This window comes from Haliaeetus leucocephalus, unplaced genomic scaffold (genome assembly GCF_000737465.1).
Source record: "Haliaeetus leucocephalus isolate CR32 unplaced genomic scaffold, Haliaeetus_leucocephalus-4.0 Scaffold0, whole genome shotgun sequence".
Lineage (NCBI taxonomy): Eukaryota > Metazoa > Chordata > Aves > Accipitriformes > Accipitridae > Haliaeetus > Haliaeetus leucocephalus.
This window is the reverse complement of record NW_010972436.1, coordinates 6,759,613-6,831,701: the sequence shown is the minus strand read 5'-3', so window position 1 is coordinate 6,831,701 and position 72,089 is coordinate 6,759,613. Positions and strand designations below refer to the sequence as shown.

The 72,089-nt window shown below is 40.2% G+C and overlaps 1 protein-coding gene across 1 annotated transcript; it reads left to right on the top strand.

Moving 5' to 3' along the window:
- The first annotated feature begins 27,416 nt into the window (after window positions 1–27,416).
- FAM171A1 (family with sequence similarity 171, member A1) lies at window positions 27,417–64,859 on the top strand. The gene is made up of 8 exons (XM_010562691.1): window positions 27,417–27,489; window positions 28,383–28,610; window positions 34,051–34,143; window positions 39,213–39,371; window positions 44,405–44,581; window positions 58,794–58,910; window positions 61,341–61,455; window positions 62,123–64,859. The coding sequence occupies exons 1-8, from the start codon at window positions 27,417–27,419 to the stop codon at window positions 63,822–63,824; spliced, it is 2,664 nt and encodes an 887-aa protein (XP_010560993.1). The 3' UTR covers window positions 63,825–64,859.
- Window positions 64,860–72,089: the final 7,230 nt, after the last annotated feature.

The window sequence follows — 72,089 nt, the reverse complement described above, 5'->3', positions numbered from 1 at the left end:
CTTTCACTTTTATATACATATGTTATGCAACTTTTTTTCTTTTTTTAATTAGGCTGACTTTGTCACTTTCTTGCCAATCTGTGTTATTGAGCCAATGCCAAAGGCAAATACCATGTTAGATACAGTAGTGGCCTGATCTGGTGTGGCAAATCCTATTTCCATTCTTTAATGAATTTTTTTTTTTAAATATATCTGTTAGCGTAAGGTCTGATTTACCTAAATCCAAACCAGTGAGATATTGCTAATTACTTTGTAATACTTCTGTATCTTGAGGCTGAGTGTAGATTAAGTTGTGTCTAAAAGCATAAAGGAATGTGTGGCCTTCAGGAGTGTCAATATAATGGTTTAATCAGGTGAATAAGTCAGGTTTAATTATTTCAGTAGTCACACTAGTAAATTGCAGAACCCAACAAAAGATAACGCCGCTTATAGGCACACTAGCTCAAGTCCAGCCTGTATACATCATTCAGGAGTCCTTGATCTGTAAAGTAATATTTGCTGCTACCATAAAAAAACCACCCAAACTTCCTGAAGGCACATTCTAGTGGTTTGGCCTCATTCCCCAGCTTTGATACTTGGTTTTAGTCACAACAGTGACTGAGTTCTGTCACAGAGCATCTATCAGGTGGACTGTACCTACCCTCTGGCTCTGGATAACCCTAAATTTGTATGGCTAAAACCCATCTCAAACACACAAACAGAAATCAATGGATTAGTCAATTTTCTGCCTTGCTTGTTGTCAGTTAAAGGACACTGTACCCTGTGTTGCAGTAGGGAAATAATTGGTAAATGTTTTTGTTGAGGACCATACAGTCCTATTTTTTGAAAAGTTAATGCAATAATGGAGTTGGTTTACTTTTAATGTTTTGCATCATTTTTGTCAATGTCTTGACAAATATAAAACAATTGGCCAGTTAAGAGGATATGTGGTTTTAAGTACTTAGTGGAGGTTGATGATAATTCATGGTCCACTGTAGATGTTGCTTTTGCTGTCAAGATATAACTTACCACACTTGACAATGACTTACATCAAACTTGACTTCATAGACTTCTAGGACTGCGTGGGGGATAGTTTTCATATTAGATAGTTTTCTTATCTTGAGAAAATGCCCTTTTCAAACATCTTATGGCTCAAGAGGCTACAAGCTTCTTCCAGTTCAGTGACTGGAACTGGGATGTCCATTTGTCTCCTTACACCAGCAAATGTGTTCATTTTGTGCTCTTTCTAACCCGCTGAAGATATATTCACTGGCAAGATGATTAGGACATGTGGAATATGGAAAAGTTGATATTTAAAGTCACTAAAACAACTATCATGACTTATAACAGGGACATGAATCTACAGAGTAGACATGTGAGGACTATTGATACACTTTTGTCTGTGTAACTCAGCAAAGGTGCAGCCCATCAGGTACTTTTTCAGACTCTTCTCTTTCTGATAACCAGACAAAGATGCAAGTTCGAAGTTACTGAAGTTAATTGTAATGACTGTTCACCTGCCTGTCTTTGCAACTGTTCAGGTCTTTTGTAGCTCTGGTGGATACGCTGTAGATGTTGCAGTGATACTGAGCCCCATCTTGTCACTTGGTAATATATATGTGCCTAAGGTACAGAAATTGGACTTCCTTTGTGGAATCAACACTAGGGAAGCAGCAATTTGAGTAAAACCAAGGAAGAGCTTGACACTGCTGCTTTTTTATGTAAATGGTATTGCTAAGAAGTAGAAAAAAATAGCTTATAGTTGGACATAAGCAGAGAGAGGAAATAGATCTTTCTATCTGGAAAAAATGAAAGATCTTTAGACTGAATTGGAATCTCATCTGGAACCTCATGAAGGTCATCATGCATCAGTATTCATACAGGTTTCCCTCCTGCTTTCCCCCCCCTACACACACTCGCTCACTCTTTTTAGTAACAAGCCAAGGCTTGGAAAAAGTAATAACCGGCTTTCCTGAACCCGAGATGTAGAGGTCTCCTCGTAGCACTACTTCCTGTAAAGTTGGAGAATCGCTTCATAGGATCATGAGGCTACTAAAAGGATAAATGCCTTTACTTAAAATACCTATGAATATTAACATTCTTAATGGAGTTTTTCCTCCTCCTGTTCAGACCATATAGCCGTATTCAGATAGTGTTGATAAAGTTACTGAGCAAGACAGGTGCTGAATGGACAGACTTACAGACCTTCCAGATCTTTCTAACCAAACTTCCTTTAGAGAAAAGGACTGCCTTAATAGTTCATTTCCTTGATGTTCATCCTTTCTGTGGTGTGTGTTGTCTGATCTGGAGTCCCAAACTGGATGGCATCTGTGCACTATTGCAGAAGGAGCTCAGAATAGTTCTGATACATCCAAATATGGGATTCTGTCCATTGCAAGTTGACTTGCTTAAAATGCTAGTTGGGTTTGTACTTACCTGTCATCAATATCATGGGGAAAAAATGTGACCAGTTTAAAAAATGGGAAAGTCATTTAATTATACCTCAAAATCCTGTATGCTTTGCTTCCACGTGATTATTGCATCAATGCTGTTTTCCAGTGGTGCATGCCAAGAGGAGGCTTCTGTCCTCAGGAGAAGCAAACTGTGCACATTCTTTCCTTTTGTCCCTTTCCCCAACCCAACCGTCATGGTTTAACCCCAGCCAGCAACTAAACACCATGCAACTGCTCGCTCACTCCTCCCCTCTCCCAGTGGGATGGGGAGGAGAATAAAAAAAAAAGTAATAAAACTTATGGGTTGAGACATGAGCAACTTAATAACTAAAGTAAAATAAAATATAGTAATAAAATGTAATAATTGTAATGAAAGGGAATATTTTTTAAAAAGAGGGGGAGAAATAAACCACAAGGAAAGACAAGTGATGCACAGTGCAGTTGCTCACCACCTGCTGACCAATGCCTGAGCAGCAATTGGCCACGCCCAGCCAACTCCCCCATTTTATATACTGAGTATGATACTCTATGGTCTGGAATATCCCTCTGGCTAGTTCAGGTCAGCTGTCCTGGCCATGCTCCCTCCCAGCTTCTTGTACACCTGCTTGCTGGCACAGCATGGGAAATTGAAAAGTCCTTAACTTAGGATAAGCGCTGCTTAGCAACAACTAAACCATCAGTGTGTTATCAACGTTATTTTCACGCTAAATCCAAAACACGCTGTACCAGCTACTGAGAAGAAAATTAGCTCTATGCCAGCTGAAACCAGAACACTAACACACGAAGGCAGGTGAGGGATAAGGGGTTGAGAGCTGTCGTATTCTTGTATACCCAGGAGAAAACATCCCTTCAGTCAAATGTTCATGCAGATCACTGAAGACGTTTTCTGAAGATCTGAATTTGCTCTTTCTTTACTCAGGTAGCGTTTCCCCCCCCCGACTCCCCTTCCAAAAGTAGGTTGTCTGAAGTCACATGTATTGTGTAGCTCAAATGCAGGCTAGTGTGGTTAGTGAGACTTTTCTACATTCAGCAAGAAAGTCTAATTGAAGGCATCCATTCAATAACTTTCCTAAATATTTACCAAAACTGTGGAAGTTTTGGTCTTTGACCATAATGCTTAAATCAGCTAACAGCCTTAAAAAAGAAACTTTTAAGAAAGCCCACAAAAAACAAGGTAGTGATCTAAGCCAATTTAAGTTGGCTAAATGTGAAAGATTATATGCAGTATTTTGTAAAAATACAATTAAGTAATGTGGGTTTTATTTATGTTATTCTTGGCAGGTAAGTGGTGTTGCTTTTGCATTACCATATTGCCTTTTCGCTTGCTTGTATCATGTTGACTTGTGAGCAACCATATTAACTTTACTTGCAAGTGAACACTTCATTGCACTTTAAGCCCTGTTTGTGCAAAACGTGCCTTTAATGAGCATGCGCATTTAACTGTAACTGATTGAAAACAGGAGGACTCTGAGTAGAAAAATTTATATTTTGAAAGCTTGCCCACTACTATCCTTTGTTTCCAACACTATGGTAAACTAATGCAGTGTTACAGCTCTGGCTTCTGCTTGTGGTTGGGCTTTTTTTGTTGTTGTTCTTTGGGGTGGGGGATTGGCTGTAATTAAGGCAATGTATCCATTACATTCATATATAGGAACTGTTAAGTAAGGTACTTTTACCTTCAACTAACATTTAATGTGTATGTTAACTCAAATGTCAAATGAAATTGAGGTGCAAATGCAGTCGTTATTGAAAAGGTCTTGAGGAGGCATCAGGAATCAAAGCACCCCAAGGAGAAATGGAATCCAATTGATTTTAAAAAGTGGCTTGATGACGATAATGTTCTCTTTTAAGCATGGAGGAAAAACAGATTGCTTTTTAAACCAGTTTCCAGGCTGCTTTAGTATTATGTCTTTTCCATACTACTCTTTCACTGTATTTTCTCAAAGGACATCTTTCAGCAAGACCACTCTTTCAGGATGGTTTAGAATAAGATAATTTATTGCAGCGCAATTTGAGTGAGGAGCGTTTCTTGCTATATAAAATCATACAGTATCCACTTTGCTTTCTCTTTTAAACACAGTGGCCAGAAGGCAAAAAACATATGGTTGCAAGATATGGGACACCTCAACTGAGATCTCAACATTATTATTTTCTAGGTGTAACTAAAAGGGGAGGGGAGCCTATCAAATGCAGGAGGCCTAATTTTGTAGGCAAGCTTGTTTTTTATCAATGTGTTTGTGGATTGACTTAATGAAGACTCTAGGAAAGCTGGAATTGGACCATCTGAAAACTAGAATATCACTTCATTTCATTGCCTCAGTGTATTCTCTTAATTAGGAGATGATTTTCCTGGAAAAATATGTGGGTTTTATGCATTGCTTTCACCCTCATAGTGGTGTCAATATTGATAGCAGGCTGATTAACTACATTTTTAGTGACTTTGCAGTGGTCAGAAAGCAAAGGGAGATAATACCACTGAGGGTTAAAGATTGCTTTGTGAAATTACTCTAAACTGACAAATAATGCTGTCTTTGACATCTGTTAAATAAATGAATACAGCTGAATTTAAGTCAGCTAGAGGGAATGCTGCTCCATTAATCAGTCTCCCTTTCCCCTTTGCTTACCAAGTAATTCTTGGAGAGACAGTTTGACTACGAACTTTTTTTTCCAATTGCCATGTTATTTTTCTGCATAAAACTTCATGTAGGTACATGGAATGAATGTTTTTCCATATCAATTTTAAGCTAGTGTGGGCTTTTAACTTGCTTGCAAATCAAAGTACCAAAATAAGCATACTGTATTCTTTGCATTATCACTGGAGAAACGCTGACCTTCCGTGGAGGTGGTGAATTTGAATGCTTCTGGCAGCTTAAAACTTATGATATAAGACCCCATCCTTATGTCTCCATTGCAGATTTTTACACTGTTAGAGCTTTATCTGACAATTGCAACGCTTCTGGTCTGCAAAGAAAAGAAGTCAGAATAAGGTAAAAGATCTGAAAGGCAAGCCAAATGTCAGGGAGTAGCAGTCCTGCATTGAATGGTCCTGTGGCTTTCTTCTGGTCATGAAACCTCCAGAGCCCCTGAGGAGCTGTAGTCATGGGGAACAACCTCAGTAGAGCTGGAGAGTCACCGAAGACCATTGTGGTACAATGGTCCTGCTCATGGCACTGTCTTGTCAACCACACTTATGTGCTCTCTGGTTGACAAGGGGGAAAGGTGGATCTTCACAGAGTTCTGCTTCTGGCTCTGTCACTGTAAGATTTTACATCAAGGTAATTTTTTTATCACTGGGTATGCTGTGCATGGATGGTGTGATTCAAGCAGCCACACCACATTGCTGGATCCATCCTGAGGTGTGACATATTTCAATTCTTAAATATATTATGTTCATATGGTACTGCATAAATATTCCTGGTTTTGAGCTACAATATCGAGAACCTTCCAGTCCTCAAAATGTCAGATACAATAAGTTTTTGCTTGCCACTTAACAATTAAATGACTGCCAGACTGAATGGTGCTGAACTGAAGTTTGCCTAAAATTGTAGTACGATTAAGGCCTTTCTGGTCAGGTTTCTTAGCTCTGTATTAATACCATATGATGAAGTGTTCTAGCCCTGAAACAAAGCCCACATGAAGTGGAAACTGTGGTTTCTTGATTTAACTGCAAGGAAGTTGGTCCTCTCTCTCCTTTATGCATCTGAGCCAATACTTCTATTAAAGATGTAATGCATAAGGAGTGTAATGCATAAACCCCACAAAGTTTTGTAGGAAGATAATCTCTGAATTAAGAGAATACACTGAGGCAGTGAAATTAAGTGATATTCTCATTTTCGGATGTTTCAATTCTACCATGTCTAGGCTGAGGGGAATTATAAACTTCCCATTTAATTGTTTCCTTCTTAATAAATGACTCATCTTAAACATTCTTTCCTTGTCCTGCATGAAAATATAATTTTAAGATAGGCAATGTGGTAGTATCACTAATAGCTGTAAACTATGTGAGGGTGTATACTAACAAAATAGGTTGAATTCCTGTGGTGGCCAAGTTTTACTCTGCCTCTGGCACAGAGCATAACAAAAGCACTTGGTGTGCAGCAGCGGGCTTTTAGTGCGTGTCCTGCTGTGGTGAACTGTTGCCTTCTCCCTGTAACCACAGATGCAATAGTAACCTTCTCAGGAGGGAAACTGCTACTTTTAAAACACCACCCACAGATTCGGTTTTCTACATTGCAAAGTCTCAGCAACCTATTATCTCTTTCACTAGCTGTCAAGGTATGACTGTGTAAGTTTATAATGCAAAATTAAAAACTCTGTATCCTTGTAGAGTTGTCAAAAAGCTGCAAATCTGTTACAAGTAAAAAAAGCAAAGCATAATTAGATGTCTTAGTGATCTGCACTGCCTTTCTTTGCCCTCCACCATTTCTCTTTTTTTCTTCCTTTTTTTTTTTTGTAAAGTGAAAAGAGGCAACAGCATCTCTGTGTAAAGCTAGCCCAAATCGCAATAGCAGCCTTTATTTTCCATTGAGGTGCTGTGTAAGTTTATAGGTCTTCCAGTCAGCTTAAGGCCCTGCTGGGAAAGTGGTGATCTCCTCAAAGGAGAAGAAAAGTCAAGAGTATTTTTCTTGTCTAGTATGGCCTTGGCTTCAGCATGGCTGTTTCCTTTTGCCTGGTTCTGCAGTGTAACCTGGGGCTCCATGTGCTGCTGAGGCTGATTAATTGAGAAGATTTGCATAAAGAAATGTTTTATTTCTGTTTATGATAAACCCAGAATAACTCCTTTATTACTCTCTTGATATCTTTGCCCAGTTAAATTTAAAAAGAGAGATAGTCAGCAACTCATCCTTGCCCACAAATCAGACAATAACCACTGATCAAAATGAGCCCAGTCTAAAACATTGCCATGTAGAAATCAACTTAGTAGATTTTTTCATGTTGGTTGGGGGGGGGGGGGGGCGGGGGGGGGTTTTGTGGGGTTTTTTTAAGGCTGGGTAAGGGGAAGAGCCTCAAACTGTGTCTTTGGGACTTGAATGTGGTTGAGCCCACAAGATGGTAGAAGGGTGGTTCTTGGTTTCCCATCTGCTGTTGGGGTCTCTTGGTTTCAGTAATGCAAGGAAATCCATTTTCAACACTCCCACATGATAGTTCCTGTGTTGCTGTGGCAGCAAAGCAGGGTGAGAGTTGGCTTCCGAAACAGGCACACGAGGGGTTCTGCAGTGAAAATTCAAGACAGCGATTAGTGCGTCACCAGATTCCTGCTTGTTCTCGCAAAGAGGTTGTCATCCGCAGCCCACTCACCCCATTGTGAGCCCTCTTGAGCTAGCTTTGAATAAAAGAGACATTGTGAACGTACTTGCCTGGGAGGCAGTCTCCCCTTCAGCATAATGAAGAAAGACTTCCATGTGGTCACCACGCAGTTCACAAAATATCAAGCCTTGTTGATCTCTTTTATTAAAAACTAAAAAAATAAAGGACGTTAACAGAAACATCCGTTCCCCCTGCAGTTACCTAGTTCTCTGTTGGTCCCCTGTGTCATACTGTAGTATCTCTGTCACACTTCCCTGGAGGAGCAATATGGGAAAGAGCATGTTGGCTAGGTGTGCAATACAGCCAGGCCCCTTGGCATGAGGAGTGTCTAGAACTGAGAAACTTCTCCCATGTCTGCCCATGGTCTCTTTCCCTCAAACCTCAGGAGTGCTTGTCATCTTTTCTTCATTATAAAACTTTAGCTAGTCACCTTCCTGCCTGACTCTGTCTCCAAGACTGGGCAGAACCCAGGCTGGAAACTGGAGGGGTCTGGTCACTTGGTGAACTTCACAGCTGGTTTTCCTACATTAAAACTACTATTAAAGTGGTATTCTTAGAATTAAGTTTCATACACATCAGATGATTTAGGGTTGGGTTTTTTTATTTTTTTAAAGATCAAGTTCTGTGAAGAAAGGACTTTCTTTACTAGATGTGAATTATAAATATGAACGTAAGATTTTTCAGACCAGATATAAGTGAGAATAATTTTACATACCCTATTTTGTGGGTGGTTTTTTGAAGCTCTTTTGTAAACTATGAATTTATTGTGTGTGTTCTATTTAAAAACACAGGTTGATTAAATCTTCAGATTGTAGTGTATAAGGCTTGAATTATAACTTTATTAATAAGCTGTCCTCACTAATGGTGCTTTTGAATCTCTCAAAAATCCCAGTATAGCCAAAATACTGCAAATTAAGCCTATGAGTCTGCAGAATGTAGGTATGATAGGCAATGCTACTCACACTTCTAATGCTGTTGACCTTGGTGGTGTTGTCCATGTGCTCACACCTTAAAAGCTTGCTTTTCTGGCTACTCATTTATGGCAGTCTGGCAGCTAGACGTAAGTGTAGAACCAAACAACTGCCTGGTAAACACTTTCTATATTCTGTATGGTCTCTGACACTTCAAAGTAAAATTGGGTTAGTGTTAAGAACTAATTGTTTTCTTCGTGTACTAACCTTTAAACACTTCAGAACTAGTTTGTTAGAGGTATACAGGCAGAGCATTCACAAATACTTGCCTAACCTTACACTCCAAACATTGCTTGACTTTTTCCCAAAGGTATGCTGGTGAAATAGGAGCATGAATCCCTACAGCCTCTGGAATTGTGGAGGTGTATACAGACTACTTGAAAAACTTCATTTTCCAGACTTGCTAAAGCTTGCGGTTTCTGAAGTAGCTTAACCTGGAAGTGAGAGAGTCCTACAGTTGTCCTTTGCAGCACCAGTGAGCATTTCATATAAAACTCTAATGGAAAATTCCTGTGTAAAAGCTATCAAATGTTTTACTGGCCATGAGGAACATAATTAAACTAATGAAAAAAAAAAATCATCATCTGTAGTCATTTAACATCCAAAAAACCAAGAAGATTTTTTGAGTTAAGGCAGCTATGAAATATTTTGCATTTAAGCATACTGTTTTTACTAGTTTTCACTTTAGGTATTGTTTCATATCTGATTGCTGATGTGTTTCAAAGATGTATAGATGTTTTTCACCACCATTCACAACTGTGAGTGACAAATCTATTCCATTTGACTTTTTTTTTTTCCATAAAGCAGTATGCAGATCATCTTCTAGCACTTACTTAGCTGCTTAACCTATGGGTTACTTAAGTGTTTGTAAGAGCCACGTTAGTGTTAGATGCCTTTCTCATTGCAACTTGCTCTGTTTTTATCTTGCAAACTGCAGCAAGTGTCCCAGATGCTGAGTGCTGTCACACAGGCTATGCCAAAGCTTCAGAGGGAGAGGGGTCTACCACGTGCCTTGCAGTTCTGGCTGGGGTGGGACACAGATGGGTTAGAGCTATTCCAGAATTTTATCTTGTGGAAAGCAAGCTGCAGAAGTCCCAGGTCTCCTCCCAGCATGGGACTGGGATCTGTTGAAGCAGTGCATACAGACCTGAGAGCCAAGAAATTTCCCTAGGTCCCATAGCAGAAGACTGGAGTTGGTGGTTTTGCACAACTCAGGTGGTTTCAGGGCATGCTGTTTGATATACCTTCCCCTCATCCCCCATACCCTGCTGCTGGTTTTGACGCTTGCATGATGTGCAGTCAATGTTTGTATGAGTCACTCTATGCCTCTGGAGGGAGGGAGGGATAGAAGGGTGTAATATTCCTGCAGTCCCTGAGCAGCATCAGAGCACAGTGTGTGGGTAGAGAAGTGTTTGTATCTCTTAGAGCCTGTCTTGACTGCTGCGAAGGGAGAAGGCAGAGCCTTGGATTATTTTTTCTCCCCTCTCCATGTCACTTCCTTACCCGCTAGCTGACAGCCCTGAGGTGGTGGGGTGAGGGTGGTATCTGTGGGAGATAAGAGGCCAAAATGACCTTGTGGGCAGGAGAGTACGCCGGCTGCTGAGCAGAGCTGCCCTGTTCTGCGACCCGGCTCCATGACAGCACGGCTGCGTACAGCCCTTGGACCGAAACATCTTGGGCCACAGCAGTAATGTAGTCCTGTGCAAATCAAAGGGAGCAGCCTTAAATACTCAACGGGGGTTTTTGGGGGGTTGGGTTTTTTTTTTTTTTTTTTTTTTTTTTGTCCCGATACTCCCACATCCAGGGGGAGATGATACTTTGCATATACAAACCCCACATGCGTAGGAGGATCTTAAACTTGAACAGCCAGCTGCTGTAATAAATAAAACATAGCAAACGATCCCAAAGAGAAAGGGGAAATGGGAGTCAAAAGGCCAAGGTGTTCTGGCCCAAAGCAGATGTTGGCAGTATCTGGGGTGGACGTGCTGGAAGAGGAGTGAATCTTGGATGATGTCAATGAAGTGCGTAGGTCCAATGATGGGGGATGGGGCAACCCCCCCAGCAGAGCACTAAGGAAGCCCAGCTGCTTTTTGCTATCTGTGGGGAACGTAGCTTTGCACTGCCTCTGCTGCCTTATACCTCAGTCCTGAAGAACTTGGCAGGTGAGGAAAGGGGTGCAATGGGTGTATCGGAGAGCAGGGCCTGTGGCATGGCGTAGGTGTTATTCTCTCACTACTGCACCGAGGAAAAATTTAAGGCAAGTCCAAGTAAGAGCAAATTGCAACAGTCAGTCTAGAGCTGATGGGAATTACTGGAATATGATAAGGACTTACAAAGGAAGGAGAGACCAGTATTCAGGGGGAAAAAATGCTTATTTTTTTAAATACTCCAGCAAGACAGAGGGACAGCATCTGCAGACGTGGGACTTTCCCATAAGCATCTCTTCTTATTCTCGTTTCCTTGTTGCAGAGGATGGAGACTGTCCACCTCTTCCCATGTCTTCCTGTCCCCTCCCATCCTACCCAGCTGACAGACATGGCAGGTAACCGGGTGGCCTCCCAGCTGTGTTAGTTGTCTGTGCCTGTGGTGTTTAAGTCCATTTACTGCCCACCCCAACTCAGCCCAAAAGCCTTTCCCTTTGCAAGGATACATTCACTCATCTTTTTTATCTAATGGAGTTGAAAGTCCCACTGAACATGAAACATTGTGTAGATCCTCTGCAAGCTAACAAATTGTTAGAAGGAATTTATTCATAGGCTTTAATTTAACTCATGCAAAAGCTAGATGCTCCCCTATCTTCATTACATTTTCACCTTCTGTTAGTGCACTATTTTTCTTTCTCCGGGTTTGGAGCTCCTTTTTCTAAGTAGAGTCTGTGAGTATCTGTTTCTTAAGAACCCCAAACCAAGAAGCAACCCTGCTGCTATCTAAATAGACTTCCTTCATCATTCAGCAATAGTTTTTAGCCTTTTTGCTTTTATGGATCCTATTAAAAATATTAAAAAATCCAGTAACAGTAAAAAAGCCAATGTAACACTGGTAAGCCTCATGGGTTAACTCTGGAGCCCCTGTATCAAGGGGCCTTCCTGCTGCTCTGAACTTCATGATCATACCATGTTCTAGATATTGAAAATATTGTGCTACTTGATTTTGTGAGCTTCTTTTAACTCTCGATTTAATTGATTTGGGAAAAAGGTTTGGTAACTTCAGAACTGAGCTGCTGCACTTGCCGGAATCAGGGTGCTTACTGTCACTGTAGCAAGTGATCTGAAAAGGATACGTGTTTTCAAGAGGACTCTTTTTGGGAGCAAAGTAGCAAGGGTTGCAATGAAGCTGTTGAAAAATGAGCAGTCTTAATTTAAAAAGCAATTTCAAATTTCTGTGCACTTTGTAGGATGAACTTCTGAAACCTGTTTTTCTCTGCAGATTGGTACAATCTTAAGTGAAAATTGGGATGGGTTGTCCCAAAGTTTTGCAGAGAGCACCAAAAGTAAAATATATGTGCTTTGTTGGGATTTTTTTTAACTGTGGCAGGTCTGCTATTTAAATGTGTTTGTTATAATTTGCTATCACTGCTACTTAAATAAAATTAAGTTTAAACAAGACATATTGCTCTAGTGTAAATGCATTTATTTCAGGTTTTTAAACTTAATCACTTGACTGAATTTACCTCTAGCACAGCTTTCTATTTTTCTTTTTTTAAAAAATGCGTATTACTAAGTGATGGAGTTTTGGAGTGGGATGACAGCAGGGCAAAGGTACCTAAATATGAAGCAAGATGTTTGACGAACAGCTCTGAAAATTCATGGCTGAGGTACTAAACGAGTCATGTCATCTCGTCCAAGTTATTTCAGCAGTACCTCATCAGGCCAAAGAGGTGGTTGTTTTAAGCCAAATGAGAGTGGAAAATAACCCAGACGGGGATGCCTGGGTGACACCATCGGCCTTGAGCACCTTCTTACGCTGCGCCAGGAGCCTAGGCCGGTGAAGATGCTCTGCAAGTGCCCTGCCTGCCAGAGAGGCTTCCTGGCTTGGAGCACAGCTGCCTTTCGCAGACCCTTTCCCCATGCCCCCTGACGTAGCCTGGGCAGCAGAAACAAGAGAATTATCAAGGCCAAGGCCACATCTTCAGAGTCCAGGCTTTGTTATGGCTGATGTAGCAGGCAGTCCCCAGGGCATTTTGCCAGGAAACACCTCTAATTTGCGGAAAAGGATAAGCATGGTGCAGAAGTACCGTATGGCCAACAAAGCCATCTGCTCCTACCACTGTCTGTGTTGACGGCAAGTTTAGCACTGCATCCCTAAGTGAATCATGAAATCTCACCCATTATGCTTCACAGGTACCTATCTGATTTTCTAAAAGTCCCTCCTACCAAGGTAACTGGAGCAGTGGCTCTAGAAAATAAGTTTGCTGAGGTTCCTAGTTGAAAAGAGATTTTTAAGAAATTCCACCCATCTCACTGCAGTTTTAACATGGCAGTAACAAAAATGAATTTCAAAAGCAGCCTCCAAAGTAGGCAGCAATATTTTATATGTAAGCATACCAATTTAAAAGAATACGAAATTTGTTTTCCTTGGCTTTGGTACTGCAGGTAACATAAGAATCACCATGTTTTAAATGAGTTTCTATACACTATGAGTGTCTATGCTTAGCTGAGTGATTATCTTGCATGTTATGTGCTATTTGTGATCCCAAGTATTTTGTGGTCCATGTGAATATAACCACAAAATAATTTCACCCAATTTTAGTACTTATTTAATGGCTAGAAAGATGAACTTAAAGTTCAAATATTAAAGGTTGTTTCATTCACATTATCTATTAATGATTGTTACTTGCCATGCTTTTTCTTTATGTAAGTACCCACTCAGATGGGAGTATCTGATTGAATGGTCCAAAGCCGAAGTTAAAATCCTTCTTGCTCACATTGAACATCTTGGCTTTAGCATAACTCAGTCATTTCTGAGTGAATCTTGTGTCTGCAGATATGCTGTTTTATGTTGCTACTTAAGGCAATTTAATTTTTAATTATTTTGTCTCTCCTATACTGCATCCACATGTATGTGGGTAGATGATGTCAATGTGCCTGTATAATTTTGTTGTAACTACATAGAATCAGAACTATCACTGTTTTGCTGTGCTGCGTTGGCTGATACTGTACTAGAGCAGTGGACCCGGAGTCTTTTTCTCTTTGTAAACACCTAAGGCAACTCAGCTGATTGTCAGCATCCTTGGAGTAGACATCCAATTCCTACTGGATGAGTGCTGCCAGATTTCCTAACCTCTCTACTTTGTATGCTCTTTAAAACGATGCATATTGTGCTCTGCCAGCTGATGTCTAGAAGCCTCCGTTATGCTAGTATGGTAGCACAAGGCTGCCTGCGAATTTGGGCGGGCTTTGAGCAATAATAGCAATCTCCTGTCCTTTTACTCTTCCCTTAAGTAATTTTGTAACCTCAAGAGAACAAGACCAGTTGTTGAAATAAATACATCAGCTTTCCTGTAAAACTGCTTGCTGCGGGTTGTGAGTGTGTGTATGCACACACACATCTACTGGTTTATCTGTTTAGGTTTTTTTCCCAGGGCCTAATGTGAAGAGGGAAAAAAAGTGAAGAGCGATTTTGATTTAGAACATATGCTCAGCAAAGCAGGAAGAATACCTTATTTTTGTATTGCGGAATATTAATTTCCCAAATCTCAGGACATGTTGAAATTACCTGAATTTTAAAATTAAGTGTATAGTAGTTCAGAGAAGTGGATGTCAAATAAAATAATATGTAGCATGAAATGATACTGAATGTATTGCTAAAAATTGGTATTTATAGATTTCCTAAAGCTGTTAATCTCAGAAGGAAAGATGAGGATTCTGTATCTCTATTTTACATATTTACAAGGTGGTTAGCACTCCTGTAGTACTCACTGGAATTGTATTTATGACTAAATATGGTAGAATAGGTTTTAAATTTATTTGGCTTGTTCCTTTAATATATTGGTTAACTGCTGTATACTGTTATTTTTCTTAACAGTTCATTTGTAAGTGTGAGAACAGAATTAACCGCAAATAAACAAACAAAAAGATTATACCACTGCGTGAAATACATATTTTCTTAACTTCAGGAAAGTATCTGTAAACTTCTTAGAATGGGTTTCAGGGCAGTGATATGGACTGATAGTGTCGAGGAAACTTTTAAGTAAATGCTGTCATTTTTAGTGTGATTAGCTGTACCTTGTATTTTCAGTTTAGTTTACATACATGTGTGCATGTGTGCATAACATACATGAACCCTTCATCTGCTAACCTTATATTCATCTTAGGCACAACATAATATATTTTACCCTTTCAGAAGTTGATTATTGGTCTTGTACTTTTTCATTTGCTTCCCAGCAAATTCTCCAGCACATCCTGTTAATACAGCTTCTGTGTATAAGTTTAGTGTCTGTATGATTTGGTTATTTAGAAACTCCTTCCTCCTGCTTCCCCTTTAAACATTGCTTGCACACAGTAGATCACTTTCCAAACATACAGCTGTTTGTTTAAACCAGTATAATACTTTAAAATGCTTGCTTAATGCATAGACTAAATGGCCGACAAAATATTCGTGTTGCTGTCTGTGCCAAGGAAGCAGAGCACACTGCTGGAATGTTTTCAGTTCTACATATCTGCTTGTTAATGGGGAAGTGGATGTATTTGTCAAACTAAAAATGCCAGCAGCCCTTCGTGATAGTGTTACTTTTAAACAGATGTGTGTTTTGCAGCGCGAGTATAAAGAAACAGAAGAGGTATAATGAAAGAATTTGAGCGATTCTGTGCTGTGGGAGAGAGCTTGAGCAGAGTGATGTTTACAGCTATATCTAAAATGGGTTTATGCCAGAGTGTAAGCAATAACTTCTTTCTTTTGGCAAATGGACAAACTAGTAAATAATACAAGCATTATGAGCATTTGTCAGAGCCCTGTACTCTCTGACCAGACTCTTTTAGGTAGACCACATGTGGTGGGTATAATGTTTAATATCAAATGTACTTCTCTGAAGATATTTAATGTTACATGGGGGTTTTTTGTTTAGCACAGTGATACAAAATACACTGACATCATGATACCAATGTAATTTGCACTTAGCAAATAGGAAACACAGCAATGGCAATAACAGTTCAATCACAACACCACTGCGTGATACCTGTTGCTGGTCTCTATAATTTGCTCACTGCCACGATGCTGGGCGTCACCAGCTACCAAGAAGGAATGTGTGGGTTGAAACCAGCTCAAGCCCATTGCTCTCTTCAAATTTATTTGTTTCTGTTGTTAGTTATTCGGTTTCTATACTCTGTGCTGGGCTGAGCCACGTATACACCCCCTCCCCATGCTGGTCTGGGAGACTTTCTCACTCTTAATGAACTCCGGGGAAAGATTTGCTCCACTCCACTGTGGTGTAGTCAGTTGATCCACTCAACAGACATAGCTGTTCATTTTACATGAACAAAGGCCGCCCTCGGGTCCCATTTGTGTTGAGATAAAGTCAGCTCTGTTTGCGGCAGCTGCGGTCAGTCACACCCTGCATTATTGCCTGAGCTTCAGGGCATGTTGCCCTTGCCCATCTCCTCTCAGCCTTCTTCCATCGTTTATTGGCCAGTCACAGCATTTTACATTAAGGTTTATCTCTGAAGAGAACAGGTAATTCACCGATTTGTTTGATCAGCCATTTCTGCTGTGGTTCGTTGGTTTTCAGCATTTTGATTTGTGAACCGCAAGAGTCCTGCAGCAGAGTGCCATCCCCTTCAGGCCCCCCTTAGGTAGGCAATTATACAACCTAAACGAACACGCTTCTCCAAGTCACTTTCACACCATTCCCAAAGCCTGGACCATGGACCTCCAGGTTAAAAACCTTTGTCTCTTAGCTACAGTGATAGTCATGGGACTGTGATAAGCACCACTGGGAATCAGAGCTGCGAGGTGACCAAGAAATGCAAATGCATGCTCCAGTGTCCTTCCCAATCATGGAAAGCAATATAAGCTGGGTGAGCAGCGTATCAAAACCCTGGTTGTTGTCGCTTTGTGTTTTTTACATAAAATGAGTCTGTAGAAAGATGAATGTTGCAAGTGTAACTATAACTGTACTTTCCAATTATAATTGTGAATTTGTGGAAGAGCCAATAACTTCTGATTTACGTAATTGACTTCCAGTGTAGGTGAATAGAAGGCAACTTTTTAAAATTCACAATTTTAGTCTGATTAGAAATTTTTTTCTCATGAAATCTTAACAGCCCTAAAATTAATCTGCTGCCAAGAATTAAGATCACCATGGCTGCTATGATAATTTAAACTGAAGCAAGTTTTGGTTGCTGAGTCAGTTGTTATGCTCTGCATATATATGCAGTCATCACTGGTGAAATATAGACAGTACAGCAGCCTGGTTCAAAAATATTCATTGAAAAATTAATTGACTTGGATGAGAAGGCTTCTTCTGTGTGACTGAGATTGGATGAAGGGGTAAACAAAGGGTAATGACAAATGACTGTGTGTCAAGCTGGGGATGCTTTACAGTGTTACGATGAAGGCAACTGTAGTGGGTCCTGTTTTAAAGTCTTTATGCATTATCTAGAAGACGACCTAGATCACAGGGGTTTTTTTAGTTATTCCAAATGAGGAAATATAAGCATGGTTTTGAACAGAAAAATCTCAAAAACTTGGAAATATAATAAATATTTCTGGAGGATAAGAAAGTTTCAATATAGGTAAGTTGTGGAGCGATTAATCCTGGTGCTATAGCGAGAAGAACAGAAGTCACAGCAACTGGCTTGTAGAGATGTTAATGAAAGCATGCTTTTGAGGGTCAGGAGGAACCAGCAGTAACCTCCTCCCTCCACCCAGACAGAAATGCCAACTGTAGCTGTAGAGGTTTTTCAAGAGCGGTTGTAAACACTGCATAGTGCCCGTGCAAAGTCCTCACTGCTCCAAATCAAACCCTTCTCTGGTATTGTCACAAGCATCCTATCCTTATGGAGCCAGGAGATTTTACTGCTGCGGTGCCCATAGGCAGTGGTAGAAGTACCGTAGTCAGAAAGTTATTTGGGATTCAGTTTGGGATTTGGGACTAACACAGAATAAAGGTCTACTGCAACTGTTCACAACGAATACTGACCTAAATTGTCTAAGTCAGGCAGCCTTCCAAAGTGACCGTAGGGGTGCGGTTCAGTGGTACAGCTGAGCTGACCTAATTGCCCCTGAACCAGCAGGAGTGGTCCTGATTCCCTTCTTTTTCTCCACCAGTGTTGCACTTGGCCAGAAGACTTCATGCCTCTTTGCCCCCAGACCTGCCCATTCTGCTGATTTTGGCACTCGGGGCTGCATTGCTTCAGCAGTTCAACCTGATAACCTGGCAACAAGCTGCTCGTTCTGTTAGGCTGGTGCTGTGCTGGGTTAGTAAATGGAACCGACACGGTGACAGGTCCAAGGAGCAGCAGAGCAGCACAAGAGAAGGAGCAGAAGTCCACAGCTGAGCCATGGAGGTGGGAGGGGAAGGGATGCTCCTGATTTTGCCCTGGAGTAGCTGAGCAGCAGTGCTGAACTCCTCATCGCCCTGCAGAACTCTCTGCTTGTGCTGGCTGGGCTGGAGGAATGAAGTGGTTACCACGTGTAGCTTCACCTATGCTTAGTTTTCCTGTGTGCCAGCTGGGGATAACCACTTCAAGGAATGAAGTGAATATAAATTGACTATTTAGTTATTTGGAAAAAAACTTGAGAGTTCCTAGATAAAATTTTAAGGCAAGAATTTGCCTCTACCTGTATTAGCTTACGTCAGTGGAGTACTGAGATGAAAGGGGAAGACCATGCTGCAGACTGCAATGGGAATGTAGAGAGTCACTTGGGTTGGATTTGTTTGAATTGTTACAGTGGTTTGTTTAAAAAAAAAAAGACAAACAATTCAAGTAAAAATACACTCTTCCAAAGCGACATCTAGCTTTGCTTTCACAACAGGTTTTGGAAATAAGTAGAGATTAAACCTAAGATTGAAGCTACTTGGAAATAAGCAAAAAAAGGTGCTTGTCTCCTCCCTGCCCCACTGCACATACACCGGTTCACTTAAACATAGAATACATCTGCTTTAATTGTTTTCATCAGACGCATACCGTTATTAATGGCATTAGGAATAAGTTGTTCCAAGAAAATGTAACACATCCATTCATGGCTAAGCAAATCCAAGCTTTCCCTTTCCACCCTCCCCCAAACTAGACTGGTGATACAGTGGGTATAAAGTTGGCTTAAAATCCCTGCGAGCTGTGCAGTGGCTGAGCTCAGTGTGTTGTTATCCTCAGAGCTGATGTTGCAAAATCAGCTGTGGTCTTGTTTGAGTCAGTGGAGAACTCTAATGCTCAGCAACTGAAAAATATCGGTGCATTAACTTTTCATTCCATATTGATCTCCAAAACAGAGTTTCAAAGGACTCTATTAGGAAAAAAAGAGGGTTTTAAGCAGGGATTACTTTTTCATGTCTTGTAAAGAATGCATTATGCGTGTGGCAAGCTAAAGCTTTGAAACTCAACTTCCATCTGCGCTCCATGACAGTATCTTTATATAATTCCATGTCTAAAAGGCAAGGTTTGGAAATGAAATTAGTTTGTGTCATGCACAGTTACTGTAGAGATCAAAGGCAGACCTGTTAATGCAACTATTGCTATTCATGAGTTTCATAGCCGTGTGAGTTTCAAGTTAATTATAAATGCTCGTTTAATCACTTAACAATAGGGTATCAGAGTCTCATCTGGGCATTATGCATATAGCTCTCACTTTTTTAATTAAAGCAAGTTCCTACCTTTTTTTCCAATAAATTAATTTTGGTGGTAATGCTCTAGGCTCTAGCAGGTCAGGATATGCAAATCCCCTTTTAAATGCTGGACAGTTGTGTGATGAATGTCTTTATTTTATTATCCTTTAACTGCCCCTCCCTCCCCCTTGAGTACATGGTTGTGTAGTAGTCTGGTTGTCACTGGAGATGGCATAAATTGCTCTAGTTCTTATACTAGAGTTCCTTTTGTGACATTTTATTAAAATTTGTGTTCATTATCACTAGGAGATAATGTATTTTGAGATAAACTAATGTATTTATCATTTTAGTTTCCAAATGCTTTGTTCAATAGATTTTAAACCTGAAGAGGCAAATAGGGCACCTGCCTGACCTTCATATCACAGACCACTGTGCTTTATTTGAATGTTGAGGATTGAGTCCAATTATTTTGGTTAAGATAAACCATTTCAGTCCCCTGGAAAGTCAGTCCTTGTGTACTAGAGGAACCAGCCACAGTGCCAGCAATGCCTGAGGCACTTGCAGTGGCAAGGAATGCAGAGATGAGAAATGCAGATGAACCAAACTGTGCTGCAGAGAAAGGCAAACAACCCTCAAGTGCCACCCGAGAGCAGCCTCTTCCGCAGCCTCAGATCCTCCTTGCCCAGTGAGATAGGTGAGCAAGATGCATTGGTCGGGCATCACAGAGGGGCTTCTCAGCGCCAGTTAAGAGACTGGACTATGCAGCTCCCATTGCATCAGATCTCTAGGAATAAAAGAAAAACTCAGAAATCACAGTCAGTTGTGCACTTGGGGAAAAACGTTCCTTCTTGACTTCTGGGGTGTGAGAGTTATAGTGCTCAGAGTGTGCAGAGGACCATGCTGATAGTCTTCCCCATGACCTGCAAAGCAGAAAAGTGTTTAGCAAATTCAGATTGCAGTGCTAAAAAGAAGCACCACAGACAACCATTTTCGCTGGCTTCGTAAATGTTCTAGAATCAAACATTATTTCTCTTAACTCCAGAATTAAACATTAATTGTAAGCCTTAGTTAAACACCGAGAACTATAGTTAAAGCTATAAAAAAAAAAGAAAATAAATCTTCCCATAGTTTGTCAGCATGAGTGAATCTGCTATCTAGTAAGCTGTTCTCTTGTTGCTAAGAAATGACACCTGAATTTGCTTAAGTTCCGCATACAGCTGTTGGGTCATACTGCATCTCTCTCAGCAAGACTAAAGGTCCTCAGCTGACTTGTTTTTTGCAGTTTACCTGTTATGCACAGTGATCCAGCCTTCTCTTGCAATAACTGAAGAGGTCGGGTTCTTCAGATGGCCAGTCCTAAGGCTGCTTCCCTGTCCTCTGGATTTTTATGTGGCTCTTCTCTGAACCCCTCTACTTTCTAAATCCTTGAAGTCTGGGTCTAAGAACTAAGCCCTGTTGTGTGGTCCTTACTAAAGTTCTGACCAGTGCTGTGGACAGAAGTAAGGAACTTTCTGCTTGATGGTAGGGATGGCAGCATCCCTGGTATAATCTCAAGAATCACTGAACAGCCAACAAGCAGAAGCAGAACTCCTGCATCCCACCCTCTGCATGGTTGGGTTCCCTGGAAATCAGTGGCAGACGCTCACCCCAGTTGAAACCTTGGTCACTTGTGGTGAAGGGGAAGGCTGTGTAGCACCACTGGTGTTCCTGTAACGTGTTCTGAACAGAGGATGTCGTTGTCTTTGTTCTGAATCTTCTACAAGCACACCTAGTTTGCCATTTGAGGTGGTACTTGTGAACTTACTTTTCAGGTGACGACATCAATGAAGATCAGAGTCTGTGTGCTTCTGGAGGGATTGTACGTACGCATTTCCTGTTTCTTCATATGAACTTACTCTGCTACTATTTTGAAGCATGGTTGTCAGTAGAGATTTCTTGATGCAGTACATCAGAAAGATATGACGATATGCAAATGCTTGAGTTGGCATCTGTGGCTAGAGGATGGGGAGCACTCATTTTTCTAGGAAAATGTTTTCCTTTAGATAAATGAAAATCCTGTTGTTTGGCTGAGGAGTGACCTTGCACATGGGCGAAATGTTGAGAGGCAGAAAGGCTTATCCTTTTGGCATGTAGGATTCAAAACCAGGCATGTTGCCAGTAAGCTCAATCAGAGCAGAGGATACAATTTTAAATAAAGTTCATAATGCCATTTTTTAAATGAGCAGGAAGTTTTCTTTCTCTAATCAAACCCTAGATAATTTAAATATCTCTTTCTTTGGTAATATCCTGACATTGTCCATGGATAGGGGACCCCCAGAGGAAAAGATAAGTGATAACGGCTGCCTGTGTCAGCTGGCTCCCAAAAGAGATCATCTGTCCAGCAGACACCAGTGGGAGTCTGCCTGACAGAGGGGTGTGTGCACAGAAACCAAATTGCAGGATTGGGATCTAAATAAGATTGTGATCTTTGACTTCCAATCTGTGTCATAACTTTTCTCTGTTTATTTCAGTATTTGAGATCTGACAGTGTGCCATCACTCAGATCGCTCAGGATTTTTCTTTCTATGTAACATTACTGGCTTATTTAAAAAAAAAAAAAAAAAACAACCCCAAACCAGTGCTTTTCACTTTTCAGGAGTTTGGTTATAGAAGTCGGCGCTGATGATTCCAGTTCTGAAGGAAACTGTTCCCAGACTGGGAGCTCACACCAATATAAAGAGCAGTTGTGAGTCTAAGAGGGGTTGCAACTGCAGAAGTAGTTGTCTTAAGGTTTCTTGTATTTCAGAGGAGGCAGTGTGGTTCATAAAGCAGATGGCACAGGAAGGAGTGCTCAGAGAAAGTTTAGGCTTAGTAAAATCTCAAAAATCAGATTAAGAAGACAGATGGGATTCTGGATTGGAATGCTAACTTGTAAGGGGGTTTTTTGTCTTTTTTTATTTCGCTTTCCCAAATTATAACCTTGGAGATGCTGGGGTTTTTTTATATAGCTGACAATAAAATTAGTACTAGAAAACTGGGAGGGAGTTACACTTAAGCTGCTGTTTTCACTCTAACTGGTAGTTTTGGTTTGTGCTTGTTTGAAAAACAAGTGAGATGTGATTGCTGAAAGAAGACAAAGGAATATAACTACAAGAAAAGAGATTTAGGCTAGACTTGCTTGCTTGAGCATACACATAGCACAACCTTGATCTCTTTGTGGAATGTATCCCTGTATTTGCTGTTTTCCCACTAACATCCTTTTCCCACTTTGCTTTGGGATTCTTGAAGCTGAGTTGCAGGGTTTCCCAGATGGCTTGCACTATTTAACATTTGTGAGCGGCCCATTCCTAGCTGCACTTTTAGACAGGGACAGAGAGTCTTTTTGCCCGTCCAGATATCCAGGATATCTTTCCCCGTGGTTTATCTCCTGGAAATGAACAGTTATCATAAGTAGCTCTTGCTTTGGACGTGAAACATTCCTGTAGGAGTATAATGGCAGGGCATGCGCTAGTGGTGCTGGCAAACTACTCCAGCTTGACCTGTGCCCTCCACCTGTGTTGTGCTGCAAGCCAACCAGGAGCCACGTGCCAGACAGCCCAGCTCTGAAAGAGTCACATTCACACCACGCTGGTCAGGAGCCAGGCGTATTGGAGGGGGCTGTCGGCTCAGGCATGGCCTGTCCTGAATGTGGCTGGCCTGTCTGGGGAGGTGGAGAGGTCACACCTAGCCTGGAGTGAATTCATCAGTGCCGGGGTCTGTCACCTCAGCTGTCTCTGCTTTGCTCTGGGGTGAGAAACATCAGCACTGTGCACCTTTATGTCCCCGTCCTTCCTCCAGGGCCTCACTAGTAGCACAGAGCAAAGCTCTTTCTGAACTTAGGAATTGAATATTCCTGCTGTAGTAAATAACAGAAAGCACAACAGTCTCACAAATCTGTGGAAGAAGGAAGCACGCTTCTCTTTAGCAGTTCAGTCTCGGAGTTCAACTGCAGTGCTTTCGGTTCTCTGCCTCTGTCGTGTTGCCCACTTACTGCAGATGTCCTTCTGTATTGGTTTTATGTGGCAAGGTTTTGGTAGCGGGGGGGGTTACAGGGGTGGCTCCTGTAAGAAGCTGCTGGAAGCTTCCCCTGTGTTCGAGAGAGAGCGAGCCCATACCAGCCGGCTCTAAGACGGACCCGCCGCCGGCCAAGGCCGAGCCAATCAGTGATAGTGGTAACGCCTCTGTGATAACATTTTTAAGAAGGAAAAAAAAGTTGGGACGGGGAGAAAACAGCCGCCGGAGAAAGTAGTGAGAACACGTAAGAGAAACAAGCCTGCGGACACCAAGGTCAGTGCAGAAGGAGGGGGAGGAGATGCTCCAGGCGCCGGAGCGAAGATTCCCCTGCAGCCCGTGGGGAAGACCATGGTGAGGCAGGCTGTCCCCCTGCAGTCCAGGGAGGTCCACGGTGGGGCAGATATCTACCTGCAGCCTGGGGAGGACCCCACGCCGGAGCAGGTGGGTTCCCGAAGGAGGCTGTGACCCCATGGGAACCCTGCGCTGGAGCAGGCTCCTGGCAGGACCTGCGGATCTGTGGAGAGAGGAGCCCACGGAGCAGGGTTTCTGGCAGGACTTGTGATCCCGTGGGGGACCCATGCTGGAGCAGTGTGCTCCTGAAGGACTGCACACCGTGGAAAGGACCCATGCTGGAGCAGTTCGTGAAGAACTGCAGCCCGTGGGAATGGCCCACGTTGGAGAAAGTTCGTGGAGGACTGTCTGCCGTGGGTGGGACCCCAAGCTGGAGCAGGGGAAGAGTGTGATGAGTCCTGCCCCTGAGGAGGATGAAGCAGCAGAAAATAACATGTGATGACCGTAAACCCCATTCCCCGTCCCCCTGTGCCGCTGGGGGGGCTTGGTGGAGAAATCCGGGAGTGAAGTTGTGCCCGGGAAGAAGGGAGGGGTGGAGGGAAGGTGTTCTGAGATTTGGTTTTATTTCTCATTTACCTTACTCTGGCTGATTTGTAATAAATTGAGCTAATTTTCCCTAAGCTGAGTCTGTTTTGCCCGTGACGGTAATTAGTGAATGATCTCTCCTGTCCTTATCTCGACCCGCAAGCTTTTTGTTATATTTTTCTCTCCCCTGTCCAGCTGAGGATGGGGGAGTGATAGAACGGCTTTGGTGGGCACCTGGCGTCCAGCCAGGGTCAACCCACCACACCTTCCTGTGTCTTTAATTCTGTGTGAGCTCATTGCTGTGGTAGGCTGTAAAACTCAGGAATACTGTATCTGCTTTATCCCCACTGTTTTGCTGAGAGTACCAACTAAAGAGTTTGACAGATACTTTAAAGACTCTATTCCTTGGCTAATAATGAGTCTTCTAAGCAGCTTTTTCTAATTAAATACTTCTCTTAGTATACCTAATGCTTCGGTCTAAGACCTCACTATTAATTTGAGGTCAGACTGATCTGGGATCACTTGCTGTCCTTACTCTGCTCTCTTCTTTCCCTTCTTCAGTCCTCCTGTTCTTCTCAGTGCCTGAGTATCTCCAAACAATTCTGAAACTTACTGTATGGCTTTAAGTTTTCATAGTAGTCTCTCTTTATAGATTGTTCTCATCGCTCTCACTGTTTGAGAGGAGGTTTTCTTCAACAATTTCTCTCCAGTTAAAGCTTGTAATCATTCTGTTGCTGTGGAAATTACTGTGATAATGCAGGTTTAGTGTTCATGACTTCACTGCTGCGTTAGATAAGAAGAAAAAGGAGCTGTTGCGTGGGAGAAAGCCCTGAATTAAGCAAGTTGTGTATATTTCACACGTATGTCAGGGAAGATAACACATGAAAAGGAATTAGGGTTGTTCAGGCTGCTAGGATTTTCTCTATCTTCTCAGGAAAAAACAAGTCTAAATATTAAAAAGGAGGAGAAAAAAAAGCCCAGTGTCTAATCTAGGGACCGTGGTTTGGAACAGCAGTTCCAGTCTGTTGCCTTTCAGGATATCAGTCTTCCATCTTGGCTGATGGCCTTTGTTGTTTCTCTTTGGAAACAGGATTTTGGAAACCCTTATCCTTCCTTATCAGAAAGAGAGAAGGGTGCGGACAGAAGTCCTTATATAGCTATAGAGTGAAGGATAAAGGAATTTCCTACTGGAGATACCTATGGTTAGCTCTCTTGTTTGGGAAGAGACAGCTGGACTTGTGTATACGGGAAGATTTTTCTTTATCAGTCTTTGTCCCTTGATCAATTTTAGTAGTAGTCTCTGCTCTAGAATTTTGGGTGTCTATAAGGAATTAAATAGATTTGATACTTCTGTTGTTTTCTTATCTTCTTCCTTGATTAGTATTTAATATTCCAGAGCTACTTGGTTCCTTCTTATATGTGGTTGTTTTAGAAAAGGCTAAACTGTCGTGGTACTGAAATTCCTAACCACAATGTTCAGCTTGTCATGTTTCCTTGCTTTTTCTTTAATGCATGGCCCATTATTCTTAACCACATCTGTTCTTCAGCATTCTTTGCTAGGCAATTCGAAGTAGGAAACATTAACAGCACAGCTATCTGGCTTTGGATCTAAGCATATTGTTTCTGCACATTTTGAAAATAAAAACTTATATTGCTTTTTGCCCTCGCATTTGTAAATACATGTACAGTTTATAAATACATACATGTTCCTTTGATTAATGTGGCTGCCTTTCACATGCACAAGATTTCACAAGTTGCTTGGTGGTCAAGGCAAGGTTTCTAAGGAGGCATTCTGTACATGTACACCAGAGTGTATGGACACTGTTTTTCAATATACGTTGTTTTCTTTGACTACTAAATGCAAAACTGGGAACAAGTCCAGAATCTTTAATAGCTAGAATGCATTTCATGCTGATCCCCTCTAAATTGGCATCCTCCATTGCCAAGTTCTAAAGTGAGGGCTGCAATGATGATGAATTTCTCTAATGGGGTTTTTGTTCAGGGCTGCCTGATATTTATATTTTCTGTACTGTAGGATTCAGACAGAAGGTCTCCACTTATAAAAAGGCCCAATATCTTTCTGGCTGAAATGCCCTTAGGACAGAGGTGCTGATATTTTTGTATTAGATCCTGACATCCTTTTAAAATTTTATATTGTTACAGTACGTTTCTCATACTCCGTTGTGTCATTTCACTATTGAAATTCACAACAGAGATTTCATTAAGTTCTTTGTTGTTGTTCTTGATGTTATGTCTTGCTGGCTCAGGGCTTACACCAAAATAAGTTCTTAAAATCCTAATGCACAGTAGTAATATAACAGAACTGTACCACCAGTAGTGTTCTGTAGAAATCAATGTATTGTTTTTAAATATATCTGAAAAGGAGGTCATGCTTTTTTTTCTGGGCAGCACGTGAAGAAATGAGTTGCACATGGAGTGTAAGCATCTTGCTTGTAGTGACTGAATTCCGCTGACACAAAAAGGGAGTTTGCAAAATACCATCTACTACCTTGGGGAATGGAGTAAGCTGAGGTAGGGGACTTCATGCAAGAACAACAAAATTTCCAAAGATGAGGGCGAGAACAAGAAAAAGTGGAGAGTGGGAGAGAAGGGGGAGGTAGGTACTCATTTAGGAGAACAAGGTGACTGTAAATGAAAAAAATCCAAGGAGTGGCTTGCTGGAGGCATTGGACCGTTGCTGGGTCTTTTCAACCCAGCATTGCATTTGAGTCATAGTTATTGAAGAAAGGCAACAGCTGCTACTTTAGAGCATGTGGCAGAGGAACTATTGGAGGGGCAGAAAAATAATCATAGATATAGAGGAATGCCTTCCAGAGGGACTGTCTTGCACAAGCCATTCTGCTTTATGTAACAAAAGCCTGGTGACACAATGCATGGTTTAGTCATAGGAGTGCCCTGGAGTGGACAAATATTGTCCATCTGGAAACATTTAAACAAGTAATTAGTTTCTGGAAAAATGGCAAATTACTCCGGGAAAATGTAGTCCATTGTGTTAGCTTCTGACTGCATGTCTACAAGATGTATGATTCTCCTGACTGCCTTAACTATCACTTCTTGGCTTCTCATACCTACCAGTTGTATGTGGGGACAGGTAATACAGTAGTGTCAGGGCTGACAAGCAGGTATCACTAGGGGCTGTGACATTTTGCCCCTTCAGAAAAAAGGCCAGGGAACCTGGAGGCAGGGGGGGAAGTGTTCCCCTCTTCCTCACTGCTAGCACTCTGCATCCCACCTAGTCATGCTGTGCTTTGAGGACAAGGACCCGATGCTGTGGGATTTCACCGTCTTGGTTAGACATCACCAGGGAAGTGCTGTACCAGCTAGGGCAATCTCTCTCACCAGGGTTCAAAATCTCCAACTGTAACACAGCCCGCTCCGTTGCCCGCTTTCTTCCTGGGCTTCCGTCACAGCAGATTTCCTCTGTTCCTCTGCTACACAGAGAGAAATGTTTTGGGGAAGGGGTGAGGGAGCACAGCCCACTTCCAGCCCTTCCATCTCCCCACTGCTAGTGGAGAAGGCTGGCTGGAGCAGAGGTACAGCAAAGCAGGGGCCTTACAGAGAGTTATGATGCCGTGCTATCTGTGACTAATACATGGTGTTTGATAGCACACACATTTAGAATTATGCTACTGTGAGGTGGACATGTTGCCCATCAAAGGGAATATTGCCTGCCCCTGGTGATGTGCTGCCCAGCTGCATGTGGGTCATAGGTAGAATATAGATGCCTCCACAGCTGGAGTTAGCTGTGGGGCAATAATTCAGGACCTGGGCTGGCTTGTGGCAGAATCTGCAGTGTCTCTCAAGAGTGACTGCCCAGAGTGGAGAACCGCAGGCCGGGACAAGAGGTCGTACTTGGCACTGAAGTGTCAGAGGTTAGCACTGAGTCCTGTGTCTTTTTGGTCATTGGTGTGCTAGCATGTTCTAACTGCTGCCTCCTGCAGAAGCTTTTCAGACGATAATTGCTGTGGTTGTTTGTCATTACAGAAGTAACGCTGAAGGTCCATGTAAGCGATGCCAGCACACATCAGCCAGTAACTGAAGCCTTCATTGAGATTTTTACCAACCAGATCTCCATTGCATCTGGAACCTCAGGAGCAGATGGCACTGCCTTCCTCAAGTTTCAGTATAAGTTGGGCAATCAGCTGATAGTGACTGCTAGTAAACATGCATATGTGCCAAATTCTGCACCATGGAAACCTGTAAGATTGCCTGGTAAGAGATCTTTATTTTTGTTCTGAGGTAAGATTTTGCATCTAAAGGAATTTACGTAGATTTGTATGATGTGTTTTAATGCTTGCGATCCTGGGTGGGAGGAAGAACATCTGTGCATTTCAAAAAAAGCGAGGTTTCTTCCTCAGTTAAACTGTGCCATCAGGGCTGTGCAGAGATTCGCTTTCCTCCTGGCTGTCCTTGATACAGTGCTATGTCAGTTTTCAAACAACTGCTGGTGCTCTTACAGCTCCACAGAAAATACAAATCTATTCCAGATATTTTTCTTTATGGGAACTCTGTTTCCAAGTGCTTTGTTTCAGCAGCTGTGATGTACTCGTTCGTTTCTCTCCCAAGGTGCAGCAACAACTATTGCACCATAGGCTGTAGTGTACAAAAAAAGTCCTGGCCTTTCAGTTCTTGACCGTGTCCATAGGACAGTTTTAATCTGCAGTTATGTTATCCAGATGTAAGGATTTTTTCTAACTTAATTAGCATGGTTTGTTTCTTCCGCAGGCAAACAAATATAACAATCATACTTGCATGTTAGTGTTTATCAGAATGCCTCAAAATTTTATGGGAAGTAGGAGACTTTACGTTGGTTGTACAGGAGGGGAAACTGAGTCACAAAGACTATTTCTGTAATGCTAAATAGAACAGATTGAGGGTGGCTTTCAGACCTTGAGACATAACATCTAGATGAAGGTCACATCCCCAGTTTTCATTGTCTTTTCCTCTAATCCCCAGCCACAATTAGGGCCCAAGTAGTGTGGGAATGGTCCCAGGCTTGTATTATACCCAAATCACACCTAAATATCAGATTTGATAATTAGCCCAGGACAAAGCCATGCCAGGTTTTAAGTGCACTAATATTTAAACAGTATAAATGATCGCAGGGCAGTGTTCAATCCCATGCCTTGGCTCCATTTTATTTATTAATATCAGCATAGCCAGAGGGACTGTGTGACTTGCCGCAAGGTCAAGCAGCAAATGTATTTTCAAATGGGGAAAGGAACTTGAATCTCTTCAAACCCAGAATTATGCTTTAAGCATTTCAATATGCTGTTTACTTATCCGCATTCATTTGCTTCAGATAACGTAGACTGACTTCTTCCACATTTCCTCTACTGTATTCTGCCATGTTTTCCAGCTACTTAATGGAGCTGTAGTGAAGACTGAGCCAAGCTCTTAGGTGCATAGTGAAAGAATAAGAAGTAACTGAAATGAGTTGGAGCAAGGAGAGTTTCAAATAAATAAAAGGGAACAATTCTTTACAGCAGCAGTAGTGAGAGACTGGAACAAGTTGCCCAGGAAGCTTGTGAAATCTCAGTCTTTAAAAATATTCAAAACAACTGGACACCCCCCTGCTTGCTTGAAGCAGGTGACCTCCAGAGGTCCCTTCCAACCATAATTGTTCTGTGACTCTGTTTAGAAATTTCCTTGATGTTTTTTTCTGTTTAAATAAGATGAAGTCCAGCTTCCTCAGCATATTTCTTGTACTTCCTTAAGACACAATCATATATGATTAAAGCATGCAATAACATTTTCTTGCCTGAACCTTTTCTTGCCTTTTGTCTTATATCTTTCTGACTCATGCCCTAGATCTTTTGAATGCAACCTGCTCTTCCATGGCCTGGAGTTTGGTTAGGTTTTTTTGCTTGTTGCTTTTTTGTAAATATTGATTTTGAGGGAAGGGAATCAAACATGGCATTATTGTTTTGGTAAGTCATTGAAGTTTAAAGAGCAGTAATTGTATACAGTTTCCACAAAACCTTTCTTTCCTTGGCTGAAATGTGAGCTTAACTCAGAAAATAGATTCCTTTCACCTCTGATCTTCCCCCATTGAAACTAGCAGATAGTTTGCCATTGATTTAATTGGGAGTAGAATCCTTTCTTTGCTTTCTGTACCTTGAACTTAATCCTTTCTTTGATTAAAGAAACAAGTTAGAACTTGATATGCCCCATGTAGATTTACTAGGGTTGTTCTTTGTATTGCTCCTTAAAAGGGACATGACATAAAAGTTCAGGCCCAGGATACTTAGGCTGTTATTTTTTGTATTGACTAAGATGCCTATAGTCTTTAAAAAACTTTCCAAGAACTGTTTGTATTTAAATGCTGATCATGCTTGTAACCAACACAGTATTGAAGTTTTGAAAACCATGCAAGTTTTGTTGTTGTTGTTATTTTTAATCTGGGTTAAATGATGGGGAACAGGCAGCATATTTAAACCTTGATTCTGCAGTGTGCAGTCTGGGCACACATGTACTGCGGACTCCTCATTTCCTGAAAATCCTGAAAATGTCTTTTAACAGTACTAGTAGTTGTCACCCCACAGAGCGGATACACCATTCTGAGCTGCGTTCCACCCACGGCAGTGGTTTGAGCTAATGTGCCATCCTATGTGCTGTGGTAAATGAACTATGGGCACATTTACTTCAAATGTGGAAATGAAAACCACGAGCAGGGAGTAGGTTTGAGAGCTATAGGGTGGTAATGTTTAAAGTGCTGTAACAGGACTTTGCAGAAGGATCAGGATTCTTCCATCGCAGTCAATATGCATTAGTTATAATAGTATGCTGAAAAGCTGTGCAGCCACTGAACTCGTGATACTATTGTAGTAGCTTTAAGGAGTAAGCATCGAGGGGCTCCTGTTCTTATAATTCGGCAGAAATGAACTTTTCTTATATTAACCAAAATAATTACTAGCTCTTTACCACTTAAGCAGGAGGATTATTTATTTACATAGCGATAAATGGTAGGAGGAAAAGATTAAGATCTCTTTTTCCATTAAACTATTTATCAGCAGAGCCATGGCTCCACTTATTATTAACAGTTCATTAATTTAACATCACTTGAGTTGTTGAAGTGTTCATGATGGAAGATGTGCTCATCTGTCTGCTGTTAGCTACACATAGATTTTTCTTTGTAAATAATTTGGAAGAAAAAAATTTGTGACTGGTAGTCCATATTTAAAAAGATGGTTTTGGAGTAGTGTGTGCAATGAAGAAAGGGAAGTTGCTGAGGCAGCACAGTTCAGGCTAGCTGGTAGGGTCAGTCAAAGCAAACCATAGTGTTCACTGTGGTGAAATGTAGTTCTACAAGCAGAGGATGCTCATGGTATTTCTGGGAGAGGAGAGCTCATCTAGAAAGCGGTGACTCGGCAGAAGACATGTGAGTCATGGTAGATGAACAGTTGAAAATAACCTCCCAATGCAGCACTGCAAGAAAGCAGAATAATCTGATCCTTAGCTGTAAAATAAGGTAAAGACTGAGAAGGCGGAGTATAGTATTTCAGAACTTGTCCTTGGTGCCGCCACTCAGGGAAATGTGTGTCCAGTTCTGGATCCGCGCTTCAAGAAAAGTGTTTAAAACTGCAGGGTTATATAAGGAGTGATTAAAAGATGGGAAAATACAGCTTACAGGGAAAGACTTGGAACTCCTTAATTTATTTTGTTCACCAGAGAGAAAGTTCATGGGGTAATTTGATCGTAATCCATCAGTACCCGCACAGAGAACAGGAAACGGGTAAGAGAATTCTTCTGTCTAGTGGGCTTGTATAAAAAGATCAAATGGCTGGAAGTCTAACCTCAATAAATTTTGATGAGTAAAAAGGCACATAGTTTAACTGCCCTCATATTTATTTACTAGAGCATTGATGTTGCAGTGTGTTCTTCAGCACTGGACACCTTTAAAAGAAAATTGGATAGTTTTTCTACAACATGTTTTCTAGTTTAAGCACAGCTATTGGATCCGAAACAGTAACTAATTCAGGGAAGGCTGTAGTTATACAGGAGTAAGACTGGATCCTCACAGTCATCCTTCTGGCCTTAAAAACTATGACTTTCTGCCTTTGTCATGCTGAGCGAAGATTGTGCAGAAAAGCCCAAGGGAAGTTTAGAGCTTATATATGCAATATAGTCTGGCATATATGGAAGAACATGTTGGCATGGTTTATTGTATTGAGCTCCCCAGGGTGTCTAAATTATATTAGCTTTCTTCATACAAATTAAGTTATTGGAGTAAAGACAAACAAATTTTGTAATTGTGTGGCCTTAGTGCTACTTACACTAGGCTTTCTTACTCATGTTGCCTGATGTGTAGATCTGTTTCACATGTAGAGCATTGGAAAGAAAATTCTCAGCTGTACTTGCAATAACGTGATTTTTTATATTTATTTTTTTTTTAATGTTCATATATGTTGTTTAGACCATCTTTTAGGTGGTGGTTCTTACCAGCGTGTTTCTCCTAGTTTCTTCTACTTTCTCCTGTATTTCTCCCAAACACTAAAATTTCTGGTCTTTAAAAAGAAAATATATTTCTTAAACCAGAAATAGTGTACAGTCTCCCTTTTTATAGCTAGCATCTGTATGGTCTCTTGGATTAAGTAATACATATTAATTTAGAGGAAATGTATGAAGCTCCAGAAAATCAGAAGAGTTTGCACTGTTCTTTTATTAATCGGTTCTGGAAATGTCTTCCTCAGCTTGTGGTCACTTCAGAATGGGATGAGTACTTTCCAGGTGCAAATGTGGGATGCTGCCCAGTTACCAAAAATTACTAGTCTGCATTAATCTCCTCCTCTCCTATCTTTGAAAGCCATGCATGGACTGCAGGCAGGTCTACTTCTTACTGTTTTCATGGGTGGGGGAGTCAGGTGTGCTCGGTGGCTAATTCCATACGTATTTCTGGTCTTCTGGGTCTGAAGAACTTAGCATGAAATTATATCATGTTCTTCACTCTCCAAAGATGTGTGTGCATACAGACGCAGCCCCCTGTAAGGAATGTCAGTACCCAGTGGCAAAGGAGGTCCTTGCAGGTAGATTTCTTGCAGCAAATACCATTTATCTGTCCTCTTTCGCACCACTGGTAGAATGACAGAAGTTCTGCTATATATAGCACTTCTGTAGTGTAGGTGGTGACTCAGTAGGGACATGCTGTATTTTAAAGCAAATTATTCAGACTTATTCATCAGACTTTGCCTTTCTGTATGACTCTTTATGTAAGCTTCTCAAAGTATTTAAAAGTTAGGTTTCATTAAAATCTTCCTGAGGTAAGAAGTATAGCCATTTCACAGAAAAATAATTCAGTCAGACTGAGTTAGTGTTTCACTCCTCTTTATGTAATGACAAGTCTTTCTGTGTAGCTGGGAATTATAACCCGAAACCCTGCTTTACACTGCACTTTTCTGTACTTTGAGCTACCACGCATGACTTGCAGGAGTCAAAGTGTAGAACATGTTGTTTAGTTCAATAATAATTACCCTGGCAATTTAATTATTTGGTTTAGAAAATGCACGTGGTTTCTGTCACATATACAATATGATTTTAAATAGTTTGGGTGGCCTGCTTTTGCAAAAATGTAGAAGAAAGTAAGTGCTGTTGTTGCTGGGTTATGTTTATAAGAATTCAAATATATCCCACCTAAACCACTTCTCTCCCACAGTGTTCTCTTCACTGAGTCTCGGCCTTCTTCCTGAACGCTCAGCTACTCTAATGGTCTATGACGATGTAGTCCAGATAGTCTCAGGATTTCAAGGTATGCTGGTTTTTGGAAGTCAGAATTGAAATTTGAGTGATGCTAAACAAAAAGCCTGACAGGCCAATACTTTCTGAACTCTGTCCCGTGGGTGAGCCTGGTATTTCATGGGGAGTTCTTCTGAGTTCCCTCAGGAATGCTCCTCTGTGGGATGGTTTTACCAAATTGATTAATAGCTAAGTTCATCCCTAACTGCTGTGACTGGGGAATTTGGGTTTCTTGGTAATAAACAAGTTTGGACTTTAGTGTGCCATTTGAGAGCTAGAGATTAAATTTCTTTTGCTGTCTGTTGGATATTTTTTCATCTAGCCTCATTTAACCATCCTTGCAGTAAACATTTTCTGATGTTCTTATTGTCTAAGAATTTTCTCTGTTTTTATTTTGTTTCTTGCTTCCTACTGTGAATGCCTTAGAAATTTAGGGCATAGAAAAATTGAAAATTTCTCATATCTGCATTGTTGTATACACCTATATAAACTTGCTTTTCTTAAGTACTTCCTGCGGACCCCTTATCAGACTGCCTGCAAACCCCCATACTACAGGATGAAACCCACTATATTAGAATAATAAAGTTCAAATCATGTTTTTGTAAGGCCAAACACAGAAGTTAAAGCAACTGTAGTATCAGTCAGATGAACACTGTGTTTTCTGAATTGCACAGTAAAGAATAAAATGTTCATCTGACCTAGGAATCTGACCTAACTTAGCCCAATTGATGTGATAGCTGAGGTAAGTCTGTTAACAAAAGAACAGAAGTTTTTAAAGATACCTTGATGAGCCAAAACAAGGGAACAACCTTCCTGTGAGCACTCGCACTCGTATTCACATGTATTGTGATTATCATCATTTTAAACTCTACCAGGTAGTTAATAAACAGGGGAATACTATCTTCAATGATATTCCAAGATAGTTATGTTTTATCTGAGGGAATATAATACAATTATGCCTTCCTGACATCTTTTTTTATGGTTAGAAACCATCCATACACAATAGGCTTTTCATTAATGATAGTGCTAGATACGACAGTAGCTGAAAAAGCACTAAATAAATTAGGTAGCTGATGGAATGCTCAGAACGAGCTGGAGAGCAGCACAGCTGCTGTACGTATATTCTGCAATTTGAGAGCTGACATTGTCTAATGGGGTAAATTAGATGGATGGTGAACTGTGTTAAATCACAAGGGATTCCATTAGACAGAACATGAAACGTTGTTTACCAACAGTATTCTACTAGCATGGTGTATTAAATACTCTTACTCTTATGCAAATGTGCTAATATTACACAATTAACTTAAAAAGAACAATCTTTTCATGTTTACAGCTTCCTTTCTTAAAAAAAGGGGGATATTAAAGGGCTAGTGGGACATTTAACAGCCAAGTGACACTCATAAATATTTTCCACATAACCTTGCTCCCTTCAGTGAATTGATCCAGGGTGTTCCCAATATATTTAAATTAGAATAATATAACTGGTTCTGCTAGTACAGCAAAGAAAGAGGTTAAAGGAGGAAAGTGGTATCTGCAATATTCTAAGCGTTGGGATTTGAACTCTCAGTCTTGCCCAGTAAAAACTATTTTATGGGACCAGCCCACACTCCTTTTCTTGGGAATTCTCTTGTGATGAAACCTAAATGAAAGACAGCCTAGACATTGTACCAGCATTTGAATGGAGCCTCTCTAGTCTCGATCCAAAATCCCTGTGACCTAGTTTTTCTCTGTTAATTCTCCAATTTATTTCCCAGTAACTTCACGCTGCTTCAAAAGAGCTGATCAGAAGTTACCTTAGTGCAAAAACGAGAGCAAAGCAGAACTCATTATACCAGGAACAGACTGGGAACACTGGTGTTTGAAGCACCAGTCAAAGGGAAAGAAAGGCCTGTCTAGTACACCAAGTTACTAGTTGCTTTTGAATAATTAATCAAGCAAGCAACTTCCTACGCAGTTGAGAAGTTTGTCTGAGTTGATGCAGCCAGCTTCGTTTTCATGATGGCATTACAGTCCGCTGTTGTGCTCTGTCAGTAATTGCGAGGGATGGAGCTTGCCAGCCACTGGGTCATTTAAGTTATTTAATACCAGCACAGTGATGAGCTGAACCTCAGCATTCAGTGACTGAGAGATACATGGGTACCCTCTATCTGCCTCTGACATACAAGCAATCAGAGCATGAATTGATGATACTTGAGTGTTACTTCACATAGACTGAAGCTCAAATGCTGGTGTAGTGCCACGTGTCATGCATCCAGCATGACAAGAGGTGCCTTACAGGGACTCCTTGAGATGGTTACATCTTCAGGTGTGCCCTGGCAAACTGGACCTGACAGCATTTGGATCATGGCCGGTGTGTTGACGAGAGGATGTTTAAAGAAGAGAAGATCAGTGCTCAGCACTCCTTTACCTCATGACACTTACCAAATGGAGAGAGCTCACATGCTAATTTTATACTTGAATGTATTTGGGGTTTGTAAGTCAAAACTAGATATCTTCAGTAATAGAAGCAGCAATAATAATAATCCACTCCCAGTGATAAGTGCTGACTTGTTGAAAAATAAGAGTCTGGTCAGCACAGGTCTTTCTGTCCATTTTACCACTTCCAATTCCCTCAATAAATCAATTCCCAAACATATGCCCCCAAATCTTCTATGACCTCTGCTAAAGGAGTACATTGGACTATCTTCCAGCAAGGTGGTGAGACAAGGAGAAAGCCTTGGTAGCTGCTTCCCTCGCAAGCCTTTTGCTGGTAGCTCCCAGTCTTCTTCCTCTTTGAAGTCTCCTGCCAGTTTTGGGGAGACCCAACTGAGGAATCGAGGGAAGAATGAGGGCGAGTGGCAGGTTTCAGGTGAATATCAGTATCAAGGAGCTTGTTTGTTAATCTAGGGTGTGCATTATCTACTCTGCACTGATTTATTGGATGTATATGCACTGTCTACAGAGGAAGCTGTTTCTTCCACCTCAAAACTTGCATCCAAGTTGATTGCTGCACAGGTTTCCTGCCAGGTTTGGGGCTCGGCCGTAGGAACGCTTTGTGTTGCTTGTTGGATTCAAGAAACTGAGGTTGGCTTTCTGAGTCTTCCCTATGTAGTTAAAATTTGGCAACTCATGGCTCTCCCACTGCTACAAAACAACCTTTTTTTTTCTTGTAGAAAACCCCAGAGCCTCTGCGTAAACTACTGTGTTACAGACTCAACAACAGCTACTTTGTTTTAAATTCTTAATTAGTTCAGATCTTCAGAAATATAATACCAATTCTTGGCAACTTGAATAATTCATCTTAACCAGAGATTTAGACAGCAGAAAATCCTACAATTTTACATTGAGCTGTTAGTGATAATCCTAATGGTGGTTTCTTTGTTGTGGGGTTTTTTCTGTTTTGTTACTGTGGATGCTTATCTCTATGTGCCGTAGCAGCCTGCTCAGCAGTGCAGTCAGAGGTTCCCGAGTACTTGAGATTTGTCCCCGAGGTACAGCAAACTACTACAGTATTGCAGAGCACTCAGGAGATAAGTCTTCCCCGATTTCATTGCAGTCAATGTATTTAGTCTTTTGTGTTGTTTTCCATTTAAGCCTAAAAATCAGGTAAGGGAGATTTCTTCCTGTTTCACATGGCTGTTGTTTAATGACTATCTTAAACACTTAAGGATACTACCAGTCTCAAGAGCCTGCTGTATATACTTAAATGTTTCAGAAATTAAAGAAGTGGGTTTATAGCTTTTTCTTGCAGAATTAGCAAATAAATGACAGCTAAACAACGATCAGCTCTTTGGAGATACTTGCCCATCTACATTGCAATTTTTGTTGTCCCATACAAAGTTTGTTCAGTGGAATTCTATGTTTTCTCACAGCTAGAGCTCCTGCTAGAAAATAATGCAAGAAAAGATTCCAGTCTTCTGTTTTATGACATTGGCAGTTATAAAGCTCAGGAGTTGTGAGTCAAGCTCTTTAATCTTTCTTGCAGTGAAGTTACATGTAACCTAAAAACGCTGCCAGAGACTAATAGGGGAAAAGAAGCAAAATTGTTTTGAGTTGACATCCTTGAACTGCATAGTCAAATGTGAATTAAGAAAAAAACTGTTTGCCTCTTGATTTTGTGCTGTGTGGGGAGTGTTCTGTGAGTATTCAAAATGAGCTCTGAAGAATACAATAGCTTTTGATTTAAAAATTAATTTGCATGTTGCACACACAAACTTGCAGATGGAGTCTTGCTGTGTGTTGCTAAACAGTATGAATGGGGAGCATCCATTGAAAAAGACTATGCACTGTAAAAACTGGGATTTAAATGAGACATGAAATGCCATAGTACATGAAACGGTCTTAAATCATGTTGCAGCAAAGACCCTTTAATTAACACCTAGTGATCTTGAAAAAAACATTAAAACTGTACAAGACAGAGGAAAAGAGAGAAATCTTATGTGCCAAGTAATCTGGTTCTGTTTAGATGTCTTCTTTGCGTGGGAAAATATGGAGACTCTTTTCACCTAAACTTTGTCAAGTGAATCTTTTTATCCAGTGATTTAAATAAAACGTGACTATTATCTCAGTACTAGAGATAGTTAACGTGGCCAAAGCTTTGTAAAACTTAAATACAGAAATTACACAAGTTAATTGGGAGTACAGGTAGAATGGTCTCTTAGAAAATAGCTTTAGAGAGTATGAATTACATTTATCTTGCTATTTCAGGAGAAACAAGATTTAAACCAATATGGTGAACTGGATGATTTTTTAAGCTTTCACATGCCCTACCTCTGAATTCAGTTTTAGTTTCACTTATATTCATTAAAAGAGGCATGTAATGAAATTAGAGGTGATCTAGGGGAATAACATAGTCAGAAAAGCTTCTGATGTTAGGTGCCTTCACAATTTTTCTCTGTAATACTTGTGGAAAAGTAATGGCAACTGCAAAATAAATGCAAAAATACTGTTTTTCCTCCTCTTTCATAATAGCCTTCTGATGTCTCTGTCCTTCTCAAGCCATTGCAATTTATAATGAAAAAAAGCTGTAAATGTGCTTCCATAAACATGAACACCTAAATATTCTGCCTGCCTTGGATATAAAGTCACTTATAATTTTTTTAGGTGCACGGACTCAGCCACAAGTTCACTTTCAAAGAAGATCTGTGAAATTACCAGAGAACACTAGCTACAGTGATTTGACAGCATATCTGACTGCAGCCAGTTCACCCTGGGAAGTGGACAGTTTTCCTTATTTGCAGGGATTAGATGGAAATGGAACAGGTAACCCACTACTTCCGTTTTGCTCTGATTTCGTATTGGTCCAGGGATCAACTTTTAACCATACCATTTTTGCCATTCCCCATTCCAGCAAACGTTCTTTAAAATTTGGGTGAGGTGATAGGTTCACCTGCCCTACCAAAATGCTGTTCCAATAAACAAGAGAGCAAGGTCTGCTATCCCTTAAATGGGGCCACTGAATAGCAACAATGAAGACTCCTTGACCTTGGGAGATCAGAAAAGTTTGTTACGCTTGTAGTTTAGAGCTAAGTCTCCACATGTGTCACACATACACATACAAGAATGGAGATTAATGTGAAGGGACAGAAGAGAATTTAACTTGAGGATGCCATAGAATTCTTGTTCAATTTTTTTCTAAAAATAAATAAAATGCCTATATATCAAGGATTTAATACTCTGTTGTTTCAGCTAAGAGTTGTTTCAGTGGCTTTGTTAGTACTTTTGAATCTAACTTCTGCCAAAAATGTGCAAATTCATCTAGCACCAAAGGTAAACTAGTGAAAATTCATAGTGGAAACACAACCACTGTTAAATTCAAAGCTGTAATGCATTTTTATGACTGCAACTGCCTGTTACTCTTCTTCCACTTGTCATTTAGTCTTGATTGAAATAATTGGTGTTGTGCAGGCTAGAGAAAAATAGAAGAATTGGTCACAGAAGTCTTCAAATTCTTAAACACTGGTGTGAAAAGGAGAATAATATTTTCTCTGTGTCTTATTGGGTTAGAAAGCAAGCAGTGGACTTGTAGTGCAGCAAGAGAGATTCAGACTAGTGATTAGGAAAACCTTGCTATGGTGAGGATAGTTTAAGCTGTAGAATCGATTGCTTGAGAGTGTTGGACAGAGTTAGACAATCACCTGTGAGGATGGCATAGGCATAGCTGAGCCTGCTTTGAAGCAGGCTAAATAACCCCTTGAGGTCCCTCCCTGCTGTTTCTCAGGATGCATTTACTTGTGATGTGTTGATCTCAGTGACTTTGAATGATAGGTTGTGTGCATAAATGGTATGTACTGATGTTGCTAGCTTTTCCCTGAAAAAAAAGGCAAAATAAACTTCCTCTTCCCTTTGTACAAATCTGAATATCTCCTTTTCTATTACAATTAGAAATGTGTCTGCGACCTTACTCCAATCCTTCTGTCCGCTCCAGTGAGTACATGTCATCCTATCTCATTCTATCTCTGTCATTTCCCTGTTCTCATCTTCAACCTTCAGTTTTCTCTGGCTCTTCATACTCAGACATGATCAAATATCTCTTTATCTTTTTGAAAATGAAGGAATGCACTTGATCTCACTCGTCTGTCTACTTCTTCATCTCCTTTCTTTTTATCTCTAAGCCCACTGAACAAACTGTTGACAACGTGTGTGGGATTCCTCTCTTCCAGATTTTTCCTTAGTACTCTGCAACCCAGCTTCCCACACTTGCATTTATTTAGTGAAAACAGGTCTTGCCAAGATTTCAGGTGATCACCTCTCATGGGAACTACACAACCAGGACATCATCTTTCTCCTGTTTTGCCTCCTACCCTCCTACAAAAGAGATGAACGCACCCTTGGTTTTTTAGTGTTCTGTATGCTTGCATGAGGGGAACTTTTCTACTTGAGCATGGGGTCCCTGGATTTGACTTTTATTAGCCTTCAGGTAAAAAAAGTATATCACAAAAGACCAAAATGACCGGCAAAGAAAAGGGGTTTAAGAGACTGAGAAGAGCCTTGTTTTCTGAATACTGTAGTATTCAATATGGTATAATTCAGACTACAAATACAATATATTTGTACCTGCATTATAATATAGGTGAAACACCCTCTATTTTTAGTACAAGTTCCTCTTGCTGTGGAAACATGAAACTTTAAAATCCTAAACTTGGATTGACTTCCTTTTCTTCATCTCCAAGTGACTTGGTGAAAATTTCACCTGAAAAACTTTTGAAGGAATAAAAACTGAGATCACTACCTGCTGGGGATTTTTAAATATTTCTCTTCTCAAGAGAAAAAGAAAAAATTGTACGAATTCTAGAATTCTATAAAAACTTAGCATTAATTTGCATGGGAAATTTTGGAGTCTTCCTGAACACTGCCCGTTCTCCCCTCTCTCCCCCATCTCCTCCCCCACAACTACTCCTCTGTTCTTTCACAGTTTATTTACATGTCTGTAGAGTTTTGGAGAGGTCCTCCCATTTGTTTCAGTCAGCTCAGTTCTCTGGCTAGTATTTATCCAGAGTAACTTTACAGTTGTTTTAACTAAAACCTACTCTCTATGAGTTCAACAGTTTTCACAAAATCCCAGCTGGGTGTTGAAGTAGTAATATGGAGCAGTGAAAATATCATTGCATGAATCAGCATGTTCCAAACAATAAAATTCAAAGATTTTAGCTGCAAATAGTGACAAGCCTGTATAGTATTAGCTTATTGTTTGTATTAATCACCAATTGGAGAGCAGTAGGATGGTTTTACAAAATCTTGTCCTTTTAACCAAACTAAACAAAACTTTCCATCGTCTGCAGTAATGGACCAAGCTGGCTAATAACCATTACTCCTGCTGGTTTTGTAGGCTGTTTCTTTATGAAGAGTGAAGTCTAAGTCACAGTGGATTTTCCTCTGATTATTTTTAGAGCTCTTCACAGGTCACCAGATGTCAAAAATGACATGAAATAAATGAAAGCTGGCATTTCTTGAAGTCCATTCCCATTTAATCTGTGCGTGTGCTTATCAGTTTTATAGCATGTGAGAGTTTCATAAGCATTGATTTTAATTTACCTTCACAACAGAAAAGAGAAAAAATTATCTTTTTAATGAGCATTTACGTACTGTGCAAGGTGGCAAATGAAGGATTATTTCTTCTTGCCAGAGGTCAGTGGATTTCAGAAATTTCTTTATCTTCTGACATAACTTGTTCAGCCCAGTACTGAGCAAAGTGTCAGTGCATCTTAAGTAAAAAAGATGCCAACAGTGTTTCACCATCAGAATGCTTTTTCTGGGGCTGAAAACTCATTTTTACAGATATTAGGCAGATATGCTTTATCAAGACAGTACTGAAAGAAAAATTCAAAACTTTCAATATCTAAAAATAGGTAAAATATAAACCATAATTTAATCTTAGATATTAATCTAAACGTTTCTAGAATCTGAAGCTACACCTTTTGTCATTAGGAATTTGTATATGCCAGAACGTGGTCGGGTTATGATACTTAGCAAGAGGAATTTATTTCTCTGATACCAGCCTGAGAAACTTAGTGGCCCAAGTCCAGTGACCTGGGGACAAGCATCAATCTGACAGAAGTTATAGGTGCATGGCAGAGGCACTGGATTGAACGATCAGGAATAAAGGAACAACTTTCTCCCCACAGATTCCCTCCTCTATATCTCTAGTTTATATTCTAAGGCTGTAAGGGGATGATATTGTGCACATTGGAGTCTATAATATACAAGTGCTTGGGTAGGCTGGCAACCTTCCCCTACAACCCTAGCTGAATTTCCAAACCTTATTTTTCTGGTTTTTTTCTCTCAGTTAGCTCTGTGGCTGTCTTACATGGCCATCTTCAGAGTTCCTGTTTTCTCAGCACTTCACTCCCCCTGGAAGATATGCTTCTGCCCCTGCGTTCGCAGTAGATCAAAGCAGTGTGTATGCCCCTTGTGTGTCAGCTGTGCAACAGTGACACTTGCCTTGAAATCTAGGGAAAATGTGCATCAGAGTAGGTGCTATAGTAAATAAGCCACATGCAAAGTTACTTCTGGTTATTTTCCATGTCTTCAGTTTGGCACCTCTTGCAAAATCCAAAGAATTTAAATTCTGAGAAGTTTTGTGTCTTTTTTCCTTCCCTTTGCCACTTCCTGCCACCCACCCCCACCCCCCTTTCCTGGTGATGTCTTAACTTTGGTGAGCTATTACTCAGGGACATTGAATTTGATAAAGGCCATTCCTTGAGACTTACTCACTGTTAAGAGAAATGCTAAAGGTCTTAATGCTTTCCCACCGTTCCCTCGAAGGTACTCATCCTAAGGAACACTGTCGCTGGGATACCGCATGTTCCTGCAGACCCCTTGTGCCTTGGTGTCGCAGGTGGCATACCGCTCTTGGGTGCAAATGTGCTTTTACAGGCAGCTTATGCTGATGTAAGGCACCAGGATGACAGGAGCGGCGGTACCCCGCTCCCTGCCAGCCAGGCACCCCTGTTCCTTCTCAGAGTAGCCCTGCGGCGGGATGAGCGGCTGCACCAGCGCAGGAGGCGGCAGGGCTGCAGCTCTTAACAGCAGCGTGGACCTGGCTGGCTCAAGCCCCTTGCAAAACTGGAAGCTCCATCTCTTCCAATTTAAGCTACTGCTGCTGTCGCTTTGAGCTCCAGATCTCCTTGGTTTTAAACCTCAAGCATTTTTTTCCCCTGAATACATATATATATCTGTGGTATTTTTCCCTGTCATTGATTCATTTGGTTAAACGGTTGAAGGGTTATAGCGCATTTTTAAATCGTGTTGTCATGAAGTAACGTCCATTGGCATGCAGTTTAAACATAAAGAATAATTATTATCTTAGATAAGAAGATAACACTGCGTACCCTAATAATCCACTTAGCTTGGTTTATTTCAGTGAAAGGCCAAAGGAAATACATCCTGGCATTCTTAAACATATGACCAATCATCTTTGCGGTGTCACTGCATGTTTGGGTGTTCGTTAGTTACAATATGGGCATGTGAGGCTATAGTAAAGGCTTGTGAGATACTTTTTTTTGCTGTGATTATGGCTGTGATACTCATACATATTTATTTAAGATGAATTAAGACGAGAAAATATATGCGGGAGATTTTTGCATTGTAGTTTTCTTGTCTTCAGAATTTTCCAAAATTAAGTGAAATATACAGAAGCCTGTACGTCTTTCTTGTGAATTTTGTAAGGCAGGGAGGATAGCTACTACCATCCCTTGAGAAGTATGTTGGTGTGGTACTGCAGTGTTGAACCACACGGGTGTATCTAAAATTCTGGGAAATGCTGTAGTCACAATGTTCATTCATTCTCTCGGTAGGAAACAGCACTAGATATGACCTCACCCCTGTCACTGCAGTCAGTGTTCATCTCCTCAGCAGCGATGGGACTCCAGTCCCCGTGAATGGCCCCATCTATGTAACAGTGCCTCTGCCAACAAACAGCAACTTGAAGCACAATGCACACGTTCCAGCATGGAGGTTTGACCAAAAATTTGGTAGGTAACATCTCATTGTGATTCCCTAGATGGCTTCATTTGTCTGAAACTAATGTCTCACTGCATTTATTATGTTAATACAGTAAGGTCTTCACTCGAGTGTACAGAAATCTGTTTTCTGTCTAAAAGGAGAGAGGACTGAGTTTTATTGATCAAGTAATATATAGTATTTATGCAAATATACTTCAGTAGCATTGTGTGCCACTTCGAGACAAAATTTTTTTTAAAGTACCATTTTGCAATTATTAAACATTTTATGTAAAAACTATCTTGAAAGAACTTGATTTCACCCGCAGAGAGACGTATTCAGTATGGCATTGAATTGGAAGTCTGGAGAAATGGAAACTAGCCTTATCTTTGCCAGCAGCCAGCTATCTGACCTTTGGTCCGTCTCTTGTCTCTAGCTCAGTTTCCTGCCTGTCGGATAGGAAACATAACACTGACTTCTTTTGTAAATCACTTTGAGATTGACTAACACTATCAAGAAGGAAAGTACATGGAAATGATTTTAAAAAAAAAGCAAAATTCATGAAATATTTTGAAAGGACAGAATGACTAATCAATATAAGCTGTAAAATGCACTCAGTTTTTTACATTGCGGGATAACGTTTGCTATTGTGAACAGGACTTTTTCCAGAATCATGTGGTTTAGGCTGTCTATTTTTGTTTTGGTTTGTTTTGTCATTGCTGGCTGGTATACCATGCTGGCCTTCAAAGTGTAAGGATTAAGGGGTGCATAAGTCTTGTCCTGGTGTTTCCCCTTCAGTTATTGCACTGTGCCTTCTGAATTTTGTACCAGAAGGTTGTTAAGAAAAAGAAGTGAATAAAGAAGAATGGAAGGTGAGAAAGGTAGATGCTGTGAGGAAGAGAGGAAGAAAAAGGAGCCAGAAATTTGGATCTGTATAGACAATTGGTGGGGTTTTGTCCATGCAAGGCAAGTGTTTTGAGCCAGTTTATGATCACATCCAGAAGTAGAGCAATGAGCACGAAACCAGCGTGTTGGAGGAAGGGGGGCAGGGGCTGGTGGTGAAAGGGGAAATAACATTTTTGCTTCCTTCCTGCCTCTGTTTGCTGAAGAAGGTGATGTATTTTCAAATAGCATGCTTATAAATCTTTTGTCAGAAGTTGGCTGTATTAGAGAGTAAAGCAGTAGGATTTAATGAAGAATAAATTTGAATATGATATAAGTTTGAATAGTAGAAAAAGAGTGCAATGAATGGATTTGGGGTTTCTCTTAACTGTGGAAATGGCACTTTTCTTGTGGTGCCCTAGCGATAAGTGTCACTACGTTCTTCCTGAAACTGATTTTGATCTGTGATTCTAGAAGCTATTTTGTTTTCGTTTGTTCAGAAGAAGATGGGGAAGACTGACTCACGTTTACTTTCTCCACAAGAAGCAGTCCATCCCAAGTCCTTCCTGTCAGCTGTGTTATAGCTGCAGCCTGCCTCATTGCTAGTTACTCACTGCTAGTAAAATGGTTCTGATTTTGATTATGGAGCTTTCTCATTTATGGCCAAATTTCCATGCCCCTGTGGTGGGGACACAAAAGCTCTCTCTTAGTATGGAATATGGTTTTTACTTTTGTATATGAAAAGCTAGTTACCCTATTGTGTGCAGTATATATTAGTACAGATCAATACAGGTTAGCTAATTAGTGTTGCAGGCTTGAGGCTCCCAATCTTGAGACAAGTCCAACTTGCTTCATGACAAACTGCTGGAGCACTTGTGTTATTGGGATGGGAAGGCATTAACACCACTAAACAAAATGCGTCTTTGTCAGGCCACTTAGCTTCACAAAGCGGTGGAGAGGAAGGTATTCAAGGCGTTATGCTTAGGCTCCAGCTAACACTTCAGCTGAAGTAAGCATCTTCCCGTGCAAGCAAAGATGTTAAACAAAGGTGCATTTAAGCCCTGACTGCAGCATGCCAGTTCTAGCAGAATTTTGGCCTCATCCCAACCAATTTAAATTAGAGTAGCCTAATTTAATAAGTAGAGCAGCCACTCTATCTTGTGCGGGCTACATTAGCACCCTAAGGGCTGTCAAACTAGCAATATGCAGCGTGAACATGGTGGTACCCTGTCTTTCCCCATCCCTGTTGTGCTTGGACTGTGAAGGGAAGGAGGATGGATGATGACTGGGATGGCTCCATGCTGGAGAAATCCTTAACTGGCAAATAAGTTGTTGTAATTCATTTGCACTGCCAGATCTGTGCCTCGTCAGGATAGGACCTCTACCCTCATTATTCTGATTTTGTCTTTCATTTCAGGACCTGCTTTCTTCAGTGCTAGTTATGTTGCCATCTCTCCTTAATAGATTTTCAGTGGCTTAAATTTTCACACTTTTATCTGAAAATTGAGCAAATACCAGAGATGGAAAGCTATGACTATATTACCAGGCAATAATGTAGTGCTTCTCTCTAGCGTATTAGCAGTACAGTGGGTGCTTGTTTGTGCAAGCCATTGTTTTTGTTTAGAATCCATGTGGTTGTCATCATTACTCCATGAAGTATAATTTCTGCTCTAAAAAGCAGAAATACTTTTCACTTTTAGAGGAGGGAGCGGAGAAAGGACAGAAATACTACAAATATGTTTTAATCCTTAGATTCTCATGCATTTTGCTGAGATCATGACGTACTAATATAAACCCAGTGGCTTCTGATTGGAAGTGCAGAGATTTTCATGGTTTCTACAGAAATTAGGCATATTTGCTTATTATGGCAGCCAAAAATAATTAATTGCTTTTTAGGATGTTTACCATAAACAATCTGTATTTTCATGACCACAGTTTCTGTCCTTGAGAGAGAACTGGGGAGAGAAGGGAGAGAAGCAGCATAGTCTACTTAAGGCTGAGGGTGGCTCCATTGATGCTGATGAAAGACACAGCCAGAAAAAGCAGGCTGACATCAAAATAAGACAATCTGCTACATCTATTTTATACTGTTCCAAATGAGATTTTTCATTACAAAACAAACTTACTGCCTTGCATGCACAGCAAGCAAATTAAAGCAGTAATACCTTTTTGCATAATTAATAAAATGAAGAACAACTATCTATGCCCTGGAGAAGTTTTAGGGTAAACGAATATGTCCAACCTTGTTCTTGTGTTGGAGATGCACTCCAGCACCTTCCCCTGCTGCATTTCTCTAGTGTTGGTAATAATAAGCACAGATGCATTGATGTTATGGAGACGTATACATTAAAACACAACTTATTCTCTGCTGTTGACATACCCATATCTCTTGTGTTTCACACTACTGTGGGAGAGTGGTTTTATTTCATAGTACACCTTAAAGGTTTGAACATAAAGAGATATGGATTCTCATTTTTATAATCAGGATTGCTTAGTAGGGTTTTATGGGTTGTTGGCTTCTTTTGTTTCCCAAGCACTGTCTTGTTTTTCTCAAAATCTGAAGGGGCTGAAAAACTTTTTTTCTTTATCCGTAAACAGATGGTTGGGATCATGACTTCTTCCCTGTATATTTGCCTTGATGTCAGTAGGATTTACAGCAATATAATTAATCTCTCTATTCTTGGACACCAAATTTCTGTCCAAGACTTCTTTCTAGCCTTGTCCTCTTCTGTCAGAAATGAGTACTACAGATCCCAGTAGAAATGAAACTTTGTACCTCCTGTATCATTTCCAGCTCCCACCAGCTGGACTGAACAACCAGCACTTGCTCAGCTGTATTCTCCTTAGCCCCCATTTAAATGGTTTATGCTTTATATAAAGATGTCTGTTTTTCATTGGCTTCAGTGAGTAAAACTGTAAGACCAGCATTCTCCATTTTAAGTCCTCAGTTTCATCCCATGTAGCATAGAGGCATTATGTTGCACCTAGACCTCTAGATCCACATCTAGAGCTCTATGAAGGACTTTAAAGTACTACCAGATATTCCGCAGTGTGTAATATGGAAATGGGATTTATTCTTCACTGACAGTATCAAAGCATTTGCTAGTTCATTAATCACACCAAATACCAGAAAAATATTTTCAACACTGTTTGCAACCCTGTGTGGCAAAGGACTCTGGACTGAAGGGGTTAAACGTCCACCCTTTTGCTCATCCTCCTTAAAATGTGTTATTTCTTGTGCACTGTGTAAATGAAGTTCAGAGTACTGTTTCTCTGTTCTTCCTCCTCCCCGAACACTTAGTATACATCTTTGACATGACCTTGTTGTCTTTAAATTACTAGCTTCTTCACAGAGGAGGATGTTTCCCCTGTGCCTGATATCTCAACCATGTATTAATGTAAAGCGATGGCAGAATATGGAGAAGAGTATCTTGGGGAACTCTTTTTATAGCTTTATAAAGCACAATACTTTATGTACTCCGCTGTGCTTGGTCAGTGCTTTCTGACTGCATTTAATGCCATAATAGATTTCTAAATACACTTGAAAGTCTGGTATTTACTTTTTCTAGGTGACGTCCTGCCTTCAGTGGTAAAATTGCCATTGATTTTTGTAGAGTCAAAATCTCCTGATGTTCCTTCCTCCACAAAATGAAGATAATGTTTTCTGTGCTCAAAAGAAGTAGTGAGGATATACTTAGGTATAAACAGTATCAGTGCCTACTTAAACTTGACTGCAGTAAGGTTTTGCTCTGTTTCATGGAGGTGAAATGATGCTTGGTTTTTGTTCATAGTGTTTATAGGGAGAGAGTGACAGCTGCTGTCAGGCAGAACATGTAAGCTGGTTACTGTACATCTCTACCTGTGAGTTCACTGCACATTATTTGTAAATAAGATGATTTGTAAAAGTTGCTGATTTAAGCTTCCCATGTGGTAGCAACGATATCCACCCAGAGAAAAGATTGACTTATATTTTCGTAGTTTAAAAATAAAACATATTCCTCTCTGTTGTGAATTTGGTTAACTTCTGATTGCCACCACGTTCATATGCTCCATGACAGACAGAAAATAATCATTTAACAAAAACTTTTGCAGGCTGTTGCTTGATCTGACACTGGGTACGAGTACATGCCTCTGAACTTGGATAGATGGTCTGCATTTGGACTACATGCAGCTGTGCACATGGCCTTGGGGCTTCAGGCACTTCTCCATGGGTTTTATTGGGTTTTCTACATGTGAGAAATGGACACGTTCAGGAAAATGTGTTCCCTGCCCCCAGAAGTTTGAATTTAATATAATCAGATCCAGAACATTTGGTTCTAGATCAGATTCACTGGTAATACAAAGATTGATTTGCAAATTGCAAAGAGAAAACCAAGCCTCCACAAAGTTCATAGTTACACTATTTCTGTAGTTTACAAGTTCCTTGACAATTTGATTTTTACATCCTTTTTTATCTCAGCTGTGAAGGTTAAATTATTCTTGAAGACTAAATACACTGAGGAATACAGATTTTTTAACTAACTGCTCTCAAAGAATTTCATATTTTATGTGTTGCCATAGAAATGGCAGCTACCAAACCCAGCTTTTTACCATGTACGATATCTACATAATAGGTGCAGATATAATTGCAGACTAGTAGACAAACCTCAGCATTGAAAGGAAAAGAAGCTCTTCCTCCGATGCTTCACAGTGTAGCTTCCTGAGGTATGTTCTCACTATCATGATTCTGCTGGAGAGGTGTAGTGGATCACAGGAGGCAGTTGTGCTTGTTTCTCAATATGTATATAGTTTTTAAATGGATGTTGTGGCTTACACAGATGAAAGTGATGTGAATGGATCATTTGATCCTCTCCCCACCTCATATACCATCTGAGTTGCATTGTGGCAAAGCAGATGTGGTATGGCATGATGGTGGAGCTTAAGAGGACATTGAAGGAATCAGGATGGTGCCAAAGTGTAGTGATATATGTAAATAATCTACTATTATGTAACTAAGGGAATAAACCTGGAAACAAATAGTATGTCTTCTGGGAACAGGTTTTAATAATGGACTATATGTTGTATCATGTAGATGGCCCTGTAGCTCCACCTACAGAAGACATGCAGTAGGAGGTGAGAAGAGACGGACATCAAAATTTCAGAAGTGGAAAAAAGATTATTGTGCTTGTGCAGCTCCTTGAGTTGGAGAGGACTTGGAGATTAGTGGAAATACAGGCAGGAGTGCATAGAGCAGGAGTGTGAACTGTCTGCGTGGGGCTGGAAGAGGCTGAGGAGGACCTGGGACAGCCTTCCTTTGCAGCACTGGGATGGTAGATCCAATCCCAGTGTGTATCTGCTTCCACTTCCAGCTTGAAAAATAGAAACTGAACATGAGCGTGTTGTGAGGCTGGATGAAGGAAAAGGCATGCAGTGTTTTGAATTGCCTTGTGCTTTCATTTATTACTTGTTCTAATAATTTTGTCAATAACTGAATGTGATTAATAATGTGATAAAGTGAATATTAAGGCAGTATCTTTCACGTACACCAGTAACTAGGGCTGGTGGTCCAGCAAGCAGAACTAAACTTTCCCTTTTGAAATATAATTATTAACCAGTAATTACATATGGAAATAATTTTCTCTAATAAGTCTCTTCTGTTCTGGCATTCTGGGAGGAAACGCTGAGGGGACAAAAGCAGTGCAAGCTGTTCTCTGGACAATGTGCCCTGCCTTCTGCCCCAACATAATTAAAATTATTAAATAATGAAAACTGGTGTATACTTTTGTTAAACACTTGACAGGTGATTTAAGGGGAAAAATTAGTAGAGATGGCAAAAACTACAAAGCTTCTCAGACACTAGTAATAAATGGAGCCATTAGACTTCCTTGCAAAAACCTTGAGGCTATGATGTTAAAAACGTTTCCCTTACAGTACACCAAGTAATGGTGGTGTTGCTAGAACAGTAGCGGGATTTAGCCCTGGAAGGCTTATGTAACAAATTCTGTAAGAGTGGAAGAATAATGAAGGTATGAGCTCAGAGCAGGGACGTTTATTTTTTGATGTTGCCTAGCAACTCCAAAAACAAAATTGTAATATTAACTTAAATACTATGAATTTTTAAACCCATGTGTATTGGGGGGAGGGAGAGCAGGAGAGTAATCTCTACCAATATTCAAGAAGGAATTTTTCAACTTCCAATTTCAGTGGCTTTTAGCTTTTTAGAAAATGAAGAAAAGTAAAACCAAAACCTCTATCCTTTTGTAGTAAAACTTCCCATGCTGATGCAGATTAGAGGTGATTTTTGTTTGGAAGAAGAAATCTGATAAGCAGCTTTCAGCTGGTAGAATGAAAAGCTACAATTTATGTATGTCAGAACATGCTTTAGGAAGTTATTTTCACAAACTTGCCCTTGATTAACTCTCCATCATAACATTGCCTTTTGAAGTGTCTAAATCAATTACTTCTAGAAACACTGTTGGTATGTTTTGAATATCCTTTGCTGTCCCACACTCTGTCTGATAACAACCTGCCTCATTCCTTTTGACACGTATATCTCCATTTAACTGTGAATCTCTGCCTAAGCAGGGCAATCGTACAAGACATTGTAGACATCACAGAAGAGATCTGTGCTGAAAGAAAAGCACTTCTCATTAAGGAATATTTATTTAAAACCTCTATGCTATTAAGTAGTATAGTTAAAAGTATCTTTCTTTTCTTTCCAAAACTCTTTTGTCCAGGGAAGATAATCTTGTGAATAAAAATAAATTCATATAATGGGATTATGCTTAATTTGCTCTCTAATTAAATCCTCTTATTTGTCAAACCTATTGGATGGAAATAATTCATGCTGTAAATAGCACAGTTTGGGTTCCCTGCTTGAGTGAGATTGGATGATCCTTTTGCCAGTTAAAAGAAACCAAAAAAAAAAAAAAAAAAGCAAACAGTATGTGATCAATGGAAGAGTTTCCTATCAAAAGCTCACATGTGAAAGTAATTTGAGGAAAAAAACCACCATACCTACCATATATTTAAGCACTAGCAATATTTAGACTTTATGACTGTCCTTAGGGGAAGCTGCTGGCTACAGCACACTCCTCTGACAGTCATTTACCAGAACTGTTTTGATCAGTGATAGGAAGAATACACAGTCAAAGTCAGCAGAAGTCCCTGCAGCAATAGCGATCCGGGAGGCTCTGAAATGGTCAGCTTGGGAAGGTAAACCTGAAGTCAGCAGTATTATGCATCCTCCCAGAGAGCCGAGTTCTGTGCTCTGGGGTGCCAGCGTGCAAACTCCCCTCGAAGCCAGCACGCACGAGGGGAATTTCTCTCCTTTCTTCTTGAGTTTAACAGGAGTCACACGCATCTCTCTAGAGCAGATGGCCTGGTGTGGCAATCCTGCCCAAAGGAAGCGCGGTCCTGCCCCACGTAGGCCAGGAAGAGGTTTGCCATTTGCTTGAGCTGGAGCAGCGCTGGATTGTCAGCATGCACGGTCACACACATGGGAGCCAGAGAGGTGTACGATTCCCTGGATCTCGCTACAGATTAATTTAAAATAATAAGGTCTAACTTTAAAATATGGAAGTAATGTCTTATTCAGAGGCATCGTGCATCTAGACCACAAAAGCAGATCCATTCGTGCTGCCTGGATCCAGCAAGCTGTCACATTGAATAGTTAGTGTCTTTAAAGACAATAGGACGTTTCTTTTCTGGGCAGACTGGCCGCATGTGCAGTGACCTGATTGTGCAGGGAAATAGTCTAGAGTAGCTGTTCTCTAATGGCTTTTCTGCAATAGCTGCCCATCCAGACACTCTCCTTGCTGAAAGTGCCATTTTCCAATCTGATTTAGAAGTAAACTAAATTAAATTACAAAAGCCATTTTTAGTGCAGAATGTGTGTTGAAACGGAGATTTAACTTGCAAAACTTTTGCTGTTAAATTTACTCATGATAACTGCCTCTTGCCCCCATTGGCGAGTCCTAAAAGCTGCCTGAGATAAATAAGTGTGTTCATCAGAATCAGTTACTGCGAAGTATTAAGATGCTAGTCTCTAGCAGAATTTATTTTTCCTGCTCTGCTGGATTTTCAATTTGTCTCTGATATTTGGGTATTTTTGCAGCCAGATGGAGCTCAGCTTTATCTGATTGTTTTTTGATTTATATTTCTTTTAAAGTGCTCTCATTTTTATATTCTTTGTAGTGTTAATGATGGTAGCTCTCTTACCTTGCTTTTAAGTTACATATACAAAGAGTGCTGGGTAGCTGTTTTATAAGCTTTTTAAGAAGAAATTTATTAAATGACACCATTTATTCCAAAAAGTCAGTAACACTAAATATAATTTTGGTGAGGAAAGAGTTAAGAAACTTCTTGGTTCTCCCCCTGCCGTCAGTTTGAGCCAGGAGGCAGCTCCCCTGACTTGAATCCTGGATCAGCATGTTGGCTTCACGGAGCAGTAATAGAGGAAGAAGGAAGAGAAACGTAAAAATGATCTATAAGCAAGAATGTCTCTATATATAGAAGTTTTCCGTGAAGCACCAGACACTCTTTAAGAATTAATGGCAAATTGGCCCAAATCATGCAGTGCTTACAAACTGTACTGGACTTGCTGTTTCTGCTCCCAAGATGCATTGACATGTTTTCTTTGGACCTACACAATCAGTCTTGGAACAAAAATTATCAGTCAGTTATTTGTACTGCTTTTTATTTATAATTCTGTACTGCTTGTTACTTAACAATTATTGCACACCATGTATAAAACTTAGTAAGCAGTGAAGCTAGTTGATTGTGCTGACTTGGGCGGGGGGAGGAAGTAGATGTTATAGGGTATTTGGAGAATAACAAATTAAATTATCATAACAGCTAGCCATGCAGGGAGGTAAGACCTCTCTTCCCTCCTAAATGCTTCTGCTTAGTTCTCCTGCAGTTGTAATCCTGCCTGCACAGAAAAAATGAATGCTGCTTTCCCTTACTCCATTTGCAGGCTATTGGATAGGAAAGGACAGAAAAATGGAAGTTGTTCTTTCCTCACTGCCCCTCAGTTTTCTCCCTTGCTTACAAGAGCAAGTATGTGAGGATACAGAGGGTAATTAGCTGCTTTTTTAGAACAGGAAAACATCTTGTTTCCCACTGCAAGGTAGAATCTGGGATGAGTTAGGGAATTCATTCTCGAGGCTGCACAGCGATGAACTCTTGCTTACTCAAGGCAGCTTGAAATGCTAGGAGCATAGCTAGTAAGTACAGTGCGATTGGGTTTTGCTTGGTAGAAGGTCCAACATTAGTCATTACAGCAAGGCATTGCACGTAGGGAGTTAGAAGAACGCTGCTTGGTGTTTAATGGTGGTTGAAAAGCGACCAAGATATTAGAACCTATAAAGGATGAAATGTGAGAGAGACCTGGAAACGCCCCGATGGGTTTGCAGAATACTGAAGGCACATCAGTTCCCTCCAGTAATGCTATGTTGGCTTTCAGCAATTTGATCACACAAGAAACAATACAGGACTTTGTGTTTCAACTGTTTCCGCTCAAACCTGTTTTGCCACTGCTGTCGTGAAGGATAGAGTTCTTCATTCTCTTCATCATGCAGGAGGATGTTCTGTTTTATTAGTGGATTATTGGTAAGAGATGGTGGAAGTATAAGAGGTGAGTTTATCACAGATGTGTTGGACCAGGAAAGTATTAAAAAAGGCAGCTGATGAGACTCTGTACCCATGGTTCCCAGGAACCCGCACTTGGTGGTGTCCTGATGAAGGAACTTGGGACAGTGCCATTTAAAGAGTAATTATTTTCTAGCTGTCATCACATACTAATATGTAGGGTATGGTCAACAAAAGCTTCATCACTCTTATTTAAAGATGACCAATATCAGATATATCTGTTACACTTTTGAAATTCTTGAACTGTCCATAACAGAGAGAGGGAGAATTACATTTTTCCCTAGTGTTATACAGACAGATAAATTTCCTTGAGTGTATCCAGTGGTTGGCAAAAATGGGTGACCTAAATGAGCAGAAGACAAGCATGAAACCTGACTGACCTTGTGGAGTAGACTATTATTTTCTTCCATTGCAAATATAGGGATTCCTTTTGTTGCTAAAATATGAGCAATCTGAGCTGCTGCTTGTTTGGCAGGATGGTAGCTGAGCTCTGCTCACAGCGATAAGAGTGCAGCCTGTTAGCTTCTTGATTGCTGTATTATGCAAGCAGAGTATTACTGAGCAAAAGCTTTTTAAAGAGACATTAGGAGGACTGTGTTCATTAGAATGCAGTGTAACGTGAATAAGCCAAGCTGGACACAAGTTCCCCCTAGTGAGGGAATCAATAATAGCTTCTGCTCAAGGAGGTAGCTATAAAAATAGACTACGAAGATAATGAACTTTGCTAAATTGCATACGTATGTGTTCTGCTTGTGTGTGAATTTAAAGGGCTTAGAGACGGTAAGAGAAGTATGGGAAGCATGATAAATTCATCACCAAGGTCCTTCCATTCTTTTTTTTTAATCAGCACTTCTATATCTCTTTTAGTCTTAAAGTTTTGTTTCACATGGTTGTGTATTTGAATAGTTGGTGCAAATTCTCATTGTCAGAACCTTGCAGGAAAAAAATGACAAAGTTCAAGCTTACAGGAGTTTTCTTATCAAATGGCATTTAGGCACAAGATAGAAGCAGGTTTTGACCCTATGGGCTATTTTTCACCTTGTGGTTCAGGGCTATTAGTATGACATCTTCCCAAAAGCATGGGTAGAAAATCTGAAGGGATAATGTCCATCTTAGTGGAGAAAATTATCTACTTTTCCTAGTTTTTCCAGAAACTTCATGCATAACTGTGGACAATTAAATTCTATTCTTCCTGATAATGTTTCCCTAAAAGAGGTAAACTAATGTCTACATCAGGGTGTTCTGATATGACAGTTATGGATGCCATATGTGCAAATCTGTGTACACAGATTTTGGTCCTTTTGGTACTGTGAATCAAAATTACTTGTCTTTTGTGACTTTCTTTATGAAATAACAGATTATTGCTACCCCATTACAGACTAGAAATGATACTTGGAAAACCGAAAATTACATCAGCAACTCCTTTCCCCTGTTGCCCACCAATTCAGTTTGGTTGCAAATACAGAGTCACTACTTGGAAATAATAGTCACCTAGATCTAGAAATTCTCTCAAATGTTTATTTTTCTAAACCTTTCACTATATGCAGATGTGTTTATTATTAGCCAAAGATGGTGGACTTTAAGGGTGGACTTACATAGGAAAAATCAGTAGCAGAGAGGAAATAAATACTCAGAAGAGCCATTGTTGTAGTTTAACCCCAGCCAGCAACTAAGCACCACACAGCTGCTTGCTCACTTCCCCCCCACCCAGTGGGATGGGGGAGAGAATCAGAAGGAAAAAGGTAAAACTCGTGGGTTGAGATAAGAACAGTTTAATAGAACAGAAAGGAAGAAACTAATAATGATGATAATAAAATGACAATAGTAATAATAAAAGAATTGGAATATACAAAACAAGTGATGTACAATGCAATTGCTCACCACTCACCGACCAATGCCCAGTTAGTTCCCGGGTAGCGCTCCCCCCAGGCCAACTCCCCCCAGTTTATATACTGGGCATGACGTCACATGGTATGGAATACCCCTTTGGCCAGTTTGGGTCAGCTGCCCTGGCTGTGTCCCCTCCCAACTTCTTGTGCCCCTCCAGCTTTCTTGCTGGCTGGGCATGAGAAACTGAAAAATCCCTGACTAAGTCTAGACACTACTTAGCAGCAACTGAAAACATTCTTCTCATACTGAACCCAAAACATAGCACTATACCAGCTACTAGAAAGAAAATTATCCCAGCCGAAACCAGGATAGCCATTCTCACATGTACAGGGTTTGCACTGATGGATAACCTAAGGAACACAGAGGAAATCGGCAGGATCTCAGTGGTATTAAAAAAACAAAACACCAGCAGCTTCTCTTCTGTGTGTTCTGCTGTCACTGCGAAGTGTTCAGATGACTGTCATCCACAAATGCTCATGCTTAGTCCTGAGTGACGTCTGATGAAAAGCACCATTTGGGGAATTACATGCAGGAGGCTATTTAAAGGAAAGGGAATCACAAGTACAAGAAGCAGCTTGCCTTTAAAGTGAGCATTTGAAGCTGAGTAATGGAAATGCAGCATTCTGTCCTGCGCCCTTTGCACAGAAATACAGAGCTACGCTGCAGAAGTGCAGAGGGGTTTATCCCTTCACTGTACACAGATCAGTTGTACTGGTAGTGGCCGCCAACGTGTGCGAAGAACCTCCTTAGTGAGTTCATGCCCTCTGTTTCGGCACCCATGGGAGATGCCAAGCCAGGATTGCAGCTTCGGGAACTGCTGCTTGGCACCAGGGGTGGCTTCCCAGCGACTGCTCTCACTGTCCAGGCCAGCAATTCTGTGTTTCTTTCAAAGAGAATAAATATGGGAGCAGTCTACAACCCATACTGGCCATTTAATATATCAGAAACTAATTTTTCTCCTACAGCCCCAGAATCAGGGGGCTTATGAATTACAAAAAGGCATGCGGCTGATTCAGTTGTAAAGGTTTTTCATAGCCCAATTCTTGTAACAAAATTTATCTTCTGAAAGTAGAACAGCTCTCAACTAGTGCAGATTGTCAATCTGGACTACCTAAGAGTTATATGAACTTAAACACATGGCTTTAAAATTGTCAATCTTGTTTATTTTGAAATGATCATTTGATAATTCTAAAAAATCTATTACATTTCCTTTGAGAAACATGTTTTAAAAAACTCATCATCCATTACCAAACAGTATTCCTGGTTGTATACACATTCTGAATGACTCACATTGCTGAATCAAAGTGATGGTGCAACTTAATTCTACATTTATTGGCAGTAACATTCATAAGCTTGTTTTCTGTACAGGAAAACCAACATTTTGAGGAAGCATTCTCTTCAGTCTTCTAGAAGTTGACAGCCAGAGCTGACAGAAAGGTGGTGTGCAGAACTCGCATGTGGTCTGGGAGATGTGATATCTCTTGAAGTACAGTTTTTTAAGTGGGCTGTCTATGTATAATCAGCTTCAGGAATATCCTTCTTCAAAGAAGGGGAATCAAATATGGCAATAATTATTTCCTTTAACCCTTTTTGAAGATTTATTAGTTTTATTTATTCTTAAATTTTTTTGTGTACAAAGCTTCTGAGAAGGCCACGGGGATGACTACTTGCAGGAGCTCTCAAATGCCAGCAACAAAATGGCATAATCTCCCACTTCCCAGCAATGCACACACAACCCCTACAGCACATTGATAGGTTTTGTTACTGCTTGCTTTTCCACTTGTTTGCAGAGGAAGGTGTGAATACATCTGTAATACCTTCTTACAATCTTTGCATTTACAGGGACATGGCTGAAGAGTAGTTTGGGCCTTGTACAACAAGAAGGAAATCAGTTGACTTGGACTTATATTGCACCTCAGCTGGGCTATTGGGTTGCAGCTATGTCACCTACACTCCCAGGTAAGATGGAATTGAATTTTATTGATATTCGCAGCATTGAGTAACTATTTATTCATATATAATGTTTATATTTTTCAGAATGACCTCATCTGAGATGCCACAGCTTGATCAATAATGGATTATTAGAAAACAGAAATCTGAAAGTAAAGGGCTAAAATCTTTTGGGGATTGTGGGGGGCAACCCTTGGGCTCAAAACCTCTGAGTCTTTTCAATGGGAAACTTTTTGAAGTGTTCCTGCTTTGATGCATTTATGTCACCACTGCCTGGCAGAGCCATTGCTAGAAAATGAGGGGAGGTACAACATCAATGTATTGGTGTTCCAGCAGGTAGAAAAATACATGCTGTCAAGCTTCTATACAGAAACTCCCCAAAAAAATGGATTTACCTAAGACCAATGTCATCCTGGGTTAGACATCTACTAATGAATTGATTGTAAATTTTTTTTCTTTTTTTTTTTGCTGAAGATGCCCATTTTGCCCTGACTTACGCTTTGCATAGTCTTGTTGACTGTTTAATTTACACCACGAATAATTTAGCGTGGAAGTTCTAGGAAGTGTTTTAGCAGAGTGGCATTAGTAGATGAGCTGACAGGTTGCCATCTGCAAGCCTCTTGGCATAACTGTAGAAAATCACTTTGAACTAGGCATTATATATATTTCTGTGCCTGTGGAGATTATTAGTGTTGCAGCTTGCTATTCCTTTTTTCTGTCTGTGGCTGCCTCAGATTTCTTAGTATTAGTTCTTCAGCCACCAATAATCAGAGATACCTCTGTGTATAGAAGGGCCAATCAATCAAACAAAAAACTCGTCCTCTTACAGATTTTCTTTATTAGATTTTCTGGATAAAAACCAAATACAGTAGAAATGAAAACATTCTTGCCTTGGCTGTGCAAGCTAAATAAACTATATCTAACCAACAAAACAAACTCTAACGTGAGGCCTGTTTTTAAAGTCTGCTTGTATATGCCATGAAGTTGTTTCATGATATGCAAGCTTTTTTTCTGAGGTTATAGTAAATGAAACTGCTGGAATATTCAGCTGATTCACTGCTGAACAGAGTTTAGAGGCAGGTGCAGATCTGAATTTTATGGAATTTTACAAAATAATTGTGCTTTAAGAAAAAGCAACTGCTCTGAGCCAGACATTTCCCGGTACAGCTCTGTGCCAGACTGCAAGGAAGTTACACTAGTCCTGAAAATTGTGCCTGTAACTCTAAGGTTAGAAGGCTTGTAACTCTAACAGGAGAAGGCTTATTTGTCCTTGCAGTTCAACTTGTATGGCAGAATTTCTACTTGTATTTTACTTTTCCTTCTTTCTGAGGGCTAGGTCTGGGTTCCTAAAACTTTGTTGCAGTGGGAACAACATTTCCATGAAAAATTGAAGTGATCTATCTCTTCTTTTTCTTAATGTCCTGAAGCAATAGTATCAATCAATTATGTAAAGGTAATGGCAGGACAGAACGTGTAAATATTTAGATTTCCCAAATGCAATATACTTGATGTTATTTTTAATGAGCTTAATGTCTTTTTGCTTATTTTATCTCCTTATTGAATCTGTTTGATTTCCTATCTCAAAAAATGGACCAAAATGAGCTTTGTGTTCCTAGCAGTGGCTCTACAGACCACTCAAGATCCACAGATGAGGTTTTACAGACCTCATGATCTAGAACTTTAATGTTGGCCAAGATTGCTGTCCTTCACAGTACATGCATGTTACTCTGTCAGCTGGTGCTGTACCTCCTTGCCTGCAGATGAAAATTTGGGCCTTTATTTCAAAATCATGATAAGGATTTTACAAACCGGCAGGACTACACATGCTGTCCACATGTGTGCATTCCTTTGTATGTTAGAACATTTACTAAGCATTACTGAAACCTGGACTTATAACACTGTTTCACTAGTGGCCTGGTTTTTAAATCTACTGAAGATCTGCTTGGCTTGGCTTGATCTGGACTTCAGAGCACCAACACATCTTCCAGTGAATCCTGTACTGCAGTGTATGTACTGTTGAGTACAAAGCACCGCAAATGTTGTTAAAGAGAAGTTGTTGGCCACAGTGCTACTACATACGCTACAGTGCTGGAAGATGCTGTGATGGCTTTTCTCCAGTGATGCAAGCTTTGGCACACTGTGTCAGCATCAGGGCCTGGAAGGCAGCATTCACTGATGCATGCTCCTATTGAAACTAACTGCTTTTCCACAGAATGATCTATTTGGACTTGCAGTCATGAAAACCAGCACACGCTTTCTCCACAACTTGCTCCCTTCTCCAGAGATGGTCTGCTCAATAGGCACCAGGGCTACGAGCGGCAGTGTTGCTCACTTAGCACCCTGATAACAAGGGAAGAAGTCCCTCTCTTTGTTTAAGTGTTGTTCCTCTTCCTGTTTGCAGGTTGTTACAGGTCTAAATTCTCTTTTCTGGCCTTCCAGGTCCCGTCGTAACACACGACATTACCAGCTATCACACAATGTTTCTTTTGGCAATTTTAGGAGGGATGGCTCTCATACTTCTAGTCTTGCTGTGTCTGCTTTTGTATTATTGCAGGTAAGATTCACTGTCCTGGTTACTTAGTTCATGTTGGAAATACAAGGGGTTTTGTGCTTATGAAATTAAAAGCTTTTGTATTGAAACATTTTTACTTCGGGAGGGGGGAGGGAGAGTGGGGGGAAAGCAAGCAAGCATTTGAAGAAGAAAGAAACAGTGAGATAAACCTTCGTATCTTCCTGGTTATGTGCGGCATATACAATCCCTGCCTTTGCTAGGGTGGTAGTTGAATAAATCACACACACCTGTACCTGTGTTTTCCTTGTAAGATGTTTTAAAACCTCCTATCGAACATGGGCATAGGTCCAAGATCTCTGTCACTGTATCTGCTACGCATTTGCAAGTGATCTTTCTATTAGTCTTAGAGTAAAATAAATGTTAACCTTTTATCAGCAAGTGTATATTAATGAGTGATTTTGTATTTGCCTCCTCCAGACATTTGCTCAAATTTGTAATTGGTGCTTGAGATATTTCCCAATTGACATTATTCTTTGATTTTGTCTTCACTGCTGGGATAAGCTTTTAATTGTTAGGTTATGTAATAAAAGCTCAGTTCCCCTAATACTAATCACTGCCTAAAAATCTCCCATTAAGGCACACTTGCTGCTCTTGTTTTTGTGTACAACAGTCACAAATGTGTAACTTCTTTTGTTACCGGCTTTTGTAGAAGAAAATGTTTAAGACCACGTCAGCATCATAAGAAACTGCAACTTTCGACAGCACTGGACACTTCTAAGAAGGATCAGGCAACCTCAATGTCCCATATAAATTTAATATTTTCACGTCGCGAGTCAGAATTTCCTGGTGGGTTATCCGTTGCTAGCAATGGACACACTGAAAACTCAGGTGCAAAGGAATTAATCAGTGCTGTCCACATGGAGATGGTATCGCCTAGTGGAGAAGCAGATATGCATACACCTATGCTCAAACACTCATTCAGTACTTCCCAGGAGTTTAGCTCCCGAGAGGAACTGCTCTCTGACAAGGAGAAAGACAAGAGCAGAATTTCCTTGGATGAGCTGACTCCCAGTGGGTCTCTAAGAAAAGACTACCACAAATCAGCCGATAGTTTTCCTTTAAAGACAAGAAAATCTACAGAAACAGCTGAAGGCTATGAGTCCCCTATCAAAGATGAGTATAGGAGAAGTTACAATGCTATGCTGCCTCAGCCTTTATTTGAAAAGCAAGAGAGAGAAATTCAAGTATCTATGAACCATATTGCTACTGGAAGTAAATACAATATTCAGGAACAAATATACCCCACACCTTCAGCCCCTGAAAAAGAGCTGCTGGACTGCAGACCTACTGATTGTATGATGTCTCGTTCAGTTGATCACCTTGAAAGACCTACATCTTTCCCTCGACCAGGTCAGTTAATCTGCTGCAATTCTGTTGACCAAGTCAATGACAGTGTTTACAGAAAAGTTTTGCCTGCATTGGTCATCCCAGGTCATTACATGAAATTGCCAGGAGAACATCCTTTTGTTAGCCAGCCACTGGTTGTCCCAGCTGACCAGCAGATTGATATAGAAAGACTTCAGGCTGAGCTTCCTAACCCTCATGCACGGCTTTTTCCACACCCCCCCCAACAGCTGCAACCCCAACAGTTAGCATCCCAAGCAATATCTCAGCAACATTTGCAAGATGCAGGTGCAGCTGAGTGGAGTCAACAAAATGCTTCCATGTCTGAATCTATTTCCATTCCTGCCTCACTTAATGATGCATCCCTGGCTCAAATGAATAGCGAAGTGCAGCTTCTTACAGAAAAGGCTTTGATGGAATTAGGAGGTGGAAAGCCATTGCCTCATCCTCGAGCATGGTTTGTTTCTCTAGATGGACGTTCAAATGCTCACGTTAGACATTCATACATTGATCTCCAAAGAGCTGGTAGGAACGGGAGTAACGATGCCAGTTTGGACTCCGGTGTTGACATGAATGAACCAAAATCTGCCCGAAAGGGAAGAGGAGATCATCTGTCTGCACCACAGGGTCACCCACCAGTGCAAGAGCACCAGCAGAGAGAGCGGAAGGTTTCAGATAGCACAGCTTACACACAACTTGTGTACTTGGATGATATGGACCAAAGTGGCAGCGAGTGTGGAACAGCAGTTTGTAGCCCTGAGGACAATGCTCTACGATGCCTACTAGAAGGCACTAGTAAGAGAAGCGGTGTGCAGCTGCCCAGCCTGCAGGAGGAAACAAGAACTGTGGATACCAAACCAGAGCCATTAACTAGTCCTGAACACGGAACATCGGTTCAAGATGATGAGGAGGATGAGGAGGATGAGGAAGATGACCAAGGTGAAGATAAGAAGAGTCCTTGGCAGAAACGAGAAGAAAGACCACTAATGACTTTCAATCTCAAGTGAGCTATTGTGAAAATCCACCATTCAGTGGAGTATAAAATTGCCAAATATTCTTTCTGTGGAAGTGCTTGATTTTTTTGTTTGTTTGTTTTTTTGTTTTGTTTTGGGTTTTTTTTTGTGGAGAGAAAAGAGAAAAACAAACTGTGGTGAGCAACATTTGAAAGAACTTAAATGCATTACTGTGTAAATGTTAGAAAAGAATTAAAATCATTCCTCTGATTTAACAGCTGCCTCCAGTGAGATAGCTGAACAAAGAGTGTGATTGTTATTCCATATACTTGATATTGGTCATCCAGGATGTTGAAAATACTGACAAATTGTTTTGGTTGGTTTATGACCTCAATCTCCTTATGAATGGGAGCTGGTAAAGCTTTTGTTTTGTAGGCCAATTTTATGTTGATAATGCTACTGAAAGTATCTTAAAAACAAGAGTTTGACACATGGTGTCCAAAATTGTGCATTATCTCAATGAAAGGCTATGCATTGCTGCTTTTAGTAATATTTTGCTTATACTATGCTTTTCTTAATTTTACAAGTTGGTTGTAAACATTTTATGTCCTTTATTATAAACTACTCAGCAATTTATTTTAATGTGAAACTGCAGGAAACTTGAGTAGCATCCCTTAGCATTGAAGCCTTTTTATGAAACCAAACTGAACTTTGTGTCGACTAAGATTCCTTCAATTCTGGTCCCATTTACTCAAAGTGCCTTTTTTACAGTAACAATGAACAGTCCCTTCTTTTGGTAACTCCTTTTAATTGACCCCATTTGGGATTTTATAAACTTCTGAACCTTTTATTTTAAGCTGCATGCCAAGAGTCCCATTTTGTGCTGAGCATTTCTCATTTCAATACAGTATATTCTGTAGCTATCATGTATATTGTGGATTCTGTTTAGCCAGGATAGACTTAGAAGACATTTTAAAGGGCCCAGAATAGCCAAGAATAGACTGTATATATTGTTAGCTTCCTCTGGAATCATATGAGCTAATCATGCTCATATAAAATGGACTATAGACCGAGCAAGTGGACTGAATGTGTCTAGAAAAATTTTGGAATGAAAAAAAAAAAAAAAAAAATGTACTATCCAAAAGTGCCAGAATGACTCTTCTGTGCTTTCTCCATACAGAGCTGCTTGGTTATCCAAAAATTATAATTGAAAATAAACTGCAAAAAATATCTTTGTGGATTTTTTCCTCTGTTGGTCATCACGTATTTTATGTTATTTAATAAGAAAAATACTTTGGTTTCAGTTTTGCTCTGCATATTTATGCTTGTGTGACTTACTAACACACTTTCTTATGCAGTTCTCCTGAACTTCAGTCAATACTGAAATTTAGACCCCTTTTCAGAAAAGCATCCTCCCTCTCTTGATAAACATGTAACTATTCACTTAAGTATCACTGAAGACTTTGGAAATGAAATCCCCTGGTATCACCAAAATTCTCTGTGGAGTAACGCTTCCTGTGGGACCAGTTTCCTTTCTGAGATTTCTGCGGATACTCACACTTATTGCACACTTCTCGCTTCTTCATGAATTGGGTTCAAAGAAGGGAAAGTATGTGAATTCCACTCTTGTGGAATCCTTTGTACACATTCAGTTTATCATGTTTCATCCAATTATTTTTATGCAGCATTAGCATCAGTCATGCTTAATAAAGTTAATTATTATGCAATCTCTAAAGTGATCAGAGAAAGTGTTATATAGTTCCTATTTGATCTTTAATAATAAGCCCTGGTTCGGATTCATTGCTCTTTTTTTCAGTAGATTTCAAGGTTTTCTTAGGACGCTGGTGTTGTAATTTCCGTCTCACTGAATGTCTTACCTTGGGAGTCTGGGCGCAAGCCAGGAACTGAATCCCGATTTCCTAGTTCCCAGGCCAGTGCTCCTCTCCATCCACAAAGCCACATCACCTCTGTTTTGCTTTGATCCATGTTTGGAAGTGGTATATGTTGTGAAAGAAATCTAAAATAATATTTGTGGTGTGCATTGAATATTGAAATCACCATATTAGCAGTAAGTTATGTTTTACTCATCACATGCGTTCCAGGTCCTTTCCTGTTCTGTTTAGAAATTTTGCTACTGACCGCATGTGAACTGGCTCTGGGATCTGGGTTACTTATTGTCAGTCTGTGCAAGATCACTGAACAGAAAAATGCTACTTTAAAGGAATAGTATTTATCAGATGTCAGTAAGTGCTGGTAATACAGTGTCACTTATTAATCACAATGCTGCATCAAGTAAACATTCTGGTTAAAATTTCCGCGTACTAGAATTATTGTGCTATTTAATTTTCAACTTTCTGTTGTCTTAAATCTGTCATTTTTAATTACATTCTTTTTCAGATTCCTTTGCAAAGTTTCCATCGTTATTATCTTGTAAAGTGAGATTGTTGCTATTAAATTGCAGTGGTTTGTTTCTTTAATCGTGTTGGTTTTATGTTCAAAACACATAGTTTGAAGGTTTGATTATTTGTGGTCCTAATACAGCAAATATACTTGAACAAACACAATGTGGGTATTTTGCAAATCTTCTTTAAAATAGCATTTTTTTTAATTGCGGTCATATCACCAGCCATATAATAGTTGGATTTTGCAGAATATATAGTTTGTGGAATATAATTCTCAGTATATCCAACACATCTGAGCCACATGTTAAATGAAATTGGAACAGAGTAACACAGATCAGATAACAGATTGAGATTAGAGTGTGTCCATTGTACACACTTTGCCTAATCTTACAGTCCGGTGACAAGTTCTGTGTTTTAATTTTTGTAAACATACTGAGGAAGATACTTCAGTAAAATATGAAGAAATTTTGTTGCTTATATTTTGCAGTTGCACAGTGTAGCAAGTACCAATAAAGCTTAAAAAACATAGAGAACAAAGTATAACTTGAAAAGGTCTTGGCATCAGCAGCTCCAAGTGATCTTAGTCCATGTAGAAGATAACCTAGAGAAGCAGTTGGGTTTGTATTTTTTGATGGCAACTATTAATGCGGAAAAAATGCAAAAGATTGTAATGACAAAGCTTACAAAAGTAATGAAAATATGTTGGACTGAAAAAAAATACTAGGAACAGGTCTTCAATTAATCTATACGCAATCAGGATTTTCAAATGGATAATGACTGAAAGAGTAAAGATAATTTTTAAATCTTAGGTTATATTATCCAAAGTCCATTTATATCATAGGGCCTATGAAATGTTAGGACTGTTGGGAGTTAATACACTCATTAAGAGTCCATTCACTGTATGATTGTCCCCCAGCTCCCACTTTGTTCCTGCTGAAATACTTGCTTCTCAAAGCTTATTAAAGTATCTGTAAAGCACCTTGACTTATTGTGATAATGACCTTTTATTATTTGATTTAAGTGCTTTGTCAGGGTACCAGCATGCTAAACCCTCTACAAATACAGGGGAAAAATGGTTCTTGCCTCAGAGCATTTGCAATCTAACGTTACACAAATATACAAAATCGTGGTGCTGAGCTTAGATGAACAGCTTACCAAGAAACCCCAGCATTTGGAAATTGCTCATGATGCTTTTCTCCCTTACAGGCAGGACTGAGTAGCTTTAGTAAAGTGAATTAAGCTCTCTTGAAATACCTTAGCAGTATTTTCATTTTCTGCCCTTCATTCTATCCATGAATGCTCTGAAAGACCAATTTTATATCACGATCCTAAACCAACATGGTTGAGATTGGTAAGAAATTACATATCCCATGTAGGGTTTAGCCTATAGAATAGTACAGGTGTAAATGAGCAAGTATTGGATTAGATATTTACCCTTTCTCTAGGAAGGTCCCTAGTGAACCAAAAAAGGCATTATTTTTTTCTTAACCAACGAGAATTCATCTGAGGATTAAAATTTGTTGTAACGTAGTAGCTCTTCAACTGTCAATAGGCTGTAACCTGGGGCATGGGGCATGGAACTGAGAATCCATCCAGTACAGCCTTGGACTTGGTCAAAAGAGTCTTCTCTTTTGAGAAGAATGTCAGTTTGCTTTTCTAAAACGTATGGGCGACAGGTAAGGTTTTTTTGAATGAGTGCTGCTGTTTGGGTCCTTTTAGCATTTGAAATTCTTAAGGTCGGAATATCTGCCACCTGGTGGTGAACTGTTTGAACTGTTTCTCCATACATACTGGGTATAAAACAGTTTCTCATTTCAATATAAGCACAGTTTATAACTTCAGTAACACCAGTAGGCAGCTGGCACGGGATCATCAGTTGTTTCATGGGCTGGCTGTCAATCCAAGTGTGGAGATAGCTGTCAGCTTGAGAGACCTTGCCCAGCCTCTTAGCTGGGGCAGTATTCAGCTCATAACATCTCCAAATCAAAATGTGTCATCACTGATGGCAGTGTAGTGTGCTCAAGTGTAAATATGCCTGTGTTCTCTCACCTCGTGAATAGCACCTTGGTTTTAGATAAAGTTAAAACAACTCTAACTAGTTTCCGAAGTTGAGAAAAGTAAGAGCAACTCAATTATTATTCTTTTCCTGTTCTGCTTACAGACAAATGTAAGCTGGCAGGTTCAGTGCTAACCTTATTCATTTCATATATATATATATGTATGATATATGATTATTATATAATATGATATATCCTATATCATGATAGATAGATAGATATACACACGATATTTTCATGATATGTCTGATATTTTCATTTCTAGGCTGCAAACCATTTGGAGCTTTGGGTAGACAAGTAGGCAGCAGCCAAGTGCCATTTTCAGACTAGAGGAGGATTTTTTAATGTTACTCGTGTAATTCCAAGTGGTAAACTGACACCATGTACTGTCTTCTACATGACAGTAATAACAGAAAGGGTATGTAGTTCTTTTTAGCTGTAATTTTCTGGTATCCACAGCTTATTAGCTTGCAAAACGTGGCACCTGGTCTATTATCACTTAACTGAAGTACTTCTTGTTTTATTGATGTGCTTTTTTTCTAGGAATAAACAGTGCCAGTTAGATGTTTGATCATTAAATATCTCTTCTGCCTTGGAAACTTACAGCCGCAGGGAAGGAAAATGTGATGATAACAGGGAGGTACAAATGAAATACTTGTTTAGTTTATTTTTGTAATTCTGGAGAGAAGCACTTCGTGTTCACGTGACTGGAAATATGCACTGCTGAATAAACCCAACTGAGGAATGGTCCTGCCACTCCATTTTATATTATAAAAGTAGGAAATGGTGCCTGAAATACTGCTGTGGGATGAGAAATCCCACTTTCAAAGGAATGGCTGTTCCTGCTGCAAGACATGTTGGGTATGAAAGCTGGAAAAAGTTGTTTCAAAGGGCTCCTGTTACAAGCATTGGTTTTTAAAGGGTTTTGGTGATTCAGTGGTTGTAGGGAGTTTAAAAAAGCATCAGGACTGCCTTCTCCCCAGTCCCCCCCCAGTTTTCACAAGCACACTCCTAGCAGTGTTGGCCCCTGAGCTTCTCCTCTCCCTGGGTAGAAACCTGTTATTGTCCTCTCTTACACTGGAGCTTACAGCTCTGGCTGCGGCATATGCGCCACAAGCTACTCCAGGTAGATTCTGTTCCCTACACAGAATTTCTTCCATTTCTTCCATTTCTTCCATTTCTTCTGGAAGTTTTCCGTCAATAAAGGAAGAGGCTGGAACCACATCTCGACCCCAGGAAAGCCTGCATGAAAAGAAAGTAACACAGCAGGAGATGTGCCCACATACTACCCTTACCTAGATGCTTAGGGCAGGGCCTTTCTCCCAGTGTCCTCTGCCCCTGGAGATGAGAGAGGCTACGGGTCGTGGCTTCCCTCTCCCTGGTCTTCAGGGAATGCCCCTTCCATAAACCCAGCCCCCTGATTCCACCTTCAGTTTTGTGCCATGCTGAGAGGCCAGCATTGATGGGACGTGCAATGTGACACTCTGATGACATTTCAGTAAAGCTGCTTGTAGGTGTTGGTGAGGGTGAGCTTTCTCAAGCTGTCTGCCTCTTTGTGTCTATGCCACTAGCTGTACCTTGATTTTAACACTTCATAATCCTATATTAAATAACACAATAACGATGAGGAAAGCAGAACATGATAGCCAAGTTCCCCCGCGTGAGGAGTGTTTTTCTTTTGAGCTGGATTTGATCTTCTATTCCTGGAAATCAGCAAAGTATACCTACATAAATATATGTGTATATGTGCATGCGTGCGCGTGCATGCATGCATGTGCACATGTATATAAGTGCATTTAATATAAAAGCTGGCTTAAATGCTAGTTTCAGCATTTCAACATCAAGCAATGCCAAAGTAAAGGTCGCTCACCTAGGCTGACTGGAAGAACCGGCAGAAGAGCTTATAAAGGCTTGTATTAATTAACTTAATTGTCCTTGTGGTCTGACACTGCAGGGCCAAAGACATGCTTGATGCTGTTTCTGCTGTGCCTATGCCCCTGACTTCCATGAGATTTATTCACACTTGCCTACTAGCCTAGACCTGACATCTAAATTTTGTGCTTAAAGCTTGTCTAATGTCTGTATTTTAAGTACTTTACTCTGCAATTGTTGCAACATTTGACAGATGCTTTTCTTTTGCAGAAAGTTGTAAAATTCTGAAGGGTAAAATCTTACTGTAAAAATCTCCAAAAATTTTGCATAGAAATGGAAGAGCTATAATAGAGTCTGGTTTCCCTTTTTCTTCATGGGGAAGACATTGTGTCCATGAGACACTTCTTAATTCAATGTAATTCTCCATGCAGTAGGTGTGCATCCCGAACAACGCTGTTAATCTGCTTCTAACCAACCAGAAGGTATGCAGAACCTTTATGGGCATTATCCATTTATCTGATTTGTAAGTTAATGGGATACTTCTAGTTGGAGCAACCTACAGAACATTGGAGACAATCTTCTGTTGGCTATCGTGGAAATGTGGGAAATACAGCATCTAACAACATACTGTCCCTGAGCGGGTTGTCACCATAAGGAGTATCCTGTTTGTTCTAAAATACTATTCTCATCCAAGGTCTGCTTGGCTTTAGACTGCAATCTCCAAAGCCTGGAAGAACACCTTTCCAAATAAAAGTGGTTTATGCTAATGGCAATAGGTAATGAATATTAAAGTACTTGATAGACATACCATTTGTTTGGGGATAGCCAGACTTTTAGGTTTCCTTCTCTGGACCTGAACTTTGAGAACTATCCTCCTCGATATTCTCAAGGTTTCCAGGCTCTAGTCTCTATTTCAGGGTGTCTAACAGCGTTAAATACTCTAGGGCAAACAGAACATACAGAAGCACCCTAATAGTTCTAGTCTGTTACAAATGCTCTGAGAGTTGTAGTCAGGCTGTAGCCTCTTCACTCTAGCAGGAAAAAATGTACATCTATCACAGGAAAGAGCCCCTTTTTGTTTGGGGATAAAGAACTATCAGAAACAGACAAAAATAAAACTGAAAACTTTCATTTTGGAAAAATACTGAAATGGTCAAGAGATGAAGAATAATTCACATATCTATCGCTCCCTCCATCCAGAATCAGGGAAAGAAAGCATTTGGCTGTACCTGCAGCCTCCCTGCAAAGAGGAGGGAATAGCAGGTGCATTGATACGGGGGAACTGTAAAAGGCTGATGGGAGAACTGATTTAGGAGCCGACAGGAGTAAATTGGATTGATTTGGAGATTGGATGTGCAGAAGTAATTGCTGAGTATTGGTCAGAGCTCTTGCAGCACCAGTGTCAACACCGTCTTTGTCAATAAATCTGTCACCACTAATTCTCATTAACATATATAGTTTGAGAAGGGTCTGAAAGACAGAGAAAAAAAAATAGACATAGAAATGTAAAATATGTATATATTTGTAATAATCATTATTTAAAAGTCAGTTCTGATTATTAAGTATCTTTTAATGTAAAACATTATTTATTTATTTTTTACCTTTGGGGGCTAGAGACCCTACGAACAGAGGAATTGCAATGCTGGAACCAGTTTGAACCTGTGTTTGATCTAAGTCTTGTATCCTGCTTCCAACAATCATCAAAAACAGATGCATCAGAAAACTGGGGAAGAAATCTCTGCTAGTGATAATAACCCCACAGGATAAAAGTCTTCCTATCCTTATCACTTATACCCTTAAGCATGAGGGTCTGTATTTATCATACACATTTTTTAATGCTACGGTATGTTTTCAATATGCATGTAAATGTCTAACGCTTTTTTAATGCTGTATAGCCCGCGGCCCTTGCCAATGCAGGCACCAGCATGGAGAAGTAGATGCTTCAGTGCAAAAGGTAAGATGTAAAATAGAAGAGGTATGGTATGAGC

Bases quoted from the DNA above. Each gene is read 5' to 3' on its own strand.
- FAM171A1 (XM_010562691.1), top strand. From the start codon at position 27,417: ATGTATGATTCTCCTGACTGCCTTAACTATCACTTCTTGGCTTCTCAT. The intron at 39,372-44,404 runs GTAACCCACTAC...TTCTCTCGGTAG, and splicing joins ATTAGATGGAAATGGAACAG to GAAACAGCACTAGATATGAC. The intron at 61,456-62,122 runs GTAAGATTCACT...CGGCTTTTGTAG, and splicing joins CTGCTTTTGTATTATTGCAG to AAGAAAATGTTTAAGACCAC.